This window comes from Tenrec ecaudatus, chromosome 7 (genome assembly GCF_050624435.1).
Source record: "Tenrec ecaudatus isolate mTenEca1 chromosome 7, mTenEca1.hap1, whole genome shotgun sequence".
NCBI lineage: Eukaryota > Metazoa > Chordata > Mammalia > Afrosoricida > Tenrecidae > Tenrec > Tenrec ecaudatus.
Genome location: NC_134536.1, coordinates 18,406,557 through 18,475,912, shown reverse-complemented (window position 1 = coordinate 18,475,912; position 69,356 = coordinate 18,406,557). Strand labels below are relative to the sequence as shown.

The 69,356-nt window shown below is 50.0% G+C and overlaps 1 protein-coding gene across 1 annotated transcript; it reads right to left on the bottom strand.

Moving 5' to 3' along the window:
* Nucleotides 1–38,492: 38,492 nt before the first annotated feature.
* Nucleotides 38,493–67,050, bottom strand: ZC3H12D (zinc finger CCCH-type containing 12D). Its single transcript, XM_075554222.1, has 8 exons — nucleotides 67,047–67,050; nucleotides 66,290–66,456; nucleotides 65,073–65,092; nucleotides 63,834–64,169; nucleotides 48,324–48,463; nucleotides 42,050–42,284; nucleotides 40,166–40,272; nucleotides 38,493–39,142 (listed from the first exon to the last, which is right to left on the bottom strand). Exons 1-8 carry the CDS (start codon nucleotides 67,048–67,050, stop codon nucleotides 38,493–38,495), a joined length of 1,659 nt encoding a protein of 552 aa, XP_075410337.1.
* Between the last annotated feature and the right edge of the window lie 2,306 nt (nucleotides 67,051–69,356).

Genomic DNA, 69,356 nt, shown 5'->3' with positions numbered 1-69,356 from the left:
TATATTTTTATAAGGAGAATAAATATTCCGATGATCAGGAATGTATATAACAAAATGAAATCAAAGGAAAGAAATCACAGTATGCCTTTACAAAGACAGAATCAAGAAATTCTATTGTCCATGCTTAGAAATGGGGCTAAGGGAAGTGCTGAGATGTAGCAAAAGGTAGGAGACCACGTAGCCGGCCCACCACCCTGTCTGTGGGTGCCCGTGGGGGTGGGGGTGGGGGTGGAGCGAGCAGGATTGGTACCAGGAGCTCGGAGGGGGCCAAAGGCCTGCCTGCCAGGCTTTGGGTGTCTTGTCTCCGGGAGGGGGTGGGGGCGGGGGGCATGGCAGTTCTAGTTAATTAGACAATAGACCCAAAGCCCTTGCGTTGGATGCGTTTTGTTTTAAACCCAGGCCTTGTTTTTCCGCTTCATCTGCAGTTCTATGTGAAGATTGATAAATCAGTTTTTACTTGTTTTATTAATAAAATGTAATTTGGATATCTTGAGTTGATGGTTTTGTGATTTAGCTGGGTAAACTATCTTTGTAACAGATAAGTTATTTATAAAAATTAAAAAAGCTTATATTCTATTTTGGATTTTGTGGCTTGTTTTTCAAGTTTGTGGGCCTGGAAACCCTCAGCCCCGAGCATTTGAGAGTCAGTTGAAATTAGAAAACGCATTTTCCACCAAGTGCCCACCACCAGGCCTCACAGGGCCTTCGACTTCCATGCCTGGGCATCCCCCCCACCCCCACTTTCCTCCACTGCTTTTGATGGAAGAAAGCAACTGTGTTTCAGCTGAGCCAGAAAAAAAATGGATATTGTTTCCATTTTCAAAGCTTGTTAGAACCTTTTCTTTCTTGGCTTTATTTACCCTGTTGAAAACCACTGTGATTTCTATAACTTTAGCATGCGGAGTCATTTTGCCAATCTGGTGCTCCCCCAAGAGGTGTTAGTGGTGAGACGATGGCACCTCCACATTCAGACTTTTCCTAATCTTCTGACGCTTTGTCTTCCCTGAGTGAGAGCCTGCCTTGCCTGTTATACCTCCCGAGACGCAAAGGCTCTTCACCAAGGAACGTGAGGCCTGCACATGCCTGAGAGCCTTGGCCTCAAGCTGGACTCCGGTTCTCGGCGCTGGTGAACCTGGGCTCTGCTGCTCTCTCTGTATTTAGCAGCACGGGGTAGTCGGTCCCTCCCTGCCAGGCAGGCCATGGGAACTGGGCTTCTCGGGCAAACCTGGAGACGAGTGAAGTAGCGGCTACCATCTATTTTAACAACCATACTGGACAAAGATTGGGTCATAGTCTCGCTGCAATTCTTAGGAAAACACTGTTCTTCTAGAATTTACATTTGCATTTTTACATCTGCCCCTTGATGGTGTAGGTAGTAAGGATGTCTGTCCGTCTACAGTTTATATATGAGAATTGAAACAGAGCCTGTGAGGGTCCAAAATGATCGTGACAATTAGCTTTAAGCTTAAGCTGCAATCCCAACACTGAGCAAGCACAGGATGATGGGACAGACAGCCCCTCCGGTCCCTCTGCTCCAGCTCAGCATAAACATAGCAGTCTAGTGAACAAAGGTGGGCTAGCGGGTGGGCAGTGTGAAGGAAAGTAGTCCGTGATTTACTTAAGTTGTCATCGCACCTTTGGAAATGATTTTAATTCTCTGGTGTCACCACCTGATCCAGTTTTAACATCTGCACGTTAGTTATTTGCATAGTTTGTCAGAGAATAGTAAAGTAGATGCAGTTTTCCCCATAACAAGTGACTGTAATCTTGGCACCAATTTCAGAAGCTATGATTATACACTTTAATCGAAGCTGAAGTGGCTAGGGGCTCTGTTTTCATTTGTACTGCTTCCATCTGAAAGTAGAATGAGCCGTGGGAGGACGAGGTCCTGTCTCAAGGAGACGCCTATGGTGTTCCCTTAGGTGTGCACTCTCGGGCCGTAGGCTGGTCTGGTTTCGCTAAGGGATTCGAGTTAATCCGCTAGAATGCTTCATTGTGCGCTGTCTTTGCAACCATCAATCTCTTCCCTACCAGTTAGTGGTGAGCGTCGGATTTGGCCAGGTGACAATAGAATAATCCAATGACTTGTCACTGTGAGAAGTTACACAAAGTAGTTGCACTTAAATCATGCTTCTCTTTTAGAAACCGTCTCCTGTGCTTACATCACTGAAAGCCGGGGCTCCGTGAGCTTCACCAGGGAGACCCCTCCGCACTTAGAATTGGGAAAGGTGTGGTCCACTTCCTGAATCTCCTTAGACATAACTGGCCCTGGGGAGGGTAGTCCCTTACCTTTTCTGTGGCTTCTTGTGCCCTGCTTGTGGTGTGAAGGTCATCCTCGGCATGGGCAGCCGAGTACACAGGGGTGTTGGGAGAGGTGGTGGGAACCACCTGAGCTGCTCCCCCGAGGAGCCGGGCTCGCCTGAGACGGGGTCTGAGGTTTTGCATGGATGGGTTTTGAGATGTATGTTTCACAGGTGAGTGCTCTTTGTTTCTCTAAGTCAGTTCAGGGACATCCCCTAAGATTCTGCCCGAGATTCACCCTCGCCCCTTTGGATGTCAAAATATGAGCAACTCTGCAAAGATCATAAAGGACCAAAGGCCAGCCTGCAGAGCAAGTGTGTCTCGCTGTTGCGTGCCCTGCTGCCTGAAGAAGGAGCCTTTTGCTGCTGGCATAGAAGAGATTCTTTCCCAGGAAAATAAAGGCTTTCTTCAGAGAACTTGCTCCAATGCGTGCGCTTCTGCATGTTTGTCTACGGCCTGCAATCTCACGATACACCCTCCTCCTCCTAGGACTCCTTCCACCTCCTTCCCCAGCTCCCCTGACCCTTCACCACCTCCTTCAGGCCCCAGCTGCATGACGGAACCTTCACAACTTGCCTCTGTTCCAAAATGTGTGTCAAGCCTCACGGCACAGTGGGCACATACAGTGTCCTCACCCAGCTGCTGCTCGCTGGATGCCACTCTCGGTGCCAGCCCTGAGCCTCAGGGCCTTGCATGGGGATCTGAGTTTGCTCCACCCGGTTCGACACTCAGCTGGACGGAGAACATGCCGCCATGGCCACCACAATTGCCCCACTGCTTCAGCCTGAAGTCAGACATCAGTGGGATTCCTTTAAGATTCTGCATCCTGCCCAGATCATCCAACAGCGTCCACTTAGAACTAAATCAGCCTAAATAACTCCTTAACTGCTCAAAGCACCAATGCTTTTGTCCGTCCCTTTCCCTCATCTCCCTAAGACTACCTAGTTAGTAATCAGGCCAAGGGTCAAGGTTAGGCCTTGGCAGACTCTCCTGCCCACCTGTCTTGCACTACTACTATGACTAATACCTAATCCTTCCAGGATAGGTAGGATGATCTGTCCCCTGGGGTCCCCATAGGATTCCCCAGGAGGTGACCTTGGGGGAGCACATCACCCGACTTGTCCTGCAAGGCACTTCTGGCTAGTGGCCAAAGCAGGAGGTCAAATTATGGATGGGGGTGGCAACTCTGAAGGTGAATCCCAAGTTAATGCCGAATGTTTACTCATGCTAATCAGCAGGTACAGCCCATTCCAAATGTCTTGTATCTGAATGACCCCCCTGCAGTGCAGGCCATGGAGTCCCCAGCAGCGCAGTAGCCTGTGACTCCTGGAAGATGCACAGCCCGGGACTGCTGGTCAGGGTGAGCCCATGGAGCGTGCTTTGAGGAATCCTCTTGTCGCTGCTGAAGGAGAGGAAGCCAGGGCCTTGGTGATGGTTGGGAAGTTCAGAAGCAGGCTTTCGAAATGGATGCCCCGGTGCTGAGGCCAGATTTCCCAGAGAGCTTAACATTCGCTGCTTCTTGGACCATGCTGCTCCAGTGCAGAGAATGACCCGCCCCCTGGAAGTGAAGAAAACTCCAGAGGGCAGAAGAGAACCATGCAGAGTGGATAGTGACTTGCCCTCCCCGCTCCGAGGAAGGTGAGAAAAGGCCTCTCTCGACAGGGTTAGTTGTAGACCCACTGGTAGTGAGTGACCCGTGTGGGCAGAGTGGAACTGTGACTGGCCTACAAGCAGAGCACCAGACCTGTCCACGGCATCTAGGGTGCATTCAAACCTCCAATCTGGCTTGTTAGCAGCTGAGTACTTAAACGGTGGCACCCAGTATACGAGGGTCTGTAAAATGAGACTATGACAAGTGACCGAACCAAACCTGGCCAATGACATGAATTAGCTTGAAGGCTTTGCTGCTACTCGTGTGTCTTGTCATGAGATTCACCCTCTCACTGCAGTGTCCATACCTTCAGAGGGGACACTGCATCTCAGAATGCTGACTTCCTGGGCGACAGCTCTGCTAAGCTCTTGAGTACCGAGAATGAACTGCTGGAGGCCACCCCGTCTTAGGAGTCACGCACTGTCTTCGGGGGTAGCTCTGGGGCACGATTGTCACTTGGGAAGTGGTTGAGTGGACGGATCTTCCACCCCGTGTGTGCCAAGATCCACTCTTGCCCATCCTGGGGTCTCTCTGGGGTCTCCCTCATGGAGGCAAGAAATGCCCTCCTGGAAGGACTCACTCACACCACCGCCACATGTGCTGTTCCCTGAGGGTCACCAGAGTCAGGGCTGGACATGAGGGGCTGCTTGCCACCTCTTACTCCAGGAAGCTGCCCTTCTCGCGTTTGTTCAGATAAGTGTCACTTTGAGTAATTCTAAGAGTTACCGTCCTGGAAACCCACAGGGCAGCTCTACCCTGTCCTATAGCGTTACTGTGAGTCAGCATCACCTTGGTGGCTGTGAATTGAGTTTTATAGAACTGATCTCTCTGGCTACATACATTGTGTAGCCTCTCACAGTGTCTGCACATCCCAAATAACTACCAGGTGGGTCTGCCCTCTGGAATTCCACCTTGATGGAGAATTTTATCTCATATTCAGAGAGTACAGTCCTCTGCCTGGCACTGTCCTGGGGCCTGGAGACATGACTAAAGAGAGCCCCGTGTTCTCTGCCCACTGCTTCCTCTCCTGGGTGTCCCCAGGGCCATCTGCCTTGCTAAGCCCCTCCCTGCGTGTCACCCACGTGCTGTGAGTGCTCTCGTAGCATTTTCATTTCAGGTGTCCTCAGTGGGCTTGAGCCATCTGCACAATGCAGAAGAATGAGGCACTAATCCCTAACACCCCCGGGAAGAGATCACTGAAGATAGATGCGGGTGCCCTAGCAAAGGGTGGGGAAGAAACTTGATGGTACCCAGCTATCATGAACAGCATGGGAGGTCCTAAAGGCATGTCTGAAAACAAGCAGCCATCTAAGCAAGGAGTTAAGTCCACGAGGAAGAGGCACACCAACCTGTGTGGTCCAAAGATAATAGCAAGATCCAAACCTGGAAAAGGGATCAGAACCAGAGCCCAGATGCTAAATACTTTGTGGGAAACTATCCATAGTAGTAACTCAGACTCTACTTACAGGGTCGCTACATGGGGCTCACTGAGGCTCCAGTGGATCCCCAATGCATATTGGCTAGGACAGGCAGTAGCCCCAAACCCCATGGTGAGCACTGTGCAGAGGGTGGGGGTAGGGGGGTGGAACCTCTTGTAATCTGATCTCCCTAGGGGCCCAATATGAATCTATTCTAAAAATACTCCCTGCTTCTTATTAGATTGAGTTGTCTGGGTTTTGTAGGGCCATTGTTGATGGTGGAGGCTTGCTTGGTGCCTGCCCTTGTCTCTTTGTTATCTCTATAGGGAAAAGGGGTGGAACATGACCTGGAGACATGGAGGGGGGATGGAGGGGAGAATGCGCCATTAACAAACATGCACAAAAGGAGAAAAGTTCCCAAGCTGATTGAGACAATGACTACACAGTCCTCTCCGTGAGATCCAACCATTGAATTGTATGACTGTTAATTATCATCCGATTATAAAATTGTTTAAGGTTCAGTCTTTATGCTTTGACTAGCATAAAACCAACCGAATTGCTGCCTGGGGCTCTGTTGTTGTGACCCAGGACAGGACCTCCTTAGTCAGGGGTACTGCTAAATGCTGAAAAACAGAACACCTTTGATTCGCTCAGCACTGGCTTTCTCGTAAGGATGCGGCTGCCTTTGCGAGGCCGGAGGGGGAGGAAGAGGGCCCTGGGCGGACTCCCAGCTCCCGCGGGGCTCCAGACCCTGCGCCAGTCAGCAGACCCTTGCAGGACAGCCAGCTGCGTTCCTTTCTTTCCCCGTCCCTCCTTTTTCAAAAGTTGGGTAGATTCCTCGATCTGATAGCATTTGGGGTTTCTTTCTCTCCAAGAGGGGAGGAGGAATCCAGGGGGAATCTCACAAGTTCACGCCCTTCCCCGCCCCTCCCTTCAATTCCCACTTAGGGTTTCCTCCCAAACAAGGCGCCCAGTGGCGCGGGGGCTGGGAGTCAGGTCCCCCTGCAGCTGGCGGGCGGCGGTGGGTTTGGTCTGGACTGGGCCTGGGTTGGAGAAACTCGTCTCGGTGTCAGCGGATCACCACGTGGCGCGACTCGGAACTGCTGAGTCCACAGAATCCAAGCAAAAGAGAAGCAAGCTCATGGCCCAGGCTTAATTACAAGGGAGCGTTCCTGCCCGTCGAAAACATTGCTCACCCGGAAAAACTGCACCGAGAAACGTGGAGGCTGCTGGCGGTGTGGTTTGGTTGGGTAGTTTTTCCTTTAGAAAGAGGTTCTTACGGGCTGGTATTTCCCTTTGTTTAAAAATGAGTGATTAAAGCAAGGGGATAACGTGTTGATTCATTACAAGAGACAGCGCCAAGTAGACTAGTCAACTTCAGACCACTTGACCTTCAATCCAACCGAGAGGTGGGAAAGGCGCTTCTGAGCTGGTGGGGGCTCCCTGCCTCCAGCCCCTCACAATAGGCATTTTCTAGCCCCAGGAGAACGCTGGGAGCTTAGTGGACTCCTCGCTGAGAGGTGAAGCACAAGGGCAGCAGTTGGAAGCCCCCAGGTGCCCCAAGGATGGAAGAGGAAGCTGCCTACTGCCAAAAAGATTTCAAGTCCCAGAAACCTGCCTGCCCTAGAGGGTCGCTGTGAGTCAGCATGGACGTGATACCAGTGAGTTAGAGGGAGCCCTGAAGGGTAAGCCCCACTTCAGGAGATCCCCAGTGACTCACCATTAGAGTGCTCAGCTCCTAACAGAAAGGGGGCTGCTTGCATCCACTCAGAAGATGGTCCTGGGGGTCCACTTCTAAAGAATTGGCCACTGAAAACCCTGTGGAGCTCAGGTCTACCCTGACACACATGGGGTCACCGTTAGACAGAAGCGACTCAGTGACATCTGGTAATGAGATCCATCCCACCACAAAAACACGAGAAACAGAGAAGCCAACTAATCCAGAAAAATCCAATTTACCAGCAACTACAGGTCGGGTTGGAACTGCCCTTTGGGGTTCCAACTCTGCGACTCCTGATGGGTGGAGAAAGTACCGTCTCCCTTCCCAGGAGCGGCTGGTGGTTTAGAACTGCTGACCTTGCATGAGCAGCCCAGCTCATAACCCCTCGTTCTCATCGAGCTAAACGATTTCATTGGAAAAGCTGCCTCACTCGGGAGTTTGAGTTAGACGAAGGTTTACAGAGCAGATCACAGGCTTACAGTCAACAATCGTTCACATTCTGATTCAACTGGTCCATCACAGTGCCCCTACTGTATCCTTGAATAGCCCACGTCCTCCCTCCCTGGGTGTCCTGCTTCCGCTTCTCCTTTCTTACCCTCGGAACTTTGTTCTGGGGCAAATGCTGCCGTTTGATCTGAAACGATTGGGTGTTTTCATGCAGAAGTGAGTTCAGCTACAGACCCGGAGAGTAAGGGTTAAAGACAGCCTTTTGTTGTTGTTCCAACCCAGAGCGTCCATAGGCTCAGCAGAGCGAAATCTGCCCCTTCCTGCGCCATCCCCACAATCGTCCCTGTGCCTGAGCCCTCCGTGTCAATCCACTGTCTTGAAGGCCTTCCTTGCTGTGCTGCCCCTCCACTCTACCAAGCATGATGTCCATCTCCAGGGACCGATCGCTCCTGACAACACGTCCGAAGTATGCCTCTAAGGGACGGACACTCGGGCTGTATTTTTCCCAAGACACAACAGCTGTCCTTTAGCAGGCTGGGTGCTTGCAATATTCTCCTCCAGCACCACAATGCATATGCGTCAAAACTTCTCGGTCTTCTTGATTCAAAGTCCAATGTTCAGCTGCATAGGAGGCCTCCTTCTAGTGAAACATCATGAAACACTTTCAGTGCCCCCGCCTTCTAGAGAAACGGCCCAGCAGGAGAGCTTGTCAACACGCCTGTTAGTGCCGAGCCTCCAGGTCTGGACTGATGGACTGAAGACCGGAGAGGTGTGTTGAGGGAAGCGCTTGCCTGTAAGCTACCGGGGCAGCGGGGAGGCCTGGGAGCGCCCTCAGAGCCCCAGGCCAAGCAGGGAAGTGAGAAGGGGCAGGCTGAGCTAAGACCGTGGGAAGTTCTAAGAAAGCTTCAGGCCAGGGGTTATCTTGGCACCCATGTTGTCCACTCGGAGCCCAGTGTCTCACCGGAAGGGGCTTGAAGTGGCACCCCACTAGCTCAGCCATTGGTTGGCAGCAGTTGCAGGACACCCCTGAAAACATGGGCAGCAGCTGGGCCCTCGAGGGCCCCACTGCCCAGAGCAGGACATGTGCACAGGCATCTCCACGCTGCCGCACCCACGCCGCATGCCTTCTGGATCTGCCAGACTTCTCCCCTTCCCACAGGCAGCAGCGTCTCCCGGGTGCCTTCTTGTTGCCAAAGATGTGCCTTCTCTTCCTCCCCTCTTCTTCTTCTCCCCTCCCCTTTCTTCTCTCCCAGGAGCATCACCTCTACACTCTGAAGTCTTTCATGATGTTGCCAATCTCTGCCATTTCCTCCAGGATCCAAAATTGGTCGTATTTGCTTTCTTCGGCAGGTGGTGAGGAGGCGGGAGATGCAACCGGTGAAGGACTGGTTTAGGCAAAGCCCAGAAACATGGCATCGTCATTGTATGCTTGGTGTTATTCACTGTACTCCGTAATCATACATGGGATCGGGGAGAAGCGTACAAACATATACTCTTCTCTCAGCCTCTGCACAAGCTATCCGTGGGGATACCTTCTCATGCAGGAGAGGCTCCACTAAGCTCCCAAAGGGGAAAAAAGTCACTTTCCACTGCAGTCATCGACGAACACATAAGCAGACAGTAACCAAGAGTCTACGCCGCCCCCTCCCCCCCAGTCCAGGGTAGATGCCGTATCAGCGCCCTGCACTTAGCAGGAAAATCGTCGTTTCTGGGGTCGGCGGTCCTCAATGACACTTCCCCTAGCAAGGGAACGCTGCCTGAGAAGTCACCAGGGAGAGGCCAGGACAATTATCTCGAGCTGGGAGCCTGCAGTGAGGGATCCTGGGAAGCTGCCTCTTGGCATGGAGGGTTCACAGCTCCCAAGTGCAGGGACCGGTGCCAGGGTTTTTACCTCCAACCAAGAGCCATCAGCAAGGCAACGCTGCTCATGTGACTCTTGACCCCAGACAATTCAACAACCACCAAGCGCAGGAAACAGCATGCACGGACCACCTCTCCAGGAGAGAGCGATGCCCACTGGTTTCCTTCTGCTTCTCGGTGAGTCCCTTCTAGCTTGTCCCTAGTCCGGCTAGTACGTGCCAGCTGTTTTTCCCTTACACCGTGGGTGATGTCTTGCTGGGCCTGGGTTGTGACTTCTGTGTCCTTTCAGGCTCACAGTTTAGGGATATTCCTTGTTAAATTGTGTGCTGGTCGCAAAGATCCAGCGGGGTGACTCCGGCTGCCGGGTACGCTGGTTCCCGTGCTGTACTTGGGGACTAGGGAAATGGTCACAGCAATGATTTGCTGTTGTGCTGTAGAATCTTTCTTCCTCGGGATGTGGTCTCCTCTTCCATTAATGAATTCCAGATCCGGACCAGGGAAAGACCATAACTTTTTATTTGAGCAACTGCCCTTAGCTTTCTGCTTCTCCAATTGGTTCTTTTTTCTTCTTCTTCCTCCTGGTTGGAGATGTTAACAGCCTTCCTGTTGACTCCTGGACTAGTTGGTCACGAGCCCCCCAATTCCAGGCTGGCCAAGCCCCCTTCGCTGCCTCCCCCATCCTGCTGGTCATTCCTGTTGATTGCAGCCTCCTTTTTCCCAGTGCTGCCACCTGGCCTCCATTACCCTGTGGGGACGGGACATGAATATTAACCAGCCCCGATCTGTGGCCACTTCCACCGTCAACCAGAGCAGCAGAGGACCACCGCCGCGGGACTTCTGGTGATGCTGGTGGGTCCCAGGGGCGCTCTTGGTGGCCGGGATGGAGCTTGTGGGTGCCTCTTGATGGTTTTCACTGCCATCCAGGCCACGCTGACTCATAGCCACCACCCCCTGTGGGTTCCCAGACTGTAACTGTTTACAGGGAGGGGGAAGCCCCATCTTTCTCCTGAGGAGCTGTACCAACGGGGACGCTTCCCTGATCTTAAAACCCACCTCTCCATGGGTTGCCAACATGTAATGATAATGTATGACCTGCACCGCCAGCCAATGCCTGGAATCTGGGGAGAACGCAATAAACCAGAGCCTTGGGGTGAGGGTGGGAGGGGTGGGAGGGCCCGTTTGAGCTAGACTTCCCTCCTCCTCACTCTAAAGAAGCACCAGCCCTGATGTTCACACTGGTGTAGTGGTTACATGTTGGGCAGCTAACCGAAAGGTCTGCAGTTCGAAACCACCAGGCTCTCTGAGAGAAGAAGACAAAGCTTTCTGCTCTCATGAAGAGTTACAGCCTCAGAAACCCACAGTGGCCAGTCCTGCCCTGTCCTACAGCGTCGTCATGTGAGTGGGCATCGACTCAGTGCAGCGGGTTTATGGCTTGTCGGGTGCTCAGTCTGATCATGTTGGCTGAGTCTTTTTCCCTGCATGTTCCCGTGGTCTGCGAAAGCTGTCTGCCACCCTCACTTCCTCATCCTGCCTTGCAGGTGCTCTACTGGGAGGAAGTGCCGTCTTAAAGCAAAGGAGGAGCTTCCAGAATCTTTGCGCCCCATTCACCTCTACACCAGAGAGAGAGAGAGAGAGATACCTCAACTCCTGGTCCTCTGGAGAGGTGAACATGGACCTGACAAGACCCAACTGTCAGAAGGTCCTGCCCCTCTGTAGACTGTGTCAAGACTGGGCATGTGTGGGGAAGGAAGTAGAGGGAGGCTGTGGCCAATCTAGACCCCAAATACTGTCTCCAAAACACTTTCAGAAGGTGATCTGTTTCCACACAAAACTCTACCATGAAGAAACAGATGACAGATGTGCTAGCCTGGGTAGACTAGAGAAACAAATTCATAGACACACTCATGTCTATAGGAAAGAGCTTTATACACAAAAACAGTTGAATATTGAGAAAATATCCCAGCCCAGTCCAGATCAAGTCCATAAATCCGATATTAGCCCATATGTCTGACACCAATTTTTAAAGTCCTCTTCAGACTCAGGAAACACATGCAATAATGCCGAATGCAGGAAGATCACAGGCCAGTAGGTGGGAGGTCTTGTGGATCCAGTGGCGTTGTAAGCATCTCAGCGCTGGGAGGGGTCTCCACGTGGCTTCTCCAGCTCCCAGGCAACGGAGTCTATCAGTATAGTACCATATGTCTTGTCAGTGGAGAGTCTCTCAGGGAGTGAACACAGAGAGAGAGTCTCCCTCCTTCAAGGAGGAAATACAGGAATTTCCAGAATCCTCAGGGGAAGGCCATGCCCACACAGAGCCCTCATTGGCTGTATCCTGATTGACAGGCTAGACGTCACCCCTTTACTCTTAATCCTATCAAGTCCCAAATTGATGCCAGATGATGTAACTACCTCAACAGATGCAATTGGTGGGGTCAAAATGGGGGTAAGGGCCTGGGCCCCAGCTACTCAGCCTCATCCCCACCCAACACGGAAGAGTGAGGACACTGGTTCAGAGTCATGTTCCTTTATTCAACCCTGCGGAGCTCTTGTGTGACATAGCCAGTCATGTAACTTTCGTCATGTGATCAAGTAATCACTCTAACCCTCAGTGTCTTCCTCAGCCTGTGTCCACACATGTAACGGAGCCAGGAACAAGGTCCTGGGTACAACGACCTGGAGTCAGGCTGAAGGAGAGAAGGGCTTGAGGCAGGGGGGCTGCTGGGAGCCCGGCACCCAGGCCACTGCGTCAGCCTCCCTGACCGAGGAGCTTCGCTGAGGCGTGGAAGTGACTGGGAGCCTCTGCAGTCCAGAGAGAGGAGGCTGAGAAGGAGGCAGAGAGCTGGCCCGAGACCATGTCTTGACTTGGGGGCGATGGGGGCAATGGGGGCGGGGGGTTATTGACCAGAGCAGGTTTCAAGTCCAAGCCGCCACTTCTAGAAGATGGCTCTGCAAGGGTGGAGAATGGGTGGGAGGGGACAGCCAGCTAGTGTTGGGTCAAAGGCAATTTGCAGGCCAGGGAAACCCGACAGTGATCGAGAGGAGAGGGTCAGCCTCTCAGGGAGCCGCAAAGTGCAAAGTGAAACCACCGCGAAGGGCAGGGCACACCTCTCAACTCCACGGCAGTAGAATCAGGGCCTTGTTGGTGAGGTGGGTGGTGGGGGGCCAGCTCTAGATGCTGCAGGAGGACAAGGCCACAGAGTCTGGTCATCATGGTGATGGATCCACTCAGCAGTTCCTCTCCTGGGGAGGCAGGAAACCCACACCCACCTAGGGCGGTGGGTGCAAGAATGTGCAAATGCACCGATCTCTAAAGGAAATAGCCCACCTGTCCATCAATAAGCCACCAGCTGTGTGAATCATGGGACTGTCATACCAGGGAATCGAAACAGCAATTAAAATAAACTAGTCATACACGCTAGCAGAGCTAGACCTCGGGCTAGAAGAGAGCATGTGAAATGTAAGGATAGGTCCAACATTATGGCTATCAAATCATAGAAATGTTTATTAACCAAAAGTATCACAATGTGCAGCAATTATTTCTTAACACATCCTCCCTCTAGCTCCGTACAATCAGAAGGCCATGTCTCCAGCTCTCTCACTCTTCCATGAAAGGGCATGGTGGTGTTACCAGAACACATTGGGCTGCTAACCACAGGGTCAGAAGTTTGCACCCCACCAGTTGCGCCACAGGAGAAAGAGAGGCTTTCCTTCCCCCGTAGAGAGTCACAGCCTCAGGAACCCTTGGGTGGGGGGGGGGTTCTCTCCTGTCCTATCGGGTTGCTATGAGTCAAACTTGACTCGATGGCAGTGAATGAACCCTACCCCAAAGGAGTCTGTGCTCTTCGATTGACACCACCTCAAAAGGCATGTTTGGGGGTCCTGAAGGGACTCAAATCCTGTTCCTTTGCGTCAGTCTTTGAGTTTGGGGAACAAAAACAAGTCTGAAGGGGCAAGACCAGGCCTGAAGGGTGGATGGGGGAGTGACGTTCTCATAGGCCATCCCCGCGACCCTGGAATGAGCAAGCGCTTGGGATTTTTAACTTTCATTCTGGGAGGATTAGGATTACAGGTGGCGATGAAGGATTACCGAGCAGATCCCCACCACCCAGCCCCATCACATTCATGCCAATCTCCTCCACTTACCAGCCCTGACCCCACTTTCCCCACGTCCTGTTTCCTCTCCGCCCCCTTTCCGGTCCCTCTGAGCCTTGTCCTTGGGCAAATGCTGCCCTTTTGAGTGCCAGCAGTGAATGAATGATTCTAAGGTAGGTGTCCCTGCCTCGTGTTACTGTCCCCTGTAGATCTGCCTGATGTTTAATGGAAAACAGCCATGAGGTTGAGTTCAGTTCCAGACCTGGAGGTGAGTAAGGGTCATAGCTGGGAGGGTTGACCAGTCTCTGTCTAACCAGAAAGTCTGGTCTCCTTGATGATTTTGAGTTTTCTTCCACATATTTTTCTCACTCTACCCAGGACCTTCTAATATGACCCCTTTCAGGGCAGCTGGTACTGGTAGCTGGGTACCCTTCCTTTCTTGTGATCTCAGAGTTGTGGAGACTGAGATTCACATAGTCCATTAGTCCACGGGACTCACGGTGTTTGTGGGAGTTACATAATCTGGTGCCAACTTGAGACTACTAAGAGTGAAGGGGTGGAGTTTAGCCTGTCAATCAGGTCGCTGCTTGATGACCTCATTTGGAAGCACTAGAGAGACAGATAAATAGCTCACTGGAGATGGGACACACACACTCTCTGCTTTGTATACCTGATGACAAGACACATGGAGCTACGCTAGAGCCCTGGAGCTGGAGGAGCCACATGGAGAGGCCTGGAAGCATTGAGATGCTTGCACCGCCACTGGATCCACAAGACCTGCCACCCACTGGCCTGTGGTCTTCCTGCATTGCATGTGTTTCGTGAGTCTAACGAAGAATTTATAGATTGGTATCGGGCATAGTGTTCATACATCATCAGTCTTAATCATTCCTCTTTCCTCTGGACACAGAGACACCAACAGTTGCCCCCCAGATGGCCACTCAAGAGCTTTCAAGACTCCAGTTGCTACTGACCAAAGTCGCACGTAGAGTGTTGCCTTTGAGAATGATGTTATGCCAACTGACTTGGTGTCCCCTGAGGCCATGGGCTTTCCCTCAGGGTGTTCTATTGTGGCTAAGAAGTTTCCATAATGATGCTCCCTGTTTGCTCCACTACCATCATGGGTGAATTCTTAACCAAGATCAATCCCCATGTACAAGTATTCCCTGCCCAAACTATATGTACTGGTAGGTCTGCTTCCACACATGTCCCATTCGCGTGTCCATCAGGCATCTACTGTTACAGGATGGTGTATTTCATGATAAGAAGGGGTCCTGGTGGCATAGTGGTTATGCGTTGGTCTGCGATCCACGAGATTCGCTGTTCAAACCACCAGAAAGACAGGGCTTTCTATTCCTATAAAGAGTTAGTTTGGGGCACAGGGGCAGTTCTGCCCCGTCCTGTAGGGTCGTTATAAGTCGGCATGAACTCGAGTTTGGGTTTGGGTTTGGGATATAATAATAGCTACTTCTGTTGCCTAGAACACTTGCCCTTCCCCCACTATCGTCCCGCCTCCATTGTTGCTGCCCTCCCATCACCCAAGTGACCACCACCCTGTTCTCAGCCTGTGACTTCCCTGCCCTGCCCACCCATACTGGTGACCAGGATAGAATGTTTCTTTTAACGTGAAAACCTTTCCTCAACTTTTATTTTTTAATAACAGGTGTCCTTTTTTGATTGACTAATTTCACTCGACAGCATGTCAAGGTTCACCCGTGTTGTGAGGTTTTCACAGAGAAGTCACTGTTCTTGACCTTGGGGTGGAAGGACCGCTGGGCGCCTGTCTGGTCTTCCACAGATGGGCATTTCAGTTGTTTCCATCTCTGCTGCTGTGACTAGTGCTGCAAGTGAACACCCATTTGGTTGTGGCTCTTACTTCTCTAGGACATGAACTTGCATTTAATAGTGTGGGGGGAGGGGGACATCTGGCCTCCCAAGTGCCAAGAGGCAGGGGTCAGACACGCCTCCAGGCCGTATCCCTCTTGACCCCCTCTGATACCTACCATTCCACCCAGGGTTCCCTACTTCACGCTGGGCTCCATGACGCATGGCAACAGCCACGCAGAAGTCACAGAAAGAGTCACAGTGATGGAAGTTTATTAGGGAAGTGAAGAGGGGATCCTAACTCGGAAAGGATACAGTCTTTGGGCTGAACCGCAACACCTTTCCTCTGCCAGCAACCAAGTCTCGCAACCAAGCGCTCACCCCTCAGCCTCGGGGTCCTTTGGGCCCTGCCTCCCCAACCAGGAAGCCGCCTGTTGCTCTGTCTCATGGCCCCCACAGTCTCGGTGCTGCTCTTGCTGCTTCGCCCCAGAGCCTCTGTGCCACGGTGTCTGTGTCTCTGGTCTTGGCCTCCACTGCTTCCAGACAAAGATCTGGAACCTGCACTTCGGGTGGCCCTGGGATTTCTCTCTGGTGGCTCTGACACAGCAAGGCCTGGCTCTGATGGCGGTGTGGGCTTTGTATCCCAAGGATGGTGTCTTAAGCCACACCCTCCAGCAAAGCAGTCATTGCTCTTTGAGGAAGACGGGTCGCAGGCGCTCTGTGCTCCCGCTGCCGCTGCTCCCAGTCCCGACTCCCCGCTGTTCGCTCTGGCTGAGGAGCAATCGGTCAAGAAGCTGCCCTGCACATGGCCTTGGCATTCAAGGACCCCGAAAGACCCCTGTGGAACCGAGGCGGCCATTCACCAGATCAGAGCGACTCTAATCAGCTGCAACATAAAATCCCCAGAGAAAGTGTGTGCTGACTCGATCAGCGTGCAAAGGAGAGGAGCCTGAAAGTGAAGACGCCTCCAAGACTCAGAGACTCAGCACCAGGGAAGCCCCTGTCTGAAGGTTCTAAGCCCGGGGGACATTTCCAGATGGGACTCCACAGCGTCTCATTGCCTTGCGCAGTCCTCCTGAGAGAGTTTAGCAGATCGCGTCCATCAGGATTGAGCCTGGTGTGGAGATGGAAGTCACTGATGCCGATGCTTACATCCACTATTCTAATAAATTGATTATCTGTTGGTTTAAAAAACATAGTCTTAAAGATACACCGCACCATAATCCTGTAATTCAGAACTCCCTCCAAAATGGGATTTTAGCGGTGAGCACAAAGTCCAGATATAATATGTCGCATGAAAATTAAGGCCAGAAGGGCCACAGTCATTGGCTGTATGTCAATACTGAGGCGAGAGATGTCCACGTCATCTAAAGTCGCTGTTTGCAAATTTCTGACAAAGCACCGGCTGCTTCCACCGTGGCTGCAAAATTTTAAGGCCCCACCACCCACGGAAGAGGGTCCTAGTCTCTCCATACCATCACCAGCATGTGTTGCTAGACATTTGAACTTTTCTGTCCATGCTAATGGAGCTGTAGTGGTGTAGTAAGTAACGCACTGGGCTGCCAGCTACAAAGTCGGCAGTTAGAAACCACCAGCCGCTCTTCGGGAGAAACCTGGTGCTTTCTACTCCCATAAAGAGTTACAGTCTCAGAAACCCGCAGGGCCAGTTCTACCCTGTCCTGTAGGGTCGCTGTGAGTCAGCATTGGCTCACCAGTAGTGAGTGAGTGAAGTTTGCCCTGTTCTTCCACTGATGATCTTTCTGGATCTAGGTTTTACATTTAGCCTTGTGACTCATCTTGAGTTAATTGTATATGGTGTGAGGTAGGGGTCCTGTTTCAGTCTTCTGCAAATGGAGGTGAAGTTTCACCAACACCATCTGTTAGAGAGATTCCCTCTTCTCGCTTAATGAGCTTCAGCCCTCTGTCAATGACTCACTGTCGGTGGATGGATTTAGTGTTCCATTGGTCTATGTATCCATCACTGTACCTCCAACAGACTGCTTTGACTACCGTGGTTCTCTAACGAGAGGAGAGAGGCCTCGTACTTTTCTTCTTCATTGGCTGTGCTTGCTGAGCCTGCATCTCTCTTGCTTCATGATGGGGGAAATCCCTCCATGTAATAATTCTGCCCTTTTTCTCACCAACACAGCTTTTCATTTAAAATTTTTGCTTTATTTCTTTTTTTTTTTTTTTGCTTTCCATTTCTTAAAACATCTTCCTAATAAGGCCCCATCAGCTTCTTGCTTCCTTCAAGAAACACTATCAAGATTACCCTTTTGAACTCTGCCACCTGCCCCCGCCAGCAAATCCCCTCTGAAGCCACTGTTTAGATTGTTTGGTTTTTTTTTTTCAGGTGGCAAAGAGACACCCTAACAAGACTTAAAGGTGTGTATTACTGAGAAACCTTGTCTGCAGCCATTCACTGACCACTGAGACATGTTTACACACATTTGCTTGTAATGAACTTGTGCATGTACGAACTGAAATCCTATGCTTGTTTGACTCACCTGCATGCCTGTTGAAAAAGCAAGTTCCAGGCAGAAAGATACCTGGTGTCTGGTGCCTCTGTATAAAATGTCAAACACAAGTGCTATGAATTTTCAGGCTCCTATATATGCACTAAAGGCATTTAAAAAGCATTAGCTGTGAGGATACAAACTACAAATAGTTACCCAGAGACAGAGCAGAAGAATGATGGGATTTAGAGTCATAAAGACATTTTCAACTCAACAATATGTTTTCATTGAACATTTTTATGCACACAAATATCATTTATAAAATCTGTATCATAAATGCATAGGTATATGTTCCAACATTTTCTGCACCTTTATAGGGTTAAAATGTTTATTTAAATGTGTTTAGTGAAAAAAAAAGAGAGGATTAGAGGACTCCTAGAGAGAATCCTACAGGAATTTTTTGGTGGAGTAGAGAATTCCTGGTTGGTGGAAATTCTTAACAAACTTGGCTGCTAAGTGAAAAGGTTGCAGGTTCAAGCCTTCCCAGAGGCACATCAGAAGAACCACGTGGTGATCTGCTTCTGAAAAGCCTTAAGAAGGACAGTCCTCCACTGATAGACATGGGTCAACATGAGTTGCTGACAACGCGGCGGTAACTGGTTTGGTTCTTCTTCTTCTTTTAAATGTAACATAGGGTTGAAGAAAGGGGCCAAGCCAGACACAGGCAGAACACAAGTGGACAGGCTACTTGGTTGGAGAGTTCAAGGATGCTTTTGTGTGACCGGAGGATATGCCACCAAAGAGACCATCTCACAAACAGATTGAACACGCTGGACATTTGTGAACAAAGACCAGATGCGTTACAGGATGACACGGAGGGCATTATCCACGGAGAAAGGAAAAGTCTTTAGAAAGAAAAGGCCACAGTGGATGTCAGCAGAAACTCTGAATCTTGTTCTTAACACAGAGTTGCTTAAACAAATGGAGCAACCATGAAGTAAAAAAGCTAAATAGATTTCAAAGGGAAGCTTGGGAAAAGAAAGTTTTATAATGAGATGTGAAAAGACTTGAAATTGGAAACCCAAAAGAGAAGGGCATGTTCTGCATTTCTCAAGCTGAGAGATCGGAAGGAAAATTCAAACCTTGAGTTGCAACACTGAAGGATCCTATGGGCAAACACTGAACACCCAGGGGAGTATCAAAAGAAGATGGAAGGAATGCCACGTCCCTGTACCAAAATGGATTGGTCGGAGTTCTGCCATTTTAGGAGGAAGCATATGAACAAGAAACCCTGGTCCTGAAGGAAGAAGTCCAAGCAACACTTCTTCCAGGAAGAACTGATGGGATGACCACGGAGCTATGCCACCCAAACGGGGAAAATCAATCCGACTCAGAAGGGGACATGCAACAAGAGTTTGGATTGGTGGCTGCTCCAACCACCATGTGACATTCCACTGCACGGAGGGGGTGAGGCCAGCTGCAGCAGCTTCCGATATTTTCCTAGTGAAAGCGGCTGTCTCGCCTCCTTTGTTCTCCCAAACCATTTCATTAGGAGCTAATCCAGATATCCGCCATTCCATAGTTCAGTCGCATCCAGCGGTATTGTACCTTTGCTACCACCACCAGTTTCAAAACATTTTCTTCCTTCTTGAGCTCCTTGATATCAGCTCCCCTCCCCCCTCCCGCCTCCCCCACTATCTGTACACCACCACCCCACCCCCCCGGAGCCCTATTTCTAGTTGCTTTCTCTATAGGTTCAGCCACCCTGAGTTTCATATATGGAAAAACAGACAAACACATAACAAAGATTCAAGAAGGCTACCCACAATGGCAACATACATCAGAGATACAAACCCCACTGTGAAAACATCCACGGAAAATGTTGACAACCAAATCTGGCCCAAAGTGTTTCAAGAGGGGCCATCAAATGACAGGGTTTTAACCGTTCCAGTCAGGTTGGTCATCTTGATCTCCTGGAGTCATCTCTCCAGCACTCTCTGTTTGGTAACCAGTTTATTCTCATCCCTCAATTTTGGTTAGAGGCGAATCACTGGAGACTACGTTCCTATGTAGATCTCGCAGATGTATCTTGGGCTTCCACTGTCATCCATAGCCTTCTGCAAACCAGAATCTCACAGTTTAGACTCTGATTCTATTCCCTCCTTTGGCTTTTGAATGTATAATTTATAATCTTTGGGTCACATATTTGGTGTGCTTCTTCCTTGTGGGCTTAGTGGACATCTCACTTAGATGGCTGCTTATTTGGAAACAAGCCTTTAAGACTCCAGATGCCATTCTATCTAATAGCCAGGTACCATCTAATTTCTTCACCACCCTTTGCTATAGCATCATATCTTCTGTGTTTCCTTCATGAGGGCAAGTATTGGACATTCTTAACCACATTTCATGAAGACATAAAATGAGTGAGACAATGAATGAGAAGGTGGCTCCATAGGCCACCAGCAAAGAGTCTATTCAATTAAAGCAGTGGTTCTCAACCTTCCTAATGCCATGACCCTTTAATACAGTTCCTCATGTTGTGTTGAACCCCCCAACCATAACTGCTACTGTTGTGAATTGGGCGACCCCTGTGAAAGGGTCATTTGACTGCCAAAGGGGTCGTGACCCACAGGTTGAGAACCACTGAGGTAAGGGGAATAGAAGCTACAAACCCCCAGCAGCATCACAAACCATCTGTCCCCAGCACACGGCTGGATTTGGCTGGATCCTACCCTGCCCAGAATGGTAACACAAGCCACATGTGGCTTTTCAGGTTTGTAATTAAAATTTTAAAACCCTGAAAGTTCAGTTTCATGGTCACCCAGACACACTTCAAAAGCTCACTGGCCACACATGTCTAGAGCTGGCTGCTTGGACAGAGCACAGTCTTCCCATAATCGCAGACACGTCTGTGGGTTACACTAATGGAGAAAATTATCCAAGCAACACTAGCTCAGCATTAGAAAGAAGCAAATATCAACCGATTAAGAGAAAAATATGTCATCTCAAGAGCGGGGAACAAAGCATTCAGGAATCAAAACTTAATATCCCAATAAAAGCCTGTGAGAAAGTGGAAGGGAAAAAAGAGCATGCTTATAACAACAACAGCAACAAACAAAAAACCAACAAAGACGACAAGGATCCAGGAATCATTTTTTAAAAACTGCACCCATACCTTTGTAGAGGAAAACAACAAATCATTATTAATGTGCATATAAAACAACCGAAGTCAACATATTTATAGATAAGAAGATTCCATCTTACATGGATGTCACTTCCCCACAAATGAATCTATAAATCTACAAATTGAAAACCATTCTAATGAAGTTTGTGATCAGGTGTGTGTGTGTGTGTGTGTGTGTGTGTGTGTGTGAGAAACTTGACAGTTGAGCATAAGTTTTTACACAGAACCATAAAAGGCAAAGACAGGTAAGACCCTTGGACAATGGAGGGAATAATAACACAACAATAATCAGAGGCGTGCACGTCTTAAGATAATTGACCATCGGAGACCAAAAGGGCAGCATTAGCCAAGGACAAATTTTAGGACAGAGCAGGGCTGGAAACCGGAAACACAGGAAGGAAGCAGTGTTGGTGATGGTCCATCGCGGGGACTGCGGTCAATGACATGAAACAAAAGGTGTATGGGTTATTGAATGGGAAATCAATCTGCTCTGTAGACCTTCAACCAATTCATGATAAGATATTAAAAAACCACAACAAAGAGGAGCCTTTTCCCATGGTTCATTTACTAATTAACAAGTACTATCGAGCACCTGCCATGTAATCTAATTTTAGGACTGGATGGATACAGCAGTTACAAAGTAGCTCAGTCACACTGCAAGCATCTCGACAGGGGCAATCACACTGAAGTGTAAAACTTTTCAGGAAACTCCCTTTGCGAGGAGGGGAAGTAGTTCTTGTTTGACAAGAGGACAAACTATGGGGAAACAGGTAATAAATTTGGCCACCTTACCATTTACTACTTCTGTGTAACGAAATTCCTTCTGGAGCACATAACTGGAAAGAATTAGTCCAGTCTCTGCAACGACTCCGGCGCCCATCCTGGGGCCACCTTATCAGGAGGAGCACACCCTGTTAGATGCCAGCAAGCCCAGGCTGACTTGGTGACCCGCTGTGGGTTTCCAAGACTAACTGTTGCCAGGAGCAGAAAGCTCAGTCTTTTCCCCCAGAGCTGATGGTGGTTTCAAACTGCCGACCAGGCGAATCGAAGCCCAGCGTGTCACCACACCGGCACCAACTGACTGTAAAAACAAAGAAGGAGACCCTCAACCCGACGACACATGGCCGCCGAAATGGGAGCAAACACGACACTCGTGACAAGGCTGGCACAGCACCCATGCTACCTAACGACGATACCAGCGTGTTTTTAAAATCGCCACAAAGCCAAAGAGAAACAATGTGTTACCAACAGGGGCAGCAGGATGAATAGACAATTCTCAGAAGAGGAAGCTCAGCACAACAACAACAAAACCGCAGAAGAAAGAAATTAGGAAGTTGCAAATTAAAACCATATATGACATCCCCCCCTAAAAATCAGATTGGCAAGAAAAAGCCCATAGGAAATAATATGACTGAGACAAAAGGGGCCCTGGGTTAGGCATTGGCGGGGCTCTCTGCTCCCTTACAGATGTCTCTTCTTGGCAAGTCTGCCCTCGGGTCACTGCCAGTCGGAATCAACCGGATGGCAGCAGGGAGGTGAGTGGTGTGGACCTCGAGGAAATCTACAGGCCCCTGCGTGAGCCGGTGGAACCACACCAGCACCGTGCACCCCGCGAAGCCATGGGGCTGGAGAGGCGCAGAGGAACTCCTGCGCAGGCGCAGGGAGCGCTCCGGCATGGTGGGAAGGACGATAGAATGTCAATGGAGCTTCCCGGAAGGATGGCCAAACGGATTCAGGTGGTGGTCGCAGGACTCTACGTTTACTGCCAATCACCTCATACTTAAATGGATAAAGCAGAGCCGTGGTGGGACGGAGCGTTGGGTGTTCCCTCTGAGTTGGAATCGACCCAACCCCACAGTGGATTTGGCTCTTATATGGCATACAAATTGTAACTAAATAAAGTTGCTTAGAATTTGTTACTGCGGCCTTATTTGTAATGGCAAGAAACTATAACCAGCCAATAATTTCATCAATTGACTGTTAAAAAGACTCATCTGAATATAAAACTGTTCATATAAATAAACCAGAGTCTTCTGTTAACAGAACCTTCTTCTTTTTTCCTATCTCCAAGAAGAAAAATAATGGCATAAAAGAAAACTGCAAAATAATACATTCGAGTACACAATGTAAATAGTTAATTGGCATAAATTGCCCATTTTCAGTGCAATGGTAAATAATACTTATGAACGCATGTAAATGTAGTGATGCCTACAATATGCACCAGACATCCTGCCACCGGGTCGATTCCGACTCAGAGACCCTAAGCAGGGTTTCTGAAGGCAGCAGACCCTCATTTTTCTCCCACACACCAGCTGTTGGGTTTGAACCGCCGACCTTGAGTGTAGCAGGCCAACACTTAACCCGACAGCGCCCCCTGGGATGATCAAAGTTCAAGAAGGTAGCTGTTGCTAGGATGGTACAGAAACTAGAACTAGACCAGGGCTAGCTGGGGCTTTGGTATCTGAGAGATGCTTGTTTTAAAATAAAACACTGAAGCTAGCATGATACAATGTTTATAATTTAATTCAGGCATGTGTTATAATATCCTCTAACTTGTGTATGTTGGAGTTTATTATGAATTGTAATATACATATATAGTTTTAATTTTGTCCATCAAGTTGATTCCAACTCATAGTGACCCTCTAGGACAGAGCAGAACTGTCCCTGGGAGGTTCCCAGACTGCCAGTCTTTCCAGGAGCAAAAGGGCTCATATGTCTTCAGCAGAGCTGCTCGTGGTTTTGCACTGACCTTGCCATTAGTCACTCAAGGTGTCACAACCCACTCTGCCACCAGGACTCCTCTAAGAGATGACTACACAACGTATTTCTGATTTGCCTCTGCCGTCACTTCAGCATCGGGTTGCAGATGCAAGGCTCAACCCCGCCAGCTGTGGAATAAAGATGAGGGTGTGCTTCCGCGAAGGTTTACAACCTTGGACACGCTGTGGAGCACGTCTACCCTGTCCTGTGGAGTCGCTATGAGTCCGAAGCAACTTAGTAAAAAAGGTCCCCAAACCAAACTCACTGCCAGCAAGTCCCTTCTTTCTCCGGAGGAGTCACTGTTGGTTTCGAACTGCAGACCTTGGTAATCACAGCCCAACAAGTAACCCCAGGGCTCCAGGCGACTTTAATAGCATTGAGTGTTTTTGTCACAGGTGATACCCCCAGCTGGAGCTGCTGGAGTTAAAGTGTAAGTGAGTTTTACCTGGATTTCGTAACCATCAACAATTGTTTACAAGATACTACCTCCCGGCTGGGCGCCCCTCCGCCTTTGGGAAGCCTGGGAAGATGCAGGAAGCCAATGAAGAATTTGCCGCGCTATTAGACCAGCCAAGCCCCTGTCGTGCATGCTGTGCTGCAACGGTGACGCCTTGTGGTCAGTGTAGGAATTGCATGCACCCCATGCTACTTGGTCTGTTCCTCCAGACAAGTGTGAGAGGAATACACTTGATTGATCGGCCCGCCCTCTGAGTCAAAGCAGATGGATGACCTTTCCATGACCAGACTAGTTAGGGGAATTGAGACCCATTTCCTCTCCCCCTTCCAGAAGTACAGGGAGCCCCGCGCCATGTCCTGAGAAGTTCCGTTCCATGTTTGGGCCAGCATGAGACAGCATTTCGTGCTTTCTCCTGCCCATGTTCAGGCGCGTTTAAGAGGCTCCTTGAAGCTTCTTGGTCATCTTAGGAAGTGTTGGCTCGTGTGCACATACTGTGCCGGATAGGTGAGCATCTCCAACTCAGCCGGGGTGGATTCTTTAAGGACAATGTTGCCAAAAAAAGGTCTCCGCTGGCCACCTCTGCGTGGAGGCCTTGCTCCTGCTGAGCCGGGTGAAGGTGGTGGAGGCTCACGGATGGTCAGGATGTTCTATTTCACATTTTCCCAATTCTGGTCTGAGAGTCTCGTCACAACAGCTCTTTTTAAACAAATTATGAAATAGGTTAATTCCTGAGTAAGTCGATGGTGTTGGCCCATCGTAGGCTCGGGTGGAAATGTGGTCTCGGAATGGCTTTTGTCACAGCGGATGAAATACTGTGTGTAATTTTAAAATCAGCGCGGTGTTCCATATGTCAGACATTGATTCTCCTTGTGCCTGCCTCTCAGTGTGCTGACCTCAGGGTCCTTTTCCCTGGTCATGTGGGACGAGATGCTGGGAGCCACCGATCCCCTCACTTACCAGGACAGGGAAGAGAAGGACTTCCCTCTCACTGTGGGGCGTTTGTTCAGGGACCCTGGAGTCAGCTCACCCCCAAATCACTTCCATGCACCCCCAAAGCCTGCCAGCACCCTGCCCCAAAGCTCCGAGAATCCACGGAAGGTTTTGCTTCACAGGGCAAGCCAAGTCTTCTCAAAACCAAACAGTGGTTCAGCTTCACTAGTAACATATCTGCGTTGAGCACACGCTCTTTCAAGCCCTGTCTGGGGATCAAATGGACAAGAGCTACAGGAGAGGAGATGGGGACTTGGGAGAAGCATCTCAGGAAAGGGGGGTGAGCACGGTTGTCCAGCTGGAATAAATGTCATCACGGTCAACTACTCACAGAAATGGCTGAACCGATGTACATTGTGCTGGGTCTATTCCCAACAAAACCAGCATTCATTATGAAATGTTTTAAGTTGTTCAGATCCATGTTTTGAAAACTATTTCCTGATTTCATGAGTGTCCAGAGCAAACCACGGCAGACCTGCCTCTGTTGGCTCTGACTTTCATCTTCCTCTGGGACATTTCCAATCCCTGACTTTGCCTCCACCGCAAGCCCCAGTGGAGGTAGAAAGGGTGGCCAGAGCAAGATGGAAGAGCATCCCGACTTTAATCGGATGGGCAAGTGAGATCTCTAAGGGGCAGGGTCTAAGTTAATGGTGATGTAACACAATGGGAGCGAGAGGGAGAAGGGTAACATGTTGTGAAGTGGACGCTCAAAGCCATGGAAATGTACCTGGAGGAATAATGAATGGGTGTGTGCTTGGTTGGGTGTATTGACCCCAAAAAGCAATGAGCACATACTCATTTGACATCAACCTTGACCCCACTGTCAACAGAGTTTTGCATCAGTGACACTGATGCCTTGGATGAAACTCCGTGGGAAGCCTGAAGGCCCGTGGATCCTGCAGGCGCTTGCAGCAATGCCCTGGGAGGGCGGGCAGTTCTGTGCATGCTGCAACCAGAAAGGGCAGCTGAGACCCCACAGCAGGGCAGCCTGGGCTTCTTGTGCTCAGTTGCACTTCATGGGGAGGATGGGTGGAGTCTAAGTCTCCCCAGGAAGGCAACAAAAATGGTGAAGGCAAAGGGAGGGAGACACAGGCAAGGGTACAGTGTTCAAGGTTTAAGAGGTAAATGCGATGATATACACAGTCCTGCAGTCACCATCACCCACGAGTGAATGCGAAGCTAGATACACAAGCTGAGCGGCTGTGGAAGGAGAAACAGACTTTAATCTTCAATATATTTAAGTTTGACGGAGAGTATTTCTATCTATGTGCTGGAGATATACCCGTGAGGGTAGGAGGGTACACAGAAGCAAAGATAAGGAAATTTCACAGCCATCACTAAACACCAGGAGGAAACCACTCCCTGGGCTGGGAGGCTCGGAACCATGCTTCCGGGGGACACAGAGGCCAATTAGCACGACAGGGTCCCCACAGACCACATTCTCCATTCTACTTTGTTGAGTAGTTACTGGGAACTTAAAAGCTTGTGAACAACCATCTAAGGTGTGACTCTTTTTCTCTCTGTGTCTGGAGGAGGGGGGATGAAGAACATTGAAGACATGGAGACAGTCCAGTGGACTCATGGACCACGTGAGACTCAGCCTCTACAACCCAGAGACCAGAAGAAATAGATAGTGCTCAGCTGCCCTTCCAACCACCCTGAAAGGAATCACACTTAAAGGTCCTGAAGAGAGTGAAAGGAAAATGGGGAACAAAACTTAAAATCCTAAAAAATAAAAAAAAAGACCAAGCTTACTGGTCAAATAGACTGATAGTCTGCCTAAGACAACGGCCCTTAGACTTCCTGCAGGCCTGGAACTGAGTTCATCTCAGGACCTCAATTTCCTGCCGAGCAACAAACAGGACATACAGCCAGAATGCTCCTTAGAAGCAAGGATGCCGAGACCACCTCACATACTCTGGACACATTATCAGGAATGACCCGTCCCAGGAACGGGACATCGGGCTTGGTGAAATAGAGGGTCAGCAAAATACAAGAAGACCCTTGACAAGATGGGCCGTCACCGTGGCTGCGACAGTGGGCTCGAACATAGGAACAGGTGTGAGGAGGGTAGAGGAGTGGGCGGTGTGTCTATTTGTTGTACACACGCAGGGTCTTCAATGGGTTCAAACTTACTTACGTGCTCCTAACAGCATGAGGGGAACAATAGCACTCAGAAGGTTCAGAGAATAAACCACCATTTGAGTTCAAAAGAGCATTATCTACCCGACGACAACGTTTGGAAGGTGTGTTAGTCCAAGTTGACTAGAGAAACACAACCAGTGACAATTCACATATATGTAAGAAAGAGCTTTCTATCAAGAAGCTTTTATTATCCGGCAAAGGGGGAAGGCGAGGTTCCCAGGACCCTCCTTATGGGAAGGCCGTGCCCACAAGGAGGCACCATCAGGATGTGGCCTGATAGACAGGCTAGACTCCACCCCTACATTTGTATTTATCTTCAAGTTGACCGAAATTATGTAACTACCACATAAGGGTGAAGGAAAAGAGGGAAAGAGAAACAGGAAGGACCAGGAGGAAGTGGGAAGCAGGAGGAAGTGGGAAAGACCAGGAGAAAATGGAAAAGCACCAGGAGGAAATGGGAAAGCACCAGGAGGAAGTGGGAAGTGGGACTGCACGCAAGGGCATAAAACAAAATGTGTAGGGATGTTGATTGCAAAACTAATTATCTGCTCCATAGACTTCCCCCCAATTCACAATAAAACAATTAAAAGAGGGAAGAAAAGGTGTCCTCGAAAAGCCAAAGGACTGAAGCAGCAGTGCTGGTGGACAGCCCCAGATCAACCCCATTGGCCGAATTGAATTCACCTGGCCCAAGTGGGCCGATCAGGTTTAACGCCCACCCATGCCCACTGGCGGGAAACCCTGGGCCTCTGAGCATGTGCAGCGTGCCGCCCTTTGTTCTGGTGCTCGGCTCTCTGGGCATGCGTCAATGGACGTCCCATCCCTGCACTGTCTGCCTAACAGTTACAGTTAACTGAACATGGGACTGCACCCTCACACACATGGCAGCCTGAGGGGGGGCGGGAGTGGAGGGAGAGAGGCAGATGGAGAGAGAGACCGCAGAAGGCAGCAGAGCAGTGGGAAAGAGAGAATGGTCTCCCAGGTCTAGCATTTTGGGGCCTTTCAGCTGGATGGTGTGATTGAATGTACTGGTTGGCCCCATTGGCTGAATTAAGCCCACCTGGCCCAGTTCCGGCCCACCCAGGTGTACCACCTTCCTGGCTCAAGGGCCTGAGTTTTTGCATGCCCTTTAGCCTTTATCCCTTCCAACTTCCTGCAGGGGGGCCCTAGGCATGGCGCTGAACAACCCCCAATGGTGCTAACATGATGTGGCTCCTAAGGAGGCCTGGTGTAGCTATTACGTGTTGGACTGCTAGATTTTAACATTGGTAAAGCGGGACACCATTGATAAAACTCATATCCTGGTGAAATAGCCACATGGCAGCTGAAAACCGTATGCCCTAGCTTGTCGCGCATTCTTTCCAAAAATCGGGATTTTTTTAAAACGGCGCAGGACGCAGGAAAAATTGTTAAAAAGCCGGACGTCTGGTTACCTTATGCTAACTGCAAGGCCCGCAGTTCGAAACACCAGCCGCTCCACAGGAGAAAGGCAGGGCTTTCTGATCCCATAACAGTTGCCGTCTCAGAAACTCACAGTGGCAGGCAGTTCTACCTCGTCCTGTAGGGTCGCTGAGTTGGCAGAGACTCGGTGGCAGGGAGTTCTGTTTTCTTGTTTGGGTAGTTGGCTCCTGGACGCCATCAGTCCCTCAGAGGCAGTATCATTGTTCATTCTGGGCTTGCTAAGCCCCTCAGCGGAGCCTGACCGAAGGAAGGCAGGAAGGAACCCAAGCTGCTGGCAGTGGGGGCAGGAGAGCAACGTCGGAGGACAATCCTGCGGAGTCTCCTCGGGGCTGCAATACGGAGAATCTGGAGACAGGGTCCAGGCTGCCCCAAGAGCCACTGCCTTTGTGTGTGACAGGTAGGGCTCAGGTCCTCCCATCCCCCAACCCACCCCCAAGGCTTGGATCCCCCCAGCTCCTCCATTACTCTGGGGAAAGGAGCAGAGGGTACTGGCCCACCCCCCTCCGGCTCCCTCCCTGGGGGTTCAGGCAGAGCTTTGCCAAAACCAGAAAGGTCAGTGAAGCCATAAATTCACTGCATTTGCCCCAAGCACATCATGGTGGGTTTTTCTGAAAGTGACTTGGCCTTCAAAAATGTCCCCGAAGCTGAATCAACATAAAGCAGAGAACAGGGAAAGGCGGTCTGTCCATCCCACTCCCTGCCTCCCCGGAGAGGTGGCTGCAAAACACACAATCTGACATCTTAATCCCACGGAGTCCCCACCCCCACTCCATTGGGTCCTGAGGACAAGGGGAAGGGCCATTGGGTCTGGAGTTCATGGGAGGAGCCCCAGACTCTCACACCTTCTTCCCCACCCCAGCTCTCCTCCCCAGGAACCAGGGGCTGATCCCACCAGGACTGTGAGCACAGGTGCCGGCTGGGATGCGACAGGTGCCGCTCCAGGCCTGGGCCCAGGTGTGGAAGCTTCCACCATCGGGTGTTGGCAGATGCCTTTTCCTCTGCACGAGCCTGCATTTTATTATGAGTTTGTGCTTTGCGTTCTTTTGCCCAGTATTTTTTAGCAAGGATTTTTTTTTTCCTTCTAGCAAGGTGACTAACCATAGAAGAAAGTTACCATATAAGAATTGGGGAAATTTGTAAAAACCAAAAAGGAGAGGGGCTGGTTTTTAACCAAAATCCCACCAGCTAGATATAACCGGTACTCTGTTGCTATTCTATTTCCTTGGGCTCTTTCCTATCAATCTCATATAGAATTTTAATAAGATCATATAGTTCATTCTTATTTATAACCTTTCAAAAAACATTGTGACTTTCTAATATGTACTTAGCATTTCCTATCACAGAATCCCTGGTGGCCTAGTGGGTTACTAGTTGGACTGCTAACACAAGAGTCAGCAGTTCTAAACCACCAGCTGCTCCACAGGAGAAAGATGAGGCTTTTTTTGAGCTACAGTCTCAGAAAATCCACAGGGCCAGCTCTACGCTGTCCTATAATAGTGCTGTAAGTTGGAATTGGTTTAATGGCAGTGAGGTTTATACATATCCTTCATAGAGATATAAATCATGTATATTATGCCCTTCGTAAGGGGGATAAATTATTCATAATATATAATATATATAATACATTTATATATAACCGAACTGCCCCATAGGGTTGTCTTGCCTGTCACCTTTATGAGGCACCACGTACATTCTTCTGTGGAGTGGCTGAGGGGCTCAAACCGCTTTGGGTTCAAACCCTTTTGGTTGGCAGATGAGTGCTTAACCATTGGGCTGCCAGGGCTCCTTTAGTGACTTGTAGTATCCCATTAAGTGGCCGTACCCTCCTTCATTTAACTCCTTCCTTCCTTTGTGCTTCTGATCACTGTTTCTAACGCCACAGATTGTCCACAGTGCTGTTCCCCAACAAGCGTCTGCCTGCCCCGCGTAGGCCTTCCTAGACTTGCCTGGTCCTGCACTATGAAGTAGAGTGTTGGCCTGTGACTTGTTTTGGCCAGCGGACTGGTGTAGGAGATTGGTAAGTAAAGTAAACACCCTAACTTTGATCACAGGCCTGATGCAATCCATTGAAAGGAAGTTTCCTTGGGGGTTCAGCCTGCTTCCAATATAAGTAGATGCTGTGTGCAAGCTTGGTTGCTTTGTGTTTGTTCTGGATCCTGCAAGTGCTTCGTGGACCCCAGTGCTTTGGTCTCAAGCCAGCAGGCTGCCATACTGCCTGCTGAGCCTGGCGGTGGTCAGCAGCCTGCCATCTGAGCTGCCGACTTCCGATTCCTCTGCTTCTACAGGCAGCACCTTGTCGGTTTGGGGTTCATCAGCTTCCAGCCTAACATCTGGTCCTTTGACTTGGAACCTGCCCATTCTACAATTGTGGAGGCCATTTTGTTCATATAAACCTGTCTGTCTGTGCTTACATAGAAGCTTCTCTGGTTTTGCTGCTCAAGAGGACCCAGCATAAGACACGTGTGGCTGTGGTTATGTGTCAGTCTACCTCCTTAGGAGCTTTCTTCATTTCCACTGACCCTTCTTTATCCACTGCCACTGCGTCAGTGCCAACTCGTGACCTAATAAAGGGTTTCTGAGTCTAAATCTTATTTCTGTTTTAATCATTTTGGGGGGTTTCATATAGCCCTTATCACAATCCATACAAGGCTGCCAATGTTCATGGGAGCAGACAGTCTCATCTCCCATGGAGCAGCTGGTGGGTTTGAACCACTGACCTTGTGGTTAACCATCCAACACTTACCCAAGAGTGTCACCAAGACTCTGGCTGTCTTCTTGGCCATACACTCTGTCCTTTACTGTGGGTGGGGGCTTTTGATGAGTTGCTATTCATCGGGTTTTCATTAGCTAATTTTTGAAGTAGTTTGCCAGGCCCTTCTTCCTAGTCTGTCTTAATTTGGAAGTGCTGCTGAAACTTGTCCACTTTGGGTGACCCTTCTGCCACTTGAAATACCAGGGGCATAGCTTCCAGGATCATAGCAATATGCAAGCCACCACAGCATGAAAAGCGGATACGACAGGTCGCGATGTTTGATCATGCACACGTTATTCGTCATTGTAAGTTCCAATTAAATCTAAGTTGTTGTGGTTTGCAGATCCTATTTAAGTAATTTTTCTCAGCAGCTGCAGGCACAACCACGTGTCAACCTTGTCAAGCTGGAAGAGCCGATCCTGTCCCTCAGAACAATTTAAAAACTATTCGAGAGTCATAAATCTCTCTTTGCAGACAAGTGAGGTCACCGTTATCTGAATACTATCTTTTAACATTTTTCAGGTTTACTTCAAAGCCACATGCACTTACCGAGAGAGCCACATGGGCTCTCACACCACAATTTTCAAACCCTGGGCTGAGGTATCTTTGCCTCATGAGGACCACAGAGGAGGTCATCTCCCCCTGACCCAGGACAAGTCAATGCCCGAGTTAAGCCAGGCTCCCAGCGGCCCTCTCTGTCAGCTCCGCTGCCAGCCACAGTGATTCCCAGAACTTCCCAGGCCCTAGAGGCCAAGGGGTCAAAGTGAGGCAAAGGAAACAAAGTCTCACCTTTTAGCTCTGTGTGGTAGTTACAGAAGCTCATGTCAACTTGAAGGTATTAAAAGTGAAGGGGTGGAGTGTAGCCTGTCAATCAGGTCATAGTTTGCTGTTGCCTCCTTGTGGGCGTGGCCTCATAAGAAAGATCCTGGAAACCTCCTGTCTCTCTGCGTTCACTTTCCTGTTGATGAGCCCCTCCTCCGCCCCCCCCCCACAAGTCACACTGATGGCAGCCAGAACTCTGGAGATGCGTCCACCACCATTGTATCTGTAAGTCTTTGCGCCCAACGACCTGTGATCTTGCTGCATTCTGCATCATTGTGCGTTGTGTGAGGCTAAAGAGGGACTTATGGACTAGTGTCTGGCTTATGGACTTGATCTGGACTGGGCTGGGATGTTTGCTTGGTATATGATTACTTCTTGATGTAAAGCTCTCTCGTACACACGCACGAGTGTCATTGGGTTTGTTTCTCTAGTCAACCCGGCCTAACATATTCTCACAAGCCCCCACAGGCATTTCGGGTGTGGGGGAGGGGGGGCAGTGTCCATGTAAGGGCTCATCCTGGGGGAAGTGTCAGGATTCGCAAGATGGATTTGATGACGCCTCAGTCTGTGGATCAGCACAATCTCAGACTCAAACTCACCACCTTCAAATCATTTCTAACTCTGAGGGACTCCACAAGGTAGGACTGCCCCGTGGGTTTCTGAGATTGTAGATGTTTACGGGAGCAGAAAACTTCATCTTTTTCCCAAGGTTCAAACTGCTGACCTTGAGGTTAGCAGGCCAACGCAGGACCCACTGTTCCACCAGGGCTCCCGGCAGATGGTCAGACACCAGGTTTTCCTCACAGTGAATAAGCTCCACCTTCCTCCCTCAGCAGCCAGCCACGGGCATGGAGGAGACTGGGCCATTGGAGCCTTGTCCCTGTCCCGGGTGAGAACAGAGTGGTGGCTATCTGTTTTGTCTGTGCAAATGCCATCCCCTTCTTTGAGGAGGGTGTACACACACACACACAAAAAACATGTGACTTTGTGTGGGAACTGACCATAATAAAACATGCCCCAGCCAGAGGTGGGAACTTTTCTACCCATGGTGATTGGTCCAGGAATTGAGTCCATGATCTAAGTCAGGACAATCACAGTACTGATTCAGGATTTTTCTGGGGCTGTGACTGGAGCCGGTGGTGGTCCATCAACTCCATAGGCGACCTATGCTGCGTGTGTGTTAGAGAGCTGAGCTCTGTAGGGTTTTCACAGGCCGGTGTGACAAAAATAGATCGCCAGGACTTTCTTGCGAGGTGCCTTTCTGTGAGCAGTGAAGTGCATTAATCATCTACACGACCTTCAGCTGGGAGGCGACGTGCCTAGGTCCACCAACAGAACCGCACTCGAAGTGGAGGGAAAACATAAGCGGAGGGAACAATCCCAGGTGCAGGAGACAGAGGGAGAGTGCTGACAGGCTTCTACCCCACAGCTGCCCCAGGCAGTCTGTGAGCCCTGCTGGCTCCCCGAGAGCCTCGTCAAATGCAAGCCCAGATGTGTGCAGCCCGGACTGACAACTCTCACGCTTTCAAAGTGGACAGTTCAAGATGGTTTGTCTGAGCCCCTTGACTTCTCCTGCTTGGCCCCTTGGTCAAGGGGTGGGCAGAGAAAGCCAAGGGAAGTCCAACTCTGACCTTGGGGAATGCAAGGGCTCTCTGAGACAGAGGCCTGGATGCCTACCCAGGTTGCACCAGGCCTTCCCCAGCTACACAGTCTGTGTCTTATCTGAGGCTTAATGCTCTGTGTAAACACACTGCATGCACATGAACATTCTCTTTCCTGCCAGATAACCATGCAGGGCCGTCTGCATGGGTGTGAGACTACTTCGGTCGGAAGGACCGGAGCTTGATTGAATGCTTTGCCCTAATCATTGTAAAATTCCTCACCACCTTTGGACAAGGGGCTGCTAACCAACCACATGCACACCCCCATGTTGGGTAATTGTGAATTCCATGCATTGAGCCAGTGCCCAGAATCCCCTCCACCGCCACACCCATCTTGAGTCTCCTCACTCCATACTGCTCCCCACCACACCCCTTTCTCCTCTGGGACCTGGTCCCTGCAGCAGCTGGGGCCTGGCTCCTCCCAGTAAAACTAAGAGATCCAGGATCCATTTTATTGGAATGTTTATTGGAATGCTGACGTGAATGGCCCCCTTCCAGATTCTGCAATTCTGCTTCAAACCAGCCCCCAGGCCAAGGCTTCAGGGAAAGCCGAGGCAGAGTGGACACAGTTCACCCGAGCTGCTCAGGGACCTCACTGCAGGTTTAATCAGGGGCCCACATGGCTGCAAGTGCTTCACGGCGCTGCCGTGAGGCTGTCACCAGCCTAGGAAGCAGCCTAGCAGCTTGTGGCCTTGTGAACAGCCTACCGGACACCCTTGGGCCTCACTGGCACTCCCAGGAAAGGTGTTATCCTCAGCCAGCTGACCGAGGGCAATTCTTGTGTGTCATGTGTGTCGGAGTAGAACCATGTGTGCTCCATGGTCTCAGAGGTCAATCGCCAGACCTTTCTTCCCACATAAGTGCCTCTGGGTGGATCCCAACCATTACCCACTTCTTCGGAGCCTTTGAGTGTCCCTGTTTGGGCCCGCCCAGGGATTCCTGGGTGGACTCGATGCGCGGGAACCTAGAGGTACCAAGTGCACCATGAAGAGGCAGGGGTGGGTAAAGGGCATTTATTTCAGGAGTACAGTAACAGTTATGCAGCCAGGGGGGGTTCCAATCACCTGTCCCTCCCATATTTTGTGTCACAAAGACATACAAAGACTTTGGAGAACAACTCCAAAGGGGTTGGTTACACTGGAAATGTATCATTTCTTCACTAGTGCTCGTCTTCACCACGGCGAGCAGAACACGAACAACTTTCCAGCTTACTCTGACTCCCAACTGTCCGCCGAGGGAGCAGCTCAAACCTTCCCAGTGAGAGATTCCTGATGCCAGAGTTCCCCGGCAGGAACCCGATCTGAGGGGCAGAGGGCAGCCCCAACAGGAGCATGTTTTGTCAAGAGAAGAAAAAATAAGTCATGAAAAAAACCACAATGAATCTAGAAAGACCAGGCCCCAAATAACCAGGCAAAATTGCAGGTGCAGGGACTTCTTTGGAAAAGAAGGGGGGGGTGAGGGGGAGAGCTGGCTCAAGCCATGCTGGAAATATAGTTGATAAAGATGATTCTGGAAATGGATAGCAGAGATGGTTGTACAAGACGGTGAATAAACCTGATGACCCCAAATTATATGTAGAAGTAATTAGGTTGGTTAACATTTTTGTTATATATTTTTACATAATAATTGTTTTTTAAATGAAAGGAACCATTAAAAAACTTAACTAAAAATGCCTCACTGCTGGCATAGTGATTATGTATTAGGCTGCTAACCACAAGGTCAGCAGTTCAAAACCACCAGCTAGCTCCTCCTCAGGAGAAAGATGAGGCTTTCTACTCCCATCAAGCTAGTCTCAAAACCCATAGGTGCAGTTCTACCCTGTCCTGTAGGCTTGCTAGGAGTCAGAATTGACTCGATGGCAGTGCATTGGGTTTTTGGTTTTGCTATTGAGTTGATTCTGACTCACAGTGACCCGAGAAGGCAGAGTAGATTGGCTCTCTATATGTCTGTATGGGAGAAAGCCTCATCTTTCTCTCTCAGAGTGGCTGGTAGGTTTGAACTGCTCACCTTGCAATTAGTAGCCTAAATGTAACTCAGCGCCCCACCAGCATGTCCTCGAAGGAGTCGCAGAAAAGCATATGATCAGAATATCTAGCAAGTGAGGCCATTCCACTCTGTCCTGTAAGGTCACTGTGAGTCAGAATCGACCGGCTATGAATAAGATGGCTGGGAATGGAATATTTTCAGGTGCCTCCTGGGCTGTCCCCACCTGACAGGCAGCCTGATATAGATAAGGGAGTCTCCCTCTGCCCCTGCTAGACCCCAGGAAGTGAGAGTCAATGCTGGATTTCACACTCTTCGGGAATGGGCAAGCTGGCGTATACTATACGAACAAATGAGCCAAGACCTGGTAAGCTGGAGTCATGTCCAGGAAGGGGAGGGCACTTTCCAGAGATAAGCGCCCACCCTCTGCCAAGAGGAAGTAGGTGGGGGAGGAGGGGGGCTAGCCCTGTCCAACCTCAAAGCAGCGGTTGGCTGGAAGCAAGAGAAGGTGGCAACAAACCTGTGGGCTGAAGCTCACTCCCCAGGAGGTTTCTGAGCAGAAGCTGTGCTCACAGGACCTGGGCTCAGCTGTGAGGCAATGCTTAGATGCTACCAGAAACCACTGTGCTGATTAGCTGGAAAAATGGGGGTCCTTAACGCTGAGCAAGACTGAGTGCATATCTGTGTGCAATGTATGGGCGGTGTGTGTGTGATGTGTATGATATATGCATAATGTATATGATATATGCATAATGTATGTATGTGTGTGGCGCATGTGCATGAGGTGTGTGGAGTGGTGTACGTGTTGTGTTTGTATGCCATATCTGTGTGTGGTACATGTGTGTGGTTTGTGTGTACAAAGAGAGTGAAGGCCTCAGAAGAAGACCCTCAAGATAAAATGCCTGCCACGCCTCCAAGGCCCGGGTGGTGTGTGACCTCACATGACCAGAGGATGCATACATCAGAGTTAGAATCCAATGACCCTCACAAATGAGGTTAGAAATATAAATACCCCTCTACTCAAGTACTCCCTCAAATCAAGAACACTTTGTTCTATTAACCTGGCATTCCATGATGCTCCCCTTTCTGACACGATTGCTGAAGACAAAGCAGGGGTGCATAAGCAAGTGTGATGAAGAATGTTGATGGTGCCCAGCTCTCAAAAGATATAGTGTCTGTGGTCTTAAAGGCTTGAAGATAAACAAGCGGCCATCTAGCTGAGAAACAACAAAGCCCACATGGAAGAAGCACACCAGCCTGTGTGATCACGAGGTGTCGGTGGGATTGGGTATCAGGCATCAAAGAACAAAAAATCATATTATTGTGAATAATGGGGAGTGCAGAGTGGAGACCAAAAGCCCATCTGTAGGCACCTGGACATCGCTTACAAAAGAGTAGTGGGGAGGAGACAATCCAGTCTGGGTGCAGTGCAGCAATGATGAAACAAACATCTTTCCTCTAGTTCTTAAATGCTTCCTCCCCCCACTATCATGATCCAATTCTGCCTTACAAATCCAGCTAGACCAGAGGGTGTACACTGGTACAGCTAAGAACTGGAAACACAGGGAATCCAGGACAGATAAATCCTTCAGGACCAACAATGAGAGTAGTGATACCAGGAGAGAGGAGGGAAGGTGAGGTAAAAGGGGGAACCGATCACAATGATCTACTTACAATGCCGCCCCTGGGGGACGGACAATAGAAAAGTGGGTGAAGGGAGACACTGGACCGTGTAAGACATGAAAAAGTAATAATTCTTAAATTATCAAGGGTTCATGAGGGATTGGGAGAGGGATGGGGGGAAATGAGGAGCTGATACCAAGGGCTCAAATAGAAAGAAAATGTTTTGAGAATGATGATGGCAACAAATGTACAAATGTGTTTGATACATGGATGGATGGATGGATTGTGATAGGAGTTGTATGAGCCTCCAATAAAATGTTTTTTTAAAATAATAAACATAAAGATCTATGGGTACCAAATCTCCACTGGTCACCTGACTACGTGTTTCAGACATTATCTGATGCAATGGAATTCAAAACTATTTACCAGTATTTGTTTAAGCTTTTGACTAAGGCCCATATTAAGTAAATTTCACAAGACTGTGTGTAGATAACACACAAAGTTTTAGGAGATAACACATAGCCTTAAAACACAACCCCCTTACTGAAAGGGGTCCCTATGGTGGGCAAGGAGCTCTAATGGGCAGTGGCTGACGCTTGGCTGCTAGGCCAGAGGTGAGCGGTCCAGTCCCCAATCTTTAGGAAGCAAGTCTGCACAGGGGATCCACCGTGAAGCAGTTCTACTGTGCCTTGCGCCAGGGCAACGGCTCTGGGTTGATTTCGGTTTACAGGCTGGGCAGGCTAGGGACCAGGCTCTTACCTGTTCCTTCATCCGCTTTGCAGGAGGGCACCGGAGGCCCTACTGGCAGTCCCCGGGACGAGTCCCCTCGGGGTCTCCCAGCGGCACAGCCGGCTGGACTCTCGGGATGGGAAGGGCCCTGTCCGACTACTCGGGAAGCCTGGCCACCCCGCGGTCCACCTGCTCGGGCGCGAAGAGGCGACCGAGTGCGTTGCGTGTCCCGGGGCAAGCGTCTAGCACCCCATCTGCAGAGGGGGGCGTGCACGCAGGGGGACCCCCAAAGGTGCAGTCGCCCCAGGCGGACTCTGCCCAGGCCGAGCGTCTGGGGAAGTGGATCCAGGCCTCCTCTGGCGGTTCACGCGGCAGGTCCCGGGGGCAGCGCCCACCCTGCGGGCCAAGCAGCAGTGGATGGTCGCCGGGGGCAAAGGGGCTCTTGAGGCTGGGCAGGGAGGGCCCTGGCGCCCCGGGACGCGGAGGTCCTGGCCGCGGGGATGGGCAGCGCTGGCCAGGTGCGAGGCCGCCGCAGGGCCCAGGGCAGCGCGCCTCAAGCAGCTCCCGGTCTTTGCCCACCGCCATGCGCGAGAAGCGGCCTTCCAGCGCCGCCACGTCGTCGGGGACCGGTCGCCCGGGAAGGAGGCTGCGGCTGCCCGCGCTGGGGGAGCTGGGGGCGGCCACGCAGCCCGAGCCCGGTGCGGCCCGGATTTGGGCTCGGAGCTCGTCAGCCACGGCCAGCCGCGCGCGGTGCGGCCTCTCCGGGTGGTAGAACTTGCACTTGATGCCGTACGTGCATTTCTTGCCTGGAAGAGAGGAAGGCGGAGAGCGGGGCTTTGTCGAGACCCTCCCGACCTTGCTCCTTGGAGACTCACTCCTCCGGGAAGGCCACCTGGCCACTGCAGACTCCACGGAATGCCTTGGAATTGGGGTGCCACCTGAGTGTGGCTGGGGGAGCCAGCTGTTCCCCACTCTACCCCCTGGAGTGGCGGAACCAACCTCAGTGCCCAGAAGAGGGGTGTCCTTCTAAGACCAGGGACTGAGATCAAACTTTGAGACCAGTCTTTTTCAAGCTCCCAACAACCCTTTCCCAGGGGCCAGTCTTGGGGGGGTGGGGAGCCCTGCCCATGGGCCTGTACCAGCTGAGCTGCCTCGGTTCCACTATCCAGTCCCTGCGCTAACTACTGCCCTCTCTGTGCAGGATCCTTCTACCAAAGGTGATTCTCTCAAACGGGGACACTTGGAGAGTGAAGGAGGGACCTTCCCGGAGGTACCGGGTGGCCACCCCCCATGAATAATAAGTGACCACACTGCCACCCAAGGTTTGGGTGAACTTCTACCAGCACAAACCCAAGCCTTGGGCTTGATATAACTCAGCCAAATCAGTGTTAGCGGCAGAGCTGTCTGGAGGCTGGCATCCCAGGAGGGAACCAGTCCTTAATTGGTCAAAGTCTATCGGGGTGGAGGGGAGGTATTGTAAGATGAGGGCGTATGTGCCCAGGTTTCAGGAGAAGAGACTGAACAAGGGAAGTTTGGGGGGAGGTGCGGGGGTGCCCACAGCCTCCTTGCTTCCCAGACACAGTTTTGTCCTGTGTGCAGTCCCCACAGGCCCCCGGGCCACAGGCCCCGTGGAGTCAGTCCAATCCTTCCAATCGCCCTGCCCAGAAAGGGAAGCTCACAAAGGTTAAGTAGCCTCTCCAGACTCACACAGCTGGTCAGGGGCAAAGGCCAGGCCAGAACCCAGGCTACCGACCACCAAGCCAGTGCTTGTCCTGAGCTGCCACGACACAGTCACTTGACAAGTGGAGGGGGCAGTGGATACCACCCACCGTAGGGACAGTGCTGCCAGGATGGGGCGGGGGGCTTGGGCTTCCGGCTCAGAAAGTTGCTGAGGGTGGGTCCTCGGCGGCCCAGGGGGTCGTCAGGAGGCATGAACCTGGAAAGAAGCACAGGAAGTGAGAACAAAGCAGACTCACCTCTGGCCGGGTTTGCTGTTGTTCGGTGAGGACACCGAGGCGGTTCCCACCCATAGCACCCCTATGCAAAACAGAGCGAAACACTGCCAGGTCCTGAACCATGCACACAAGTGTTCCCATGCTTGAGTCCCTTGCTCCAGCCATCGTGTCAATGCATCTTCTTGAGAGCCTTCCTCTTTGTCGCTGCCCTTCCGCTTTACCAAACACGATGTCCTCTTCCAGGGACTGGTCTCCCCTGACAACATGTCCAAAGTATGTGAGATGAAGTCTCGCCATCTTGCCTCTCCCCGCCCACTCCATCCTTGTTTCTCCCCTCCCCGCTCCATCCTGGCCTCTTAGGAGCACTCTAGCCGCACTTCTTCCAAGACAGATCGGTTTGTCCTTTTAGCCGTCCATGGAATTTTCAATAGTCTTCTCCAGCACCGCACTTCAAATGCATCGATTCTTCTTCAGTCTTCCTTATTCCATGTCCAACTTTCACATGCAGATGAGGCGATGGAAAATCCCATGGCTTGAGTCAGGCTCACTCACCTTAGTCCTCAGAGTGACAGCCTCTCTTTTCAATATGCTCATGCAGCAGATTTACCTGAATTTGGACTCTTTCTAACTCAGGTGTATGGCATTTTAAAACTGCAAAACTTGCCCTTCTATGGGGCCCTGCACAGGCCACAGGGGCCTGTGGGATGGCTCCCTGGAGTGGGTTGGGCAGCAGGGTCAGTACTGGGTCTCCTGGGAACTAGTTTTACAATTTTCAGACCCCTGGGCCTCACATGTCCTGGCTGACTCAGAATCTCATGCTGTCCAGGAACCTGCATTTTAACAGCTTCCCAGGTTATCCACAGCCTGCAACAACATTGCTCCAAGCCTCCCCTGAGCCCTGATCACAATGCTGCCTTCCTAACCCCCAAGCAAGTTGTGGACTGGCTTCCAATCCCTGGCACTTGCTATGCATTGCAGATTAGAGCTGGGCTTTGGAGGGTTTCAACGCTGGGACTTTGCAGAAGCCCACCACCGGGCCCTTCTTGACCGGCAGCCACCCAGCAAGTCTACAGTTCACCCGGTGGCGTGAAGTCACCCAGGGCTGGCTGGTGGTTCTCAGAAGGCTTCTGCATCTCGTGAGCAACTTGAGTATTACGTCTCATTTCTAGAACACCTCACCCTGGGCTCTGGGCATGTATAGGTGACAGTCACAGGGCTTTTGGAGTCCTGTGGGTAGCCAATGAAGAACCAGAAAAGGTCTCTCCTATTTTATAATCCATTTATATATAAAATAGATTAATATATGTATATATTACTTAATATATGTATATATTACTTATAAAACAGATCAATTAAAATTTTTAAATAAAAAAACAAATATATTTGTACTATATAACTGAAAGAAAAAGTAAGGAACGACGTGAAAGAAAGTGAACAACGTTTAGATGCCCCTTCCCCCCTTTTCGTGGGACTTTCCCCTGCTCTTCTCTGAAGTCAAACGGTCTCCCCCAAAATGAATGGGTTTATAGCGCCCAGGGTACATGCTGAAGCCACCTGTTGGCGATCCAGCGCTGAGTCAGTCCGATGGCGGAGGCCATGGGGACAGGTGGAGTAAAGGCAGTGGACAAAACTTCCCTGTTGGGGAAATACTAGGAAGGGAGGAGAGGTGGCAATACTGCCACCAGCTTTGCCCAGGCTCCTGGGAGTGGCTTCCCACGGCCCCGCCCCCTCCACCTGTGCCGCCCCGCCTGCACCCACCTGTCGTTGACGAAGGAGAACATGAGCAGCCGCTGTTCGATGAACCACTTCCACTCGGGGTTCTCGCTCTGCAGGTCCCGGTAGTTGTCGTTGGAGACGATGACGCCGTCCTGCTCGAAGGCCACCTTCACGATGTAGCGGTCGTCGTAGCAGACCACGCGCTTGCCGCTCACCCTGCGGGACGGCGTGTACACCAGCACCGCCTGCCGTTCCAGCTCCTCCAGCACGTGGGGCTCTGCGGGTACGGGGCGGACAGGGGCGCGCGGTGCTCAGACCACGCCTCCCGCTCCGGCCCCGCCCCCGGGAGGCGGGGCCGAGCCGCTTCTCTGGGTCCTAAGAAGTTACGCTGGCTACGTGGTGGCGTAGAACTTATGCATAGGGCTGAGATCCAGAAGATCAGGGGTTCGAAACTACCAGCCGCTCCGCGGGAGAAAGACGAGGTTTTCTACTCTGTACAAGTCTCGAAAACCCACGGGGACAGTTCTACCCTGTCCTATCGGCGAGTCGCCACCACTGACTCGAAGGCAGTGAGGTGAGTGAATGGTAATGGAATTTGCCGTGATGCGCAGTGGGCAGTGCACACGGTTATCACACTGGGCTGCTGGCGGATAGGCTGGTGGTGCAGGTCCAACCAAAGTGTCTGGGACGCAAGCGTGGCCAGGTGATATACATCCCTTAGCACTCTCCGAAGGCCAGGTCTACACGATGCACTGGAGTATAACCTGGACCAATGGCAACTGGCTATGCCTGGGCAGCATTGGGCATCTGACAAGGGACAGTAGCTGTGGGGGGACCATAAGGGCCACCACTCTTGCCTTTTTGATGGCTACCTGCCACAAGGCCCCTCAAAGGGTCAGGATCCCATCCCAGTGGACACAAGAGGTCTTCTTTAAAAGGCAGGACAGGTACACACAACACCTTAGAATGACTGCCCTTTGGAATCAAAGCAACAAATCTTTGATAAAAGATGGGCCGGAAAAGTCAAGAGAATCACCAAGAAGCCCACCCTACCACCTGTCTTGGAAGAAGTACAGCCAGAATGCTCCTTAGCGTCAGGGATGACGAGACTTTGTCTAATTTACTTTGGACGTGTCAAGAGAGACAGGTCCCTGGCAAAAGACACCATTCTTGGTAAAGTAATGGGGCAGTGAGACAAAGCAAGACCTTGAACAAGACGGACTGACCCAGTGGCTGCATCGACGGGCTCCCACAGAACAACCGTGAGGATGGAGCAGGGCTGGGCGGCGCTTGGTTCTGCTGTACCCAGGGTCACTGCGAGCTGGAACTGACCCAAGAGCACTAACAACAGCAACAATGCCTGGGGTGACAATCCCGTGTTGGAGGGAGTCCTCTGCTCTGTGAATGGCCAGGATTAAGGAGACATATGGCCAGGAGACATATTCCAGGTGGCACCTTAGTGGAGGGTGTGAACCTAGTCACCCCCCCCCACACACACACACTGTGTTTCCTAGAGGTTTTGATCTGCTCATAGATAAAAAATGACCTCCTCATCAAAGCCATTCCTGTGTATAAAAGCCATCCCAAAAGTCCAGCGAGAAATCCTAGCACCATCCAAAGAAGAGCCACCACGGCAGCAGGTTCAAAGATCTCTGTCTGAAGTGGCGGAGACTAGAGGCACCAGAGGCTGCAGCGCGGAGACCATGGGACAGAGCAAACAGCCAGGCCTCGACCAGAGCCAAAGGCCAGGCGAGCGTGAGACACAACCAGAGTGCAACGCTGAGATTTTAGGCAGAGATTTAGGCAGAGCAGCGGGCTGGTTTCCTGGCCCCCAGAGACAGAAGCCAAGGAACTATGTGGCTGAGAAGTTCAGAGACGTGGCTGCTGACTGAGGAGCAGCACACCTATGGACCAAAGACTCTGCCTTGACTGCTTGCTGATCCTGCCTTGTGGTAGCTGGTAACTTTCCTAAGACACCCTCCCCATCACGAGTGTTGCCTGTGAGTTCTGCAAACCCAGCGAGAGAGTAGTGTCGTCAGAGACACACTTGTCGCAATGGAGTAAAGAGGAGCAGATGGTGGAGGCAGGTCTGACCGCTGCTTTATGGCAAGTGCCTAAAGTTGGCCTCTCCTTATCCCGGGCGTGGCCGGAAGAGGTCAGATATGGTCCCACTGCCATGTATCCACTATCTTGAGGCACGGTATTGCCAAGCTGTTTTCCAAAGCGCACCCAGCAGAGCAAGAGGACAAATGGGTCAGAATCAACTCAATGGGTTTGGTTCTCGGAGGTTTCCCGACACTTGGCATTTTCAGAGATGGGAATGTGTGCCAACCTGGTGGGTGAAAAGGGGCCTCTTAGTGTGGTTGCAGCTTGTATGGCTCTGCTTACTGATGGGCTTGGGCATCTTTTCGAAGATTTTGGCTGGTGATGTTTTCTGTGAGAGGCCTAGTGATGCCTGTTCTGTTGGCTCCTTGGCTTTGTCTTCTTCGCTGGGAGAAGTTCTCTATAGCTTCTGAGCAGTAGCCCTTTGTTGGTGCGACAAGACCTCCCCCAGTTTGAGACTTGCGTTTACATAGTGTGACCTGTGTGGTCTCCATTGGTAAAGATCAGCTTCTGTCTTAATGTAATTAAATTCATTCATCTTTGCTCCATGCAAGGCCGTGGCTCGCGGCAAAACTCTTTCTCTGCCCCGGCGTGGCTTCCTTCTCTTCGCCAAAGTATCTTCAAATACTGCACATCTGTGGAAGGCCGCCACTCTCCAGGTGACCACCGTAAGAAATTTTGGGGGCAACCAGGTCACAATGGAAAATTGAACACAAATATCTGTCCCCCTCTTCCTGAAAGTCCCACTGAAGTGACGTGATAATGTTCAACAGCAGGCAGGTGGATCCATAACCACATTAAAAGGGGATTTGGGGGCAGCAGCAAAACCTAGGAATTTGGACAAATTTTAGGAAGACCAAAAGGGTTGGGATTTTATCGATAGAGATACTTTCATGTGTAGGGAGCCATGCCCCAAAGGTGTGTAAAAGGATGGGATGAGGTGGAAGCCATTTTACCTGAAAAGTCCCACAGGCCTATGGAGAAGGAGAGGGGAACCAGCAGAATTGGGAGGATTACTGGACAGACTGCCTGTGGGCCAGCTGTGTCCAGGGGTCTGTGCTCTCGCTTTCCCTCCCCGTGGCCTAAAACCGCTTCATCACATGAAGCTAGAGCTAGGAAGTGAGAAGGCGCTAAGGAGATAAATAGCTAACTGGAGGCGGGACACAAACTCACTCCCTGGGAGACATTCCACCTGGCAATATACACGCTAGTGCACTGAGCTGGAGAAGCCACGTGGAGATCCCTGTCAGCGCTGAGATGCTTACACTGCCACTGGATCCACAGGACTTTCCACCCACTGGCCTGTGGATCTTCCTGTATTTGGTGTCATTGCATGTGTTTCTTGAGTCTGAAGAGGACTTTATAGATTGGTATCTGACATATGGACTGATATCAGACTATGGACTTGATCTGGACTGGGCTGGGCTGTTTTCTCAGTATTCAATTGCTCTTGTGTATAAAGCTCTTTCGTATACACATATGAGTCTCCCTGATTTGTTTCTCTAGTCTACCCAGACTAACACGGTCACGAAGAAGCCCACCCTACCATTTCTGATGCGCTGAAACAATACCACAATGGTTTGCCATCTGACGACATTCACAGAAAGGAAGCAAGAAACAATAAAACACTGTCTAAACCAGTTTCCTATTCTCTGTAGCTTAAAATAATCTAAGTGATACAAGGATACAAAACGAAGATTTCACCGAGTCTCAGTTTCTTTCCTGTTCTTTTTTCTTCTTAACTAGAGGCTAGCTATAAGGAGACCAGGTGGCACAGTGATTATTCATTCAGCTACTAACTGCAAAGTCAGCAGTTCAAACCACCCACCAGCAGCTCCAAGGGAGAAAGATGGGGGCTCTCTCCTCCCATAAAGAGTTACAGTCTTGAAAACCCATAGGGGCAGTTCTACCCTGCCCTGTAGGATCACTATGAATTGGCATCAACTCAACAGCAGTGAGTTTGGTTTGATTTTGGAGAGGCTACATATATATTAAGGAGGTACAGTGGTATATGGTTACAAGTTGGGCTGTGATCTGAAAGGTCAGCAGTTCAAAACCACCAGAAGCTCTGCAGGAGAAGAAAGACAGGATTTTGTACTCCCATAAGCAGTTACAGTCTCTGAAACTCAGAGGGACAGTTCTACCTGTCCTATAGAGTCCCTAGAAGTTGGCATCAACTCAGTGGCAGTAAGACATATATCAACTTGGTGAAAAGGGAAGCAAATATATTAATTGGTAGTTAAAAGTACAAATAAATAGATTGGACTAGATATTCATTGCATAAATATTATCTGAGTGAATGGCTTGATGATTTGAACCTCCTGGGGGTGGGATGCAGGTTTATTCTTTCTGGAGAGTGCCACAAGTCCTAAGGCATGATTAAAGAAAAAAAATTATTGGTGACACCAGAAGATGGACTCATTTGTTCCTTCATCTATCTAGTATCTACGTGTGGAGCACCTGCCCGATGACAGGTACACACGGGGACAAGGGTGAGAGCAGCGCACATCACAACCCGTGTCTTCGTGGAGCACAGAATGCAGAGGGAGTTGGACCCCATTAAGCAAACAAATGAATAGATGATTGGCCTCAGGTGCAAGGAGTATAAATAAGGGGGCACCCCCCAAAAACTGAATTTTCCCCCCCAAAGCTATGTTTTTGTTTTTTTTTTACAAAATAACCTTATCACCTCCAAAGTACTCTCCATTATGCTAAATACATTTGTCAAACCTGTGATTCCATTCTTGGAAACATTTTCCAAACTCATCTGTTTGGATGGCTGACAGCAGCACCCTTGTGTTTTTCTTCACCTCTTCTATGACATCAAATAGCGGTCCTCTCATGACCCTCTTCATTTGCAGAATCAAAACAAAGTCACAGAATGAGGTCAGGTGAGTAAGGTGTGTGGGGCAAGAGACACATGCTGTTTTTCCCCTAAAGCTGGCACACTGAGATGATTTCATGAACAGGCACATTGTCGTGGTGGCAAAACCAGGCCCCCATCTACCACAAATCAGGCCTTTTCTGTTGCACATTATTACAGTATGTAATCTTTTCAGAACCTCTAAATAGAAAGCTTGATTAACACTCTAACCTGGTGGAACAAACTCTAAATGCACTATCCTCTTATAAAAAAAATGAGTGGGTGAATGGAGACAGCGAGGTGTGGAAAATATGAAAATAAAATAATTTATAAATGATCAAGGGTTCACAAAGGTAAGAGGGCGGGGAAGGGAGGAGGGAAAGGAGGAGCTGATACCAAGGGCTCAAGTAGAAAGAAAATATTTTGGAAATGATGATGGTTACATATGTACAAATGTGCTTGATACAATTGATGTATGAACTGTTATATGAGCTGTAAGAACCCCCAATAGTTATTTATTAATTTGTTTTTAAATGAGCAATGTATTGATGGTTGATTTCACTTGATGAGCTTTTTTTCCCCCCCTCAGGTGATGATGGTGTCTCCCACTGGCTTGATGTTTGGTTTCAGGGTCAAATTGCACCATGTCTTGTCACCAGTAATGACCTTGGGGAAAAGTCTGGGTCACTTCGGAGCTGTTCTTTCAAAGCACGGCATGTTTCCACTCAATGCTCCTTTTCCTGGTCAGTCAGAACCCAAGGCACAAATTTCACAGCATCCCTTCTCATTCCCAAATCTTCCATTACATTTCGCTGAACTGAGCTCCAAGATAGTCCAGATAACTTCCCCATCTCTTCGATGGTCCGTCATTGGTCTTTGAACACAAAAATTTTGTCGACATTTTTGTCCATTCGGGAAGCTGATGGATGTCCAGAACGAGGTTTGTCATCAATCAACATTTTTGAAATGAGAAAACAACTTATACACTTGAGTTTTTCCCATAGCACTGTCCTGGAAAGCTGTGTTCAACATCACAACAGTTTCTGCGGGATTTTTCCTGAGCAGTAAACAAAATTTCACAACCACACGCTGTGCTCTTAAATCGGCCATCACAAAAAACGAGGTTTGAATGAAACTGCTTTCACGAACATATTCACTGTGACTAGAGAGAACCTTCCCAGGGCAGGACACCACTGGTGGACTAGTCAGAGCAAGTTGCTGGATGCTCACCTAGCAGGAAAAATGCATACTACGTTCCATTTTCGGGGGGCTGGGGGAGAGGGAGATAAACCTCTCGTACTACAGAGGAAAGGTGGACAACCACGTGGGCATATCTCTGCCCCAGCATACCTCTGATGGGGGCGTCAGATCTGGATGGCTCTTTCCTCCAGGATGGAACAAAAACCTTGATGGAGGTGTGTCCTCTGCCCCGGAACCAGTCCACAGCCAGCTGGATGCCCCGGCAGGAGAAAGCTTCTTTGTTTCCATGGCTACAAGGGGGAAAAGAAGAAAGCTGTAGAGACACAGAACCGATCCCTAGGAAGAGTGGTTTGCTCTGAGAATATTCTAGACCACAGTCATAGAATCAAAAGGATCCAGGGAACTCTGCCTTTAAAAAACAGTTTATCCTTTGCACACAGTACATGGCTTTATCTGGAAGCAGGTGGCTTGTGATAACTGTGTAGAGGGTCGAGGATTAGTCGGTAAGCTCTTCTCACTTAGCTGACCTTCCAGTTAGCAGCCCAACGCATAACCCACGACACGACCAGGGCTCCTGTGAGAATTATAAACTCTAACACACTGCCATCAAGTCAATGATGACGGCAACAAATGTACATATGTGCTTGGCACAATGGATGTATGCATGGATTGTGATAAGAATTGTATGAGCCCCCAATAAAATGGTTTTTTAAAAAAAGGAAATTGGAAGATAGCTACCTGGCCCAAAAAGAAAAAACTTAACACATTATCATCTGTTTTCCCTGTTGACCCATATCATCTCCTACTTTCTCTCGAATTGAGTTTTTTCTGTGTTTTGTTGTCATTAGTTTTTTGGTATGATTTTCTTTATATGAAATCTAGAATAAGTAATTCCATAGAGTCATAACTAGATTCATACTCCTTAGAGTTATAGCAGGGAAGGTTAGGGGGTAATGAGAGCTAATAGTAATGGGCACAAGAATGAAGGAAATGTTCGAAAATTTATTGTGGAGGTGATTGTACAACTCTTTCTAATATATTTAAGCGACCGAATTATATTGTTCATGAATTATATGTCAATAAAATGGATGGTTTTTTAATGGAAAGAAAAAAACCTTATTATGGGGGTAAATAAATAAATATGGGTCCCTGGAGGTTAGGGTGGGGGGAGGGGACACAGGGGAGCTGACATCAAGGAGCTCAAGAAAGAAAATGTTTTGATGGATTGTGGCAGCGATTGTACAATCCGCTTGATGGGATTGACTATGGAATGTTACGATATCTGTAAGAGCTCCCAATAAAATGATTTTTTAAAGTCTTGATGGAAAGGGGGGAAAAAAGAAAATCCCACTGCCTAATAATTAATAAGGGCTCTGTAAGCATGTGTTAAATCAATGAATGTCTGTGAAGACACTGGCCTTATAAGCAACTGGAGAAGCAGCAGCCCGGGCTACGACTTTGACACAGGAGAGACTGGGCGTGGTCGGGGGGGGGGGGAAGAAGACAGTGTGAACAGAGAAGGGAGAGGACAGCCAGGATCCCTTCGTACACAGCCATGGGTCACTGTTAGAGATTATGAACTGTGTTGCCCCCAAATATGTATTGGCCCTCCTACCTATGGATCTGATCCTATTTGAAAAGGGAAATTTTTCTTTTGATATTTTAATGAGGTTAAACCAGTGTAAGGTGATCCTAAATCTAATCACTACTGAGTTATTAAAAGACCAAATTAGACTAGATAGACACACACATGGAGGAAGACAGATGTCATAAGAGGATTGTCTACAAAAAAAATGAATGCCAATGGACTCTCCGGAAATCCCAGGGCTGCTAACAAGGAAGGACGTCCCCTTAGATTTCTAGACTCGTGAACTGTGAGGAAATAAATTTCTTTTCTTTAAAGCCACTCTTTTGTGTTATAACGGCACAAGATTGTTGGGAGTTGGAGCAGAACAGCATTGTATCTATAAATCACTTTGGATAGCATTGATATCTGCACCTTGTTAAAGTCTTCCAATCCAAGAGCATGGAAGACATAGGATTTTTAAATATGACCCTCCATTGGACACAGACTACAGCCCAGGCTTCTTGTGATAATATCGGCCAAGCGTGTCATGGTGAGCGTCTTGCTTTCTCTTACTGTTGTAATACAAAAGGGTCGCTCTAAAGAACATGGAAAGGAAGGAATTCCCCAATAGGCAAAACAAAAGTGAGAAAAGAACAAAGTGGAAGATCTCACGCTTCTCAAGCTTAAAACACACCATACGACCACTTCCATCAAAGGGTCTGGTAACAGTACGATGATGGACACACAGGCCAAGGAACTAGAATGGAGAACCCAGACGTAAATCCACTCATCTTTGGGCAGCTGATTCCCAGCAAAGGGCCAAAGTCCATTCTATGAGGAAGAAACGGTCTCTTTGCCAGCGGTGCTGGCAAAATGGGGACACAGTTTTAGGAAAAGGAGATAGGCTCCGTACCTCACACCACACACAACACTAAGACAAGACAGAGCAAAGACCTAAATGTGAAAGCTAATGATATCATGCCCCAAAACCATCACATAGAGATAAAACTGTGGGATCTAATTGTTTTTCTCTAAGAAAACTCCTCCAGCCTAGCCTTGATTCTCGGCACAGAGAAGTTGGGGCCTGATGTCCAGAACCCTAAACTGGTCCCTCGGGAGTGGAGGATTTTTCCTTCAGGTGTATTGTGGGGCAGAGCTTGATTCTCACACACCCCATCAACCTGCCCTCAGCAGCCTTCTGGTCTCTCCTGAAATGTGAAGAGGGTGCATTTCCTAATCCTTTCCATCGCTTTGTTTTGATTTGCTTTTCACCAACCTGGAAGCCCACCTTGGCTGTCTCACCCTGGATTAAAGAACGCTCAGAAACAAGGTCACAGCAGGGCCACTTCCTCACCAAGCAGGAGCCAGTCAGCAAATAAATATTCGACGGAGTGGAACTAGCGTCCTGACCAATATGCAACCGGGAAATAGGTAAGCCCACGGCAGCCAATTCCTTCATGCATGGCTTCACTGATCCAACGTCCATCTATGAACATCTTCTAACACAAAGGAGCCTCGCGGTGCCGTGGTGAAGTGCTCAGCTGTTAACCTGCAGCTCAGGGCACTGAACCCACCAGCTGTCCCAGAGGAGAAATGTGGGCCGTGATTTCCATTAAAGATGACTGACCGACACACCCTATGAGGCAGCTCTCCTCTGTCCTGATGCATCAGGATGACCGCCGGTTTGGTTTGGGTTTTACAGCAGGCAGATGTCCTTGGGTGGTGCAAACAGTTAGCACTCTGCTACAGGAGAGGGATCTGGATCCGACCAAAGGTGCCTCGGAAGAAAGGCCTGGCAATACGTTGCTGAAACAACAGCCCTTGAAAACCCTATGGAGCGCAGAGCTACTGTGACTCACGCTGGGTCGCCATGAATTGATATCCATCTGGGGCGGGGGTGGGACAGCCGGTTTGGTGCTCTGGGTGCTGAGCCTGCTGAGGCTCACACATAGTGTCTGTGCAGTGCATCTATAAGCTAAGGGTCCCCGAGAATCGCCAGGGACCACGGGAGGCTAGGAGGAGGCCCGCAAGGAGTGCTAACCTGGACTTTAGACCCCTCGCTCCAGAACGGGGAGACAAAAAGGGATTGTTGGGGTGCCTGTACAGCTCTTCTTGAATTGACAGAGCTGTTGGCTTGTATGATACGTGAGTTATATGCCAATCAGCCTGTCGGAAAAAGTAAGAATGGGGAGACAATAAAATCTGTGGAAATGCTCACAGTGCCCTTCCCAAGCACACTTGCGGTTTTTAACACGCCTTCGTGCACACACTTATGCACCATTTAATGGCAGTTAGCATTGTGTCTGGGATTTTCTGACCTCAGCACTGGAAACTAATTCAGAACTTTAAACCCAGCTTGGTCGGTCAGAGCAGGTCGTTACAACTTCCGGGCCTCCTGTCAATGCCCCAATGACTGTCTTTAATGTTGATCCACCATAGAGATTACACATTGGGCTGCTAACTGCTAGGTCCACGGTTTGAAACCACCAGCTGCTCCATGGGAGAGAGCCAAGACTTTCTACTCCCATACAGAGTTACAATCTCTGAAACTCACAGGGTCAGTTTCCCCACTGTGTCTCTCCAGTGCATTCGGGCCCTGCCTGCCTTAGGATAACAGAGAGCATCTTCAAAGACCCTTTTCTTCTTAACTAGAGGCTAGCTATAAGAAGCCCAGATGGTGTCGCGGTTACAGTTTGGGCTGCCAATTGAACGGTCAGCTGTTCGAAACCAGGAGCCGCTCCATGGGAGAAAGATAAGAATTTCTACTCCTGTACAGAGTTCCAGTCTTGGAAACTCACAGGCGCCATTCTACCCTGTTCTACAGGGTTGCGACGAGTCAGTATCGACTTCATGTCAGTGAGTGAGAGGTGACACCAAGAGGAGGTGAGAGAAGCCCTTGTTCTTCCAGAATCAGCCGGATGCTGCAGGCTCTTCTGCGAGTTAAAAATACGTAAGCAACAACAATCCAAGCAAAACAAAATCGTGTACACCCCTCAAACGCGGACGCACTCGGCAGAAGGCCTGATCTGGAGCGGGGTAAGAGGATGTGAAAGTATCAGGTGGTTTTCTCCAAGTTTACAAACTTCACTTCAGGCCGTTGCAGAATTTGCCTACAGAATGGAAAGTCCGGGTGAAGCCGAGTTTGTCTGCCCCAAGCAAGTCAGCGAGAGCAACAGGTGTCCTGTGGGAACGAGTGCTCTTGCCCACGACCCGCCGGCCACCCCCAACAAGCTCGCGGTCTTTGGTTACACTTCCAGTACAAGTTCCTAAAGGCCAAGTGCATAGGGGCGCAGGGACCCAAGTGCACCCGAGCACGCACATCCACACTTTGCAAGTTTGGGAACTGCTCTTGGAAGTTAGCTTTTCTGCTACTACTGAATGGGTCGCAGTGAGTTGTCAGAGGCAGCTGTCACAAAACACCCCCAAGCAGTGGCTTCTCAGAACAGAACTTTCTTGTCCTGCAGTTCTGGAGATCAGGAGTCCAAAATTGGGATGAGCCACGTGGTTCCCCTTGGTGTTTTCCGAGGAGACTGCCCCATCCTGTCTCCTAGTTTCTAGAGGTTTCTGTCAACTCCTGGTGTCTGTGGGCTTGTGGGTGCCTCCCTTCCAGGCTCTGCCTCTGTCTTCATGGTCACCTCCCTCTGTGTGGCCCTCTGTGTCTCTTCAGTCACAATGGATTAGGGCCCACTCTGCTCAAGGTTAACAGAGAGCATCTTCAAAGCCCTGATTCCCAACAAGGTCATGTTCACCGGGAGAAGAGGTGAGATCCTCAACGTATCTTTGAGAGGGGACACTATTCCATCCATAAGGGCTACCACGTGATCCACGTGTGACCCTGAGGAGCCTCAGGGGGCAGGCCCAGCAGAGGGCATCCTAGCCACTGAGGTCTGCAGGGAGCACTGGGTCTGGAGAAGGGAGGGGCGCCCACATGTCTTGCCTGCAGTGGGCAGGTCACTGCATAAAAGGTCTGAGTTCAGCCCCGGCAGGCTCAGACACCAACACAGAGGCCTCTGGGACCAGAATGGTCATTCCTGATCCTTCTCTGGGCTGAACGTGGTAAGAACTGATGGTCTGGGAACTGCTGAATGTGACGGGCGCAGAGGAAAGGGGACTGAATCCGGAGCTGGGAGGGATTAGGAAAGAGGCTGGATTCTTCTAACCCACCATATTTCAAATCATTTGGAAGATGTTGAGGAATTTCACCAGACCAACAGATATGGACCCAGACCCAGTTAACTTGAACTTCATGGAATATTACAATAGTGTGCATCATTTTCCATTTCATAGCGCACACACACCTGCAAGAATAAGGTGTGTTAGATCCTTCTCTTGCCCTGCAGCATTCAGCATTTGGCCAGCTCAGACTGGACACAGGAGCAAGAGAAGACTAGATGCCTGTGACCTTGAGTTGAACCCACGAGCAAAGACTGCCCTGGCAGCGAACACGTGCACCATCCACAGTGTGTGAGGTCACCCTACCCAGAAGTCTTTCCCTTGGATGCCACTTGAACACCTGTTTTGCACACACCCAAGTACCATAACTGCACATAGTTTGACTCCATTCCCTGAATTCTTCACCTCCTTTGGCGAATACACATGATGTCCTTCCTGCATAAACTCCCTTAAACATCTTTCCTTTGCCCTTGTTCGTGGAGACCTGGTCGCGTGGCCTTTGGCCCCTCCACGTCTCCTCTTGCAAGATGCTTTTCTATCTAATCAATCTTTTTCACATCCCCCGCCTGGCAAGCTCCTTCTCTCTCTAAGGAATCTTTTGGCTTGAGCAGTAAGCTGGGTCCCCGCTTTATGATCCTTACTGAGCAGGCAAAGAAAGGGAAGGATGTGAACAAGGTTTATTAGAGAGAAAGGGAAAGAGACTTCCACTGGAAGCCTGCACGTCAGGCTCCGAGAAAGCTGCCGGTGCGTGGGCGGTGTTTTGGTCTACCTACCTCAGGTAAGTGACGCACACCCTCTGAACCTCTGGGTGGGACGGCCGACACACTGCCCACTGGTGTCAAGGCGATTCCCACTCCTGGGGACCTGAGGGGGAAGAGTTGAACTGTTCCCTAGGGTTCCGAAGGCTGTGAATATGTAGCGAGCCAGACGGGCTCATCTTCCTGTGAGGGCTGGCGGGTTCAGACTGCTAACCTTTCGGTTATAGCCATTGCACACCTAGGCCTCCTTTCAGTTCTGCTAAGCATCCATAAAACAGTGACCTTGAATTCTGGCATGGTAAGAGATGAAAGAGCCGCTTCAGAGTCCTGAGACCAAGCCCTCAATTGTGTACTTGAGGCTCAAGAAAGGGCACTGGCTGAGGTCTCACAGCTGGTCAGCTAGAAGCTAACGCTGTCCAGTCTATCCTGGCAGCCACCGGCCTCCTGCAGCTACAGATGTGCCTGTACATTCAAACTCGTCTCTGGCAGTCAGGTGATTTTGTCAACTTGAAGACGTACGAAACTGTAGGGGTGGAATCCATCCTGTCAGTCAGTTCACACCTGATGGCGCTTCCATGTAGGGTGCGGCCTTCTCATAAGACGGATCCCAGGAACTTCCTTCCCTCTGCCCCCCACTCACCTTCCTGCTTGCTGGCCACCCTGGGAGCTGCCAGAGCCAGCCATGTTGCCCTGACCTTGGCTCCATACAACTCTGCACTCACTGACCTATGATCTCCCTTCATTCTGCCCCATTGCATGTGGCTGCAAGAGTCTGAAGAAGGATTTATGAACTAATATCAGACTTAGGGACTTGAGAGGGATGGAGCTGGGATGCCTTCTTGATATGTAATTACTTTTTTTAGTTACCTTTTAATATATAAAGTTCTGTCTTATACATAGATGAGTGTCACTGGATTTGCTTCTCTAGCCAACCCTGCCTCACGAGTCATCCATGAAATTGAAGAATTTAGCTCCTACCGTCAAGACTAAGACCCTGAGTCATCCTTCAGGTCTGGACCCTGTGTGAGAAATTCAACCCTGTGTGAGAAATTCAACCATGGGCTTCAAAAAGGCAGCATTGGCCTACCAATCAAGCTCCGAGGGGCAGGAGCAAGAAGACAGGAAGCGGGAAGTCTAGGGGGAGAGTGGGAGAAGGGGCGATACACTGAGGACATTGCAGTGCATGGGTTGAAATAAAGTGTGTACGAATCATTGAATGGAAAACCGATGACTGCTCTGTAAACTGTCACCTAATTCACAATAAAAAGTTATGGGGAGAGTGGGGGAAGAATTCAGTTACTCAGACACATCGGTCACATTCCAAGGGCTCGATAGCCACACGTTCCTAGCAAATGGCCATGCAGATGGACCCTGCAGACACTGGAGCTGCCCATCAGCTCAGATAGTTGCAGGGATGGCCTGACCTGGAGGGCTGGACTCAGCCCTTCAAAGTTGAAGATTGCGCCCCACCCTCTGCCCCAGGCCTCCTCGGAGTTCTAAGCTTGTGAGATCCAAATGCACTCCTTTGGGCATTCCCAGAGGGAGAGCAAAGGTTTTAGGTTCTCCCGTCCAAGTGGCTGGAAGCCAGGATGTGTTTAATAAGCAGGCCAGCTTTTGTGCCTTCTGACCAATCTGCTCTCATTTCTTCCACAAAGTGACTCTGAAGAGCAGCCACCCCACCCCCACCCCTCTGCAGACAGACTAGGCTGCTATTCTGCAGAGTTGGGGAGATGAGCCCACACAATACCAAGAGCTGCAGGATCGGGTGCCCAAAACTGAAGCCCAGGGACCTCACTGGGCCAGTTGTTGACCTTGGCCAAGACCTCCAAGCCCTTCCTGGGCTCCCTCCCCCATGGACGGAGAGGCTCAGACCCAGGGAGAGTCACACCAGCGTCTCTGGGCTGACCAAAGGGCACGTGGCCCAATGCCTCCTAAAAGACTGCGGAGGAAGAAGTTCTTGGCCATGAAGATCTTGACATCATTCCGCATCTTAATTAATTTTGTGGTCACGAACTCTTGGAGCATCTAACGGAAGCTCTGGATCTTCCCCCCCAAGAAACACATAAATGACACACCTCCTATGCTTGTGTATCAGGTCAGGCCACTGTCAGTTTCAAAAACAGAGGGGAACCATGAGCCGAGGAATGCAGGGGGCCTTCTGAAGCTGGCAAAGGGCAAGAACATAGGTTCTCTCCTAAAGTTGTTAGCAAGGAACATGGCCTGCGTGTGCCTGGGTTCTAACTTGACCCATGTTGAACTCCAGGGCTATCCGAACAGTGCATCATATTGTTTTAAGCCGAGTTTAGAGTAATGTGTTGCAATAGGCTCGGTTCTATAAGGAGCCACTAAGGATGAGAAAAAGAAAAGTGTCCTTGAAAAGCCAGGCAAACACGCAGGCTGCCCCAGGCTCCAATGCGCAGAGGCACAGTCAGTCCCGGGCTCCTAAGTGATGCGTTTGCTGTCTGCTGCGTGGAAAAGGACTCAGGTCCCAGCTGGACTAAGCTCCTGTCCACCCTCCCCAGTACCAGACACCCAGGAAGCAGTGTCGCCTTCCAACGCAGAGAACAAAACCACCGCTGGTTCCTTAAAACGGTCAGCACAGAATTACCATGTGGCCCCGCAGTTCCAAGCCAAGGTAGAGACTCCAGAGAACTGAAAGCAAAGAGGCAAACGGGTCCGTGTAAACCAATGTTGACCGCAATGCAATTCACAAGTGTCAAACGGCAGAAACAACCCAGTGTCTGTGGACAGACGCGTGGATAAACACAATGTGCATGTCCAGACAGGGGAACATGATCCCTCCATGAAAAGAAATAGAGCCCCGATGTACGCTACCAGGTGCGTGAACGTTGACCGCTTTTGCCTAGTTTCGTTGAATAAGCCAGGCACAAAAAGACAACTACGGTGATTCTTCTAACACGGAAGACCTGGAATAGGCAAATTCAATAGAGACAGAAAGTAGGCCAGTGGTCCGCCGGCGCTGGAGGAACGGGAAGTAGAGAGTTATTGCTTCATCGGGACAAAGCTTCTGTGTGGGGTGATGAGAACGTGCGGAAGGAAAAAGTGGTAAAGGTTACCCCCTTGCAATATTATCAGGAGAGACCAGTCCCCAAATAAGGACACCAGGCCTGCTAAGGCAGAGTGTCGCTGAACAAGAGGAAGACCCTCCCAGAGACACACCGACACAGTGGCTGCAACCGTGGGCTCAAATATAAGAACCGTGAAGATGGTGCAGGGGGGCAACACTTCGTTCTGTTGTACACGGGTTGTTGTGAGTCAGAATCACCTTGATGGAGCCAGTAGCAACCCAACACGGTGACTGTCATGAATACCATGGAACTGCATGTTTGTTTGTCTGTTTGTTTGAGATGAACTTGTCATCAATGACTCCAGTTATACACTTACAGGTGGCTATTTAGTGAAACGAGGTGAAAACTGTCACTGTCCATTCACATGGCAGCAGAGAGCAGGGCTCTATTTCTTTTTATGGCTGTGCAAATGTTGGAGAGGCTACCGAGAGATTGGAAAGCAATATGGTGCTACCTCAAACAACTGGGAATGGAAATCTCCTAGGATCCAGCAACCCTTCTGCGAGGTATCCATACACCCTCAAGAAGTAAGCGTTGTGGCATGAACAGACAAAGGCACACCCATGTTCACTACAGCACGAGTCACAATAGTGATGGAAATAACCAGCATGCCCATCAGAAGAGTGGCTAAGGAGACACTGGTACGAACACACAGTGGAATCGATGCATCTCTGAAAATCGATGACGAAGCCTCAAAGCACCTCATGGAATGGATGGACCCGGAGAACATTATGCTGAGTGGAATCAGCCAACCACAAAAAGGACAAAGATTATATGAGACCACGGTGACGGGGCAAACAGCAACCAGATAAAGACTTTCAGACCAAAGGGAACAGAATTTGGAGATTGCCAAGAGGGGGAGAGCAAGAGAGGGAAGATAAAGCCACAGGCTCACCTGGTGACAAGTACCAACCTGGGTGAAATGGAAGGTAGTTCACGAGAGGAGGCGGAGCAATTAAGAAGTGGGTGAATGAAACTACTGGGGGAGGGGGTTAAACCGTTGAATATAAAGAAGACCATTAGCAATGTAACCCCTACCTAGTTTACAATTTTGAAATTGTTATTAAAGTGGTTACACCAGCATGTTTTATATTATATGCATTTTACCACAATAACAATGTGAAAGACAGGCAAATAGGGAGCAGCAGTGTCTGAGATCCTGGAGAGTCTCACGCAGAAGCATTTCAGCAGCCATGTTTCAGAGGTTACATGCATTTTCAGACTAAGACACAAAGAGCTAGACACTGATTTGGGTCTCCATCAACCCTTCTCTCTAGTTCTTCCATCTGTCTCTCAGAATTCAGTGCTTGGGGGGTCTTGGACCCCATTGGGGGTCTTCCTGAGAGGGGCACAGTACACTCCCCCTATTGGACAATAAGGGGAAGGCACAGAGCCAAGCCTCAGATCCCAACTCTCCCCTAGAATTTGCCTTTAAAAGGAACAAATTGAGTTTTGCTATCAAGTGGTCTTTATGCAATTTATTTCTTTTTGCCTACTTGTGATTCAAGGGACCCTGGTGACACAGTGATTACAAGCTGGGCTGCTAACCCAAGGTCGGCAGTTTGAAATCCCAGCCGCTCTGTGGGAGAAAGATGGGGCCTTTTACTCCCATATACAGTTAGGGTCTGGGAAACCCAGGAAGGCGATCTCACTCTGACTTAGAGGGTCGCTGTTGAGTGATTAGTGACACGGTGGCAGTGAGTTGGTTGTGACTCGAGGCCTGTGTGCAGGCTGGCATGTGAGTGTCACTGTGATACTGAACACTTTGCCAGTTACTTCAGCTACCAGCAGGGTCATCCAGGACGGGCAGTGTTTCAGCAGAAGTTCAAGCCTAAGACAGACTAGGAAGGAAAACCTGTGGATTGACTTCTGAAAGTCCCCGAGAGGCCTACAGATCACCATGAGTATTGTTGTGCTGCAGAGGGGCTCCTGCCTCGCCAGGCACTCAGAGCGCAGCAGCCACCACATGGACTAGAGCCCTCTGAGGATCAGGGTGCCGCCTTTTGTTACGCATGGAGGCGCCGTGAGTCAGAGCCGACTGACCGCAGCTAACAGCAACAGCATGCATGTATGTGCACACACAGCGGACAGCATAGACATGTGTGCACATACAGCGGACAGCATAGACATGTGTGCACACACAGCGGACAGCATAGACATGTGTGCACATACAGCGGACAGCATAGACATGTGTGCACACACAGCAGACAGCAGAGACATATACACACACACAATGGACAACATATACATATGTGCACACACAAACAGAACATATGAAGAGTCACATTCTGGGTAACTGAGGTGTTCTATAGGCCACAAAGGTATGAAAGCCTTTATGTTTGACACATGCTTCATAATAACCCCGAGGACTAGTTTGCATCTGTAAGCCACACTGATTAAGAGTGAAGGGATGAAACTGATGGCAGCTGAGGGGAGGACGTAATGGACATGGCCGTGTGCAAATAAAGGATCTGGTTCCTGGCCATTCCAAAGTCACAGGCATTTCCATCCCAAAAGCAACCTTCACAATAACAATTCCTACACCACTGTGGTCCCTAAGGAGAGAATGCTAAGGGGAAAACTCACTCGAGAGAATAAGGATCACAGAACTAGAATTTTCAGAGCATGTTGAGACAGATAATGCCTTCAATGTCCTTCGACCTGGGTTTTGAACCAATGGTAGGACCAAATAATAAGAATTTGATTTAAAAAATTGGCATTCCAGGAAGCAATTAGGTCCAAGAACTAATTCCCATGGCCCACATGAATTGTAGCTTCTTCTAACCTGAGACCAGAAGAACTAGATGATTCCCGGCTACCACTGCTGGCCATTCTGACTGAGATGACCATTGACGGGTCCCAGGGAGAATGGCTAAAAATATATACATATATAACAAAATTCAAACGAAAAATGAGAACAAAGACCAGACTTACTGCTCTGAAAGGGCCTAGAGGAACTTGGGGGGCCCCTTGCCCTGAGACAGACAACCTTCAAACCTGAGCTGAGGAAGCTCCTCCTCACAGACAGGGCTGAGAAGCAAACAACACGCACAAAGCACGTTGCTCTTTAGAACAATCAACTCCACGAGATCAAAAGGGTGACATTTGCCAAAACCAAAGATGAGAAGGTAGGGAGGATCAGAGAAACGGATGAACTGAAATGGGGAACCCAGAGAGGAAATTGGGAAAGTACTGACACATTGTAGGAATTGCAATCAATGGCAAGGAATCATTGGGGGATGAACTACTGATTGAAAATGAATTTGCTCTGCAAACTTTCATCAAAATGAAAGCAAGGCCAATTAAACAGCTTCCACTTTCAACCCCTTTCCGCCTAAGAAACACAGACAGGCGTTGCCAGAGACACCACGGATTCATGACGCATTGGGTTTTGAATTAATTTTTGGTCCTTGTGCGTTCAGAAATGGCTCGCTGTGGCCAAATTTTCCGTGACCCTCACATTCAATTACACAACCCCCAAAGGGGTCTCGACTCCCAGGTTAAGAAGCTGGGACCTAAAGCACAGTAAAATGTTTTTAAAAACACAACAAAACAAAAACCTGCTCACAACAGACCACAGGGCACAGAGCAAGGTGGGCCTTTACAGTCCCGGCTGTCGTGACAGGAAGTTAAAACCAAAAAGACCCACACCTGTGGCTGTCAAGTCAGTTCCAGCCTCCGGCCACCCCATGGGGGACAGAGCAGAAGGACTCCACAGGGATTTTTTGACTGCCATCTTTTTCTTTTTTTATTAAAAGATCATTTTATTGGGGACTCTTACAACCCATAACAGTCCATACATCCATTGTATCAGGCATATTTGTACATATGTTACATCATTCTTTTCTAGACACGTACTTCCTACAGATTGGTGGTCATCTTAACAGAAGCAGCTCACCGGGCATTTGTTTCTTGGTGCCACCCCCCACCACCGTTAGTTTGGGCAGCTGACCTTTGCATGAGTAGTTGGAGGGGCCCCGGGGCAGGGTGCAGGGACCCGTGCTTAGAAACAGACCCTAGATCAGAGCACGGATTCTCACTACAGGGTGAGAGAGCGCAGTCAGATTCCACAAGACCTCTTCTTCCCATTCTTTGTGAACTCCACATTTGTGAACCTCCCCCCCACACCCCCGAGGGATATGACGGATTGGATCCCTTGGGGACTATGGGACTTGGGTGCTGGGGCATTGCTCTGGGTGCCTTGGTTTCCAGTGGCTGAAACTCACTGTCAGGCAATTCCAACTCCCAGAACAGGGTAGAACTGCCTCTGTGGGTTTCCGAAGACTGTAATTCTTCACAGGAGTAGGAAGCCTCATCTTGTCTTTCTTGGAGTGGCTGGTGATTTTGAACCGATGACCTATAGCATCCCAACTCATAACCACTATGCCCCTGGAGCTCCTTTTTCACCCTACAGGGATGCTAAATGGAGTCGGAGTTTATAGACCCCCCCCCCCTACAGGGTAGCACACACAGCAAGTCTACCAGGTCCGTCAGGGAAACAGGGCTCCACTGTTGCCATCAGACCGCCCAGGAAGGGAGTCTGGCCGGGGAACAATGGCAGGAGCCAACTCAGCCGGCGCCCACATGCTGCTGGGATAAACTCAGAGCCTGGCCAGTCCCTGGAAAGCCACAGATGTTGACGACACTGTTTCCTACCCTGCACCAAGGCTCTGCATATGACAGCGGAGGTGCATATACTTAGAGCAGGGACTGGGAAGTTTCCTAAGCCTGTGCCCTCGGCATGCTGTGATGAGACCAAGTAGCAGACCATATCTCTCCTTTGGTCAGAGGTTCCTCTTCCCTCACTGGTGTGGCAGAGGTTCTACCACTGTGGGGCCGGTGACTCACGCTGGGTGGGAGGACAGTGGACTGTCTCCCCACTGTCTCTGCTGGTGTTGGTCACGGCCAGCAAAACAGACACATGGCAGCCCACACAGGAGTGAGCTGTCGCCTTTTCTTAGACTGATTTTTGGAAGTAGATCGCCAGGCCTTTCTTCCATATTTTTGTTGGAAACTCCACCAAAATCTGGATGGTTCTCCAGCATGGGAAGCAAGAATCCCACCCCTGAATCACCACAGCCCTTTTATTACAGCCCTGGGAGTCCGACTGCCTGTGACCCTACAGGACAAAGCAGAGCTTCCCTAGAGAGCAGTGGTTCTGGGCCTTCCTGATGCCGCGACCCTTTCATACAGTCCCTCATGTGGTCGTGACCCCCAACTAGAAAATTATTTTCGTTGCTACTTCATCACTGTAATTTTGCTACTGTGATGAATAGGGCCACCCCTGTGAAAGTCTTTCGACTCCCAAAAGGGGTCGCGACCCACAGGTTGAGAACCCCTGCTATAGCGCTTTGCAACAGAGCCCTGGTGGTGCTGTAGGGTGTTGGAGTGTTGGGTAGGAGGTTCAACTCTCCCAGCCACTGTTAGAGACAAACGTGCCCAATCTCAGAGACCCTCGCTAAGGGTTTCCTTCCATGAGTCCGAATGGACTCCATGGCGGTGAGATTTCCAGAGCAGCTGGGGGATTCCAGCCACCGACCTCTTGGTTAGCACTCGCAGGCGTAACCACGCTGCCACGAAGAACATCTCTCAAGCTTAACTAGGGAACCCCAGCCCCCGACGGCCACCTCCAAACGGAGGACTCCCACTGCAGGCCAAGGACCTTGCCCATCTGGTCGGGAAAGAAACGGTGGCTTTTCATTTAGCTGGTTAGGGGCGGACTCCTGGCAGGAGACATGCCTGTCCCTGGCCCCCCTGCCCGCCTCCCAGGGGGCTCCATCACTCAGCGGTGGGTGAGGTCTCACCTGCACCATGGTGGGCTCTCCCTAAACATTTTGAGCAGCTAAGATTCTTTCAGCTGCCTTCCAGGGCGCTGCCATGCAACGCTTACAGGTGGAGGGAGTGAGGCGCAGAGAGGTTGCCGCCCCGTTAAGACCTCCCCAGCTCCGGCCACGAGCCCCCCCACACACACACACCCCACTCTCCCACCCTCAGCTCCCACGAGGTGGGCCTCGCACTCAAGCCCCGAGCCCCCGGCTCTCCCACCCCGAGCCCTGCGCGGTGACGGGGCTACCTCATGGCCACGTTGCTGCCGTCGATGACGATGGGTCTCAGGGCCCCCGCCGGGCCTCCGCAATCCTTGTCGGGGGCGTCCCCTGGCCTTCCCGGGGCCCCACAGGAACCCCGAGGGACGAGCAAGGGCCCCGCCGGCCGCTCCTGGGCCGCGGGCCGGCTGCCCGACCGGATCAGCTCCCGCAGCACGTCGTTGACCAGGGCGCCCTCGCCCAGCGCGCCCAGCACCCTGAGCACGTCCTCCTGGCCATAGCCCAGCTTCTGGAAGAACTCCATCTTGCTCAAGGAGGGCTCCATGCTGCGCCCGCCCAGCTTCAGGACTCCGGCCCCTGGCTTCCTGCACCCCGAGCAACACGGGCATAAGCTGGAGAGAGAAACCGGCTGTCAGGTGTTTGCTGCCCACCAGTGGCACCTCCCCATCCCCACCCCCAGGTCTGCCAGGTCCAAGGCCGGCCCCCTGGGGGCACTGAGTTGCTCTGTGTGGTTGGGGAGCCCCCTCCCCAAGTGGGTCAATCTCCACCCCCCGGTGTGCAGCCTTGACCCCAGCACAGCCCCCCTCCGCCCGGACTGCTCCACCTTCCAGGCTCCAGGCTCCGGGTTGGGGCCAGGCAGACGCAGGGAGACACACCAGTGGGAACCTTCTGGAAACAGGAGCTGAAAACGACTCCCTGGTAGTGAGTCTGGTTTGGGCGGGAAACATGGGCCTGCTTTCTTCACTGTCGGAAAAGACCTCGGTGGTTTCCAACGCATTTTAAAATACAGACACCCCCGAGACCAGGGGAAGTGGGAAGCACGTGGAAGAACCAGGAATAAGAGAAAACACCTGAAGCCCGCTTGTCCCTAGCACGCCTTGTTTTGTTGTTATTGTTGTTATTGCCCAATGTTTTTTGTTTGTTTGTTTGTTTTCCTTTTTTAATCATTTTATTAGGGGCTCATACAACTCTTATCACAATCCATACATGCATCAATTGTGTAAAGCACATTTGCACATTCATTGCCCTCATCATTCTCAAAGCATTTGCTCTCCACTTAAGCCCCTGGCATCAGGCCCTCATTTTTCCCCCTCCCTCCATGCTCCCCCCTCCCTATGAACCCTTGATAATTTATAAATTATTATTTTGTCATATCTTGCCCTGTCCGACGTCTCCCTTCACCCACTTTTCTGTTGTTGTTTCCCAATTGTATTAGTCTCCTTATTCTTTTGATAATCTCTTCCATTTGTAGGTGATGAAATGCTCACGGATCCACTTCATGGCTATACTGGAGGGTGGGGGGAAGGTGGGATAGAAAGGGCGGATCAATCACAAGGATCTACATATAACCTCCTCCTTGGGGGACGGACAACAGAAAAGTGGGTGAAGGAAGAAGTCAGACAGTGCAAGACATGACAAAATAATAATTATTTATAAATTATCAAGGATTCCTGAGGGAGGGGGAAAATGAGGAGCTGATACCAAAGGCTCAAGTAGAAAGCAAATGTTTAGAAAATGATGAGGCCAATAAATGTACAAATGTGCTTGACACAATGGATGTATGTATGGATTGTGATACGAGTTGTACGAGCCCCCAATAAAATTAAAAATAAATAAATAGATTTTTTAAAAAGAATCCACTCCAGATGCTGGCACCGCTGAGAACATGGTGGCTCCTTTTATTTAAACTCAAAATTAAGCCTTTGGACTCTTGTCTCTATTCGGACCCCTGTAGTTCAGCTGTAGCAGGCCTCTGGAGACAGCCTCACAGTGTAGCAGTCTACACGTGGCTCTGGCTTCTCCAGGAGCACTACAAGGTGAATTTAGTTTACTGATCCTCAACCAGGAGGTATTCTCAGTGAGTTGACATGCATTTTATTTTTAGACAACCTACACGACATGTCTTGTGTTTTTTCACCCTTAAAACAAATGCCTCCGCTGCAAATAAATGAAGGTCAAAAGTAAATGGAGAGCTCTCGATGACATCAGTTCTGTTTGTCTAAGTCCTGGTGTGATGGGATGAACAGCGGTCAGGATGAGAGGAGATCGGTCGTGAGTTGCCCACCCTGTTAACATGTCTCCATCTCTCAGCCCTCCTGAAAGAAGGTCATATACGCAGTCACACCATCTTCACGGTCGTCCAGCAGAGCAACCGTGCCATCCGGATTCATGTTCTCACCAAGAAAGAACTGGTTGTTTTGGAAATTTGCAAGGATGTGCCTGGTTTGTTCTGCAGCCCCTGTCATAAAAGTCTTTACTCTCCGGTTTCTGCTCTTCACGTTTGCCTTTGACTGATTTCATGTCGTCTTTGATGTACTTCTCGTAGACTTCTTTTGTGAAGCTGGTTTCCTACAAGTGATGGCTCGCGACAATATCAACACTGGTGACCACGGTGCGTTCTGTTCCACCGCCATTGGGGCCTTCAGCTGAGGCACTGCCACCAATGAGCGAGTCATCGATCTTACTTACCTCCTGTCCTTCCCACCATCTTCCCCTCCACTTCCAGACGCAGCCCTTCTGCGATTCCCCGGATCTTGCAGATGTCGGAGAACAGCTCATCGTGGCTGACGAGGTCCGGGTAGATGATCGTGATGGCGGCTAGAGGGAGGCAGCGGCAGCGCTCTGAGCAAGCCCAGTGCAGCAGAAGCAGAGCTGGGGCAGGCGGGGCAGCGGGGGAGAGGGAGATGGGGGCTGCCCCATCGTCCTATTTTTAGGAGCCCTGCAGTGTAGTGGGCGACTCGGGTCTGCAATTCGAAACCACCAGCCGCTCTGAGGGAGAAAACGAGCTTTCAGTCCATAAACGATGACTGTCCAGTAAGTTATTCTACACTGAGGCTCAAAATTGAACGGATGGTAGTCAGTCTGAGTTTGGGGGGGTTCGTTCTAAATGTATGCCTTTGCTTGTATTCAACAGCTACCTGGAACCCTGGAGCAAGATGGGGTACTTCCAGAAGCTGGGCCACATATCCTCATGTGTATACAAGGGGCTTTCCAAAAGTTCGTGGAGAAATTCCCTTATCTTTCAATTCCATTTTTCCATGAACTTTCGGAGGCCCCTCAGCGTTTTGCTTTGTTATCACTGCACAATGGAGTCGATGCGGACACATACCATGGACGGAGTCCGGCCGGCCCCTGGGTTCTCCCAGTCCGTGTTTTTATCAAAGAGGTTTGCCGGTCTGTCTCCACAGAGCCACAGGGCAGATTCGAACTGCCCACCTCTCAGTTAGCAGTGGAACCCTTACCCATGGTGCTCCCAGGGCTCCTCACGTAACTTTTCAAGTGCTTTTGTCCGCACCTACCCCCACCCTTGTTGTTTTATATTGTGATGAAAAATGCACGTATCAAAACATTTACCAATTCAACCTTTTTTAAACCTAATTCATCTTGTTGCGCAACGTGTCCATGTTCCTTTTTCAGCCGATGCCACCACCACCAGCGCAGCGTGGCTATGCTGTTTTGCTTCTTCTTATGTCCGGAGTGTCATGCTACATGCATTACCACCTCCTTGAGGTTCCACTGGCCCAGACGGGACAGGTAACTGCAAGGAAAACTACCGATTTTGTTCGATTTTGGAGAAGATCGTGTTCATTTGAAATGTCATTTATGTCCTTGTCGTTTATTATTATTTTTTAAGTAAATGAATATTTTAAAGTCTCTCGTTTGAGTTTTTCGTAATGCACCTGTGTGGTGAAGTTGAAACTTCCTCCTACGTCCTTCTGGCCGTGTCTCTGTAACTCCCACCAAATCTTTGCGTGAGACGACCCAAATCCAGTGGTGCAACCCTAACAGAGGGGAGGGCGCAGTCCTGGCTGCCATTCCTTTGCGTATAGACAGCCAACTTAGGAGCAGGGCGGAGAATTCCCGGGGCCTTCGAGGAAGAACCGGCAGCGGAGCCCGCTGGAGTGACAAGCCGTGCTGCCACTGGGACCAGGGGCTGAGGCAAGCAACCCTGTGGGCCAGCAGAGCCGCAGCACCAAGACGATGAGCTCAGGAGACCATCAGACCCATGGCGGCATCCTCAACGTGTTCCGATCCTAGCTTGCGGTAACCTGTTCGCTTTCCTAACGAGTGCTCACAACTGTGAGTCTTGTGCGTGAGTTCTGTGTGGTCATTGCATCTAATGACCGGAGACAGCAGTGGGGTCAGAGGACGGCTGAATCAGGGGAAGAACGATGGAGGGTGGAGGTTTGTCTGACTTCTGCGCGTGGCAGTTGACCTTGGGTTGGTGGAGACATGGATTCTCCACCCTCCTCATGCAACCAAAGAAGGTCAGACCGGGTCACCACACCAGTTTAGCAATAGTGCTAGGTAGACATAACCAGACATAGCAAAAGTTCTCTGGAGTCCTTAACTGAAACGTTTCTTCTTAAACCCAGAGCACTTTCAATATGCAGATGGCCTGCAGGCTGTCTCCTTTCTCCCAGGCCCTGGTTCAGAAAGTCCAGTGTCTTGCCCCCTCAATCTACCCTCTCTTAAATCCTCTCTGACCGTCATCTGCCCCACCAAGTGCATGCCTTAAATCCCACACAAGCCTAATTCATTGCAACAGCCTACAAAGGGGTCACCCTGCCTCAGTCTCATCCGGGCCAGCCCCCTGTATAGCTGACATTGTCTTTCTAAAACTACATCTAACCATAACCCCTTAACCCCCACCTTTCTGCTTAGACATATCTTCTCATCTCTTGTTAACTACAAGAAGGAAATCTAACCCCCTGAGCAAGGTACTCCAACCGGGCCTACCTCACCACACACCAATCCCCACCTAGTCTTTTCTCTAGAGCCATGGAGAACCTTTCCCTGTCCTCTAAATAGTCCAGAATATTCCCATTGCTGCGCCCTTTTTTGCTTTGGAAACCTCAAAATCCATCCCCAAATCCCAAGGGGTCATCCCTGCCCCTCAGGGAGCGGTGGCCAGCCCTGTCCTCCCATCTACCGTATGACTTTGCTCAACTTCTGTTATGGTCGCCTGTCTCTTTCTCAAGAGAAGCTCAACCACTCGCGATCCCTGAGCCCTTCCCTGAGAACCACCAACACCTGGAAGGATGCTTCGTCTATGGAAGGAGTTGAATAGGTTTTTTAAAATTTTTAAAATTCATGTCTAATTCTGATGTTATCTTTCTGCCTCAAAAACAATTGTTTTTCCTTTCATGCTGGATATCACTGAATGTCATCACCGAGAGGTTCATATAAGACGTTTTGATTCATTTCACTTTTTTGCCAAGTCCCCTCTGGTCCGTGCCTCCCTTTCCCTCTCTTCTACAACCAATCATTCATTAATTCTTTTTCCAATGGTCACGCTCCTTCCCCTTCCCACTACCACCATGCTGCCTCATTCAGCCACTCATTTAACAAACACTAACAGATCACCCATCAGGCAGTTTTGCAACAACAAATTAACCTAACTATTCATTCACAAGCTCTTTGGGAAAACAGTGCCAAAGACTGTCAGCCCACAAGCCATAAATAAGGACGAGCCAGTGCTTTCCATTTTGAAAGAGAGCTTTCCAACTGCAGAGGAAGGAATGACTTGTCTTCCTTTGAGAGGAAAGGAG

Bases quoted from the DNA above. Each gene is read 5' to 3' on its own strand.
- ZC3H12D (XM_075554222.1), bottom strand. The intron at 65,093-66,289 runs GTGGGAAGGACA...CCCACCCTCCAG, and splicing joins TGGAAGTGGAGGGGAAGATG to TATAGCCATGAAGTGGATCC. The intron at 64,170-65,072 runs GTGAGCATTTCA...CTCGGGGTGCAG, and splicing joins TATAGCCATGAAGTGGATCC to GAAGCCAGGGGCCGGAGTCC.